Genomic DNA, 61,930 nt, shown 5'->3' with positions numbered 1-61,930 from the left:
TCAGTGTTTTTCTTCTACAACCGAGTAATAAACCCCGGCATACAGTACGAGTAGTGTATATATCCTTCACAAATCAACTTGTGGCTAGTATCGTCTATTATGCTTGCGGTGCCAATCTGTCTTTGAATGACACCTTATGAACTTCAGACGCGTAACGGACGCATTCTCACACGACTATATACAATGAAATCATCAGAGCCACAAAGGCCAACTGTAGAGGCGCATGAAACGCTGCACTAGGTATCAAGTGTGGACGATTACCGTGAATAAGGGCCATATAATACCGAGTAAATTACCTGGGGTCGTGTACCGGTACCGGTGTATATTACTGAACTTTGGCTCGTCAAAACTCCCGTACGTTCATAGCAAGTCAGATTTCTGTTGAGGTACCGTAATGAGAGGAATTCGGATCGTTTCAGAGCAAAGCTCATACTGTATGTGAGGCGCTTCGTGGGCGGAAGATGACGCCAAACAGAACTTTGCTTGGACGTTCGGGGGAATTAAGGGTCAAATTTATGGCGCGATTTTTCATGATATGGTTCTTCTTACAATTCAGTGGTGAGATTTGTATCGTTCTGTCGTATTATATATATATATATATATATATATATATATATATATATATATATATATATATATATATATATATATATATATATTTGCCAGTTACTTAATTTCTGAGGGGACAAAATAGTCTGCCAGATGTTCATTACACATTATAGGACCATCAGCATAGTCCAGTCCTATCGCTAAAACAGATGTTGTAGCCTCAAAACAAGCGTAAGTATTCTCAAAATTACTTGAGGGGTTTGGCTGACTCAGATATTTTTAAGTTCTGGCTCACTTCGGCTATGTCCCTTGAATTATGTGATTGCGTGTTGGAATCCAGTTCTGGTTGTTTTGGTTGTTTATTTATTTATTTATTTGATTGGTGTTTTACGCCGTACTCATAAATTTCACTTATGTAAGACGGCGGCCAGCATTATGGTGGAAGGAAATCGGACAGAGCCCAGGGGAAAGCCACGACCATCCGCAGGTTTCTGTCAGACCTTCCCACGTGCCGCTGGAGAGACTGGCGTGCTAAACCCCCCCCCCCCGGCCAGGGAGGCCCCGTTGTTTCGGTTGTGGCTTTAAGTATAAATGCTTGTTAGGTATCTGACGAATGTCTGTGGTTTACTCCGAGCATTCGGTTTCCTTTACTCATAAACTTAACCGCCGTTATTTGCGTGGAAAAAGTTTTAATCAAAGCGCGAAATAGTCTATGAAATAAGAACAAATATGACGTGAAAACACGTGTATTGGTTATATAATAAACGCAAGTGTTTGTTTATAACAGTAGTGGTGTATAATTCTGGCATTTCTATAAACATGATACAGTGATTGTCAGCATAGTCCTGGAGACACATCATTTTTTTTGTTAATTTATTTATTATTTTTTTTATTGTTCTTTAACGTCATACTCAAGAATTGTTAACTTATACTAAGGTCAACACCGGATATTGTAGGCGAAGGAAACCAAATTTCCCCTGTTAAACCACCAACCTTTGGCAAGTTAAGGTGGCAAGCCATTCATCGTGTGGCATAGACCTGTGTCATATTGGTGGAAGGCAAGTGATCTACCACGATCATCATGATACTTTTGCCAAGTAGAAATCCCGTCTTGAAAATGGTCATGTTTCGCATTTCACCGGTGTCTGAACCATTAAAAATCTTAAAAATAAAAGGAATATAGCCCATAAAATTTAAAAAAACATTTAATCCGACATGAAATTGTCTTCATTCTACACATTGTTGTCAACGTTTATTCAGCTTCTGTCCTTGGAATCATTTTGGGGAATTGCACGGCGTCGTTGCTCTTTAGTCAGGTCCATTTGTAAAATAGCAGGGCTTAAAAAACTACAAAAATCACTAAAATTCGACACACATGACATATAAACTATACTCAGCTCACAAATGCTACCTATGCCTTGGTTGATTTTTATCAAACTTGAATCTGAACAAGCCTGAACGTTTCCACACATCTTGCTGAAACGTCAAGGCGAGGATGGAGCCATTTCTGTCACACCGTTACTGAAACGGGCATATATTCGCCACATCTACACTGGTTCTATAATTTGTGCCATCATCTTTTGTAGCCGATGCCCAGGTTACATTCACATCTCTACCAGACAGTACAAGTAAAGCGGAGAACATAGGCGTGGGATCTGTTGTGTACACAGTGGCGCCATCCGGCGGAACGGTACCTTATACGTGTTCTATAGTCCAACAAGATCCAGACAATGCCACAAGGCGGTTTGACTTCAACAGCCTGGATGTAAAGACCACAGTGGCTCTAGATTATGAAACCACGACACAGTTTGTTCTTGTCATAGAGTGAGTAGGCCTACACCCACCAGCCAAATGTATGTATAGCTACATGGTGTTAGGGTACTGGCAGTATTATATTACAACCTTCGATTGATTGTTTAGTGTTTCTTTTTTATTAAGAGGTATTTTTATTTTTCACCACAAACCTGGTATTTAACGTGTAAGAGCTCATTTGGACACGTTGCACTAGTATCCTTCCCAGTTATATCTTCAAAATGGGAAAGTAAGAGTAGAAAATCTGTGTCACTTTATCAGTCGATCACAATAAAGCCCACCATAGAATCCAAGCTTTTGAAGAAGAAAAAAACAAGGTATAAATCAAAATGGAAATGAAAGAGCACGAGTTCTGGTGTATATAGTTTCACTCTACAGGTATTAAACGATAAAAAGATAGCAATCAACACATATATGTTTCCTGTCTTAGATGTGCGGATACAGCAGCGGTAACAGGGACCAGCTCATTGACTGTTAATGTACAAGATGTGAATGACGAAAATCCTGTGATAAGCGGTACACTGAGCGTGACTATTGACGAAGAGCAGGCTGTTGGAACACCAGTCTCTGGATTGTTCAATGTCTCCGATGCGGACGCCGGTGATGTTTTGACATATGCCCTGTCAGGTAAGATTATACAGCATATATGTCCGGTTAGGTAGGCTTTCTTACAACATATGTCGTGTCAGGTAGGATTGTACAATGCTGTAAAACATATGACCTGTCAGATCATTTTAGCTGTCAGGTTGCAGAACATATGCACTGCCCGGTAAAATTGCACAGCATATGCCCAGTCCGGTGAAATTGCACAGCATATGCAATGAACTGCCCGGTAAAATTGCACAGCATATGCCCGGTCCGGTGAAATTGCACAGCATATGCCCAGTCCGGTGAAATTGCACAGCATATGCAACGCACTGTCCGGTAAAATTGCACAGCATATGCCCAGTCCGGTAAAATTGCACAGCATATGCCCATTCCGGTGAAATTGCACAGCATATGCCCTGTCTGATACAAATGCATAGCATATGCAAGATTCGGTAAAATTGTACAACATATGTCCTGTCCAGTAAAATTGCACAGCATATGCAACGTTCGGTAAAATTGTACAACATATGTCCTGTCTGGTAAAATTGCACAGCATATGCAACGTTCGGTAAATTGTACAGCATATGTACTATCCGGTAAAATTGTACTGCATGTGTCCTTTTAGGTAGGATTGTACAACACATATGCCCTGTAAGGTTAGTTTGTGTACGTATGCCCTGTCCGGTAAGATTGCACAGCATATGTCCTTTCAAGTAGGATTGTACAACATTTATGCCCTGTAAGGTAAGTTTGTATGCAACATCCCCTGCCTGGTAATATTGTACAGCATGTCTGCCACCTAGGACTGTACGACATATATGCCCTGTAAGGTAAGTTTTTACACAATATGTCCTGTCCGGTAAAATTTCACAGCGTATTGTTTGTCATGTAAAATTGTACAGCATATGCACTGTCTGGTAAATATTGCACAGCATTTGTCCTTTCCGGTAAAATTGTATAGCGTATGTCCTGTCCGGTAAAATTGCACAGCATATGTCCTGTCCGGTAAAATTGCACAGCATATGTCCTGTCCGGTAAGATTGTACAGCATATGTCCTGTCCGGTAAGATTGCAGCATATGCCCTGTTCGGTAAAATTGTAAAACATATGTCCTGACCGCTAAAATTGTGCAACATACGTCTTGTCTGGTAAAACTGTACAGCATATGCCCTGTCCGATAAGATTGTATAACAAATTCCTTGTCAGGCAAGATAGTACAGCATTGTTCAGTTAGGGATTAATTGTGCAACATATCCCCATTACTCATGCTGGCTTCCTATAAGGCCGCACGTGGGAAGATCTGGCAGCAACCTGCGGATGGTCGTGTGTTTCCTCCGGGCTTTGACCGGTTCCCCCCCCCCCCCCACCATAATGCTGGCCGTCATCGTATAAGTGAAATATTCTCGAGTACGGGGTAAAACACCAATGAAATAAATAGAAATACTAAATACTAAAATGCCAATCCATATCCATTGTAAGGAAAACAAGGGGCCTCCATGGCCGGGGTGGTTAGCGTGCCAGCGGTGAGCAATATTCCAGGAGCCAACAGTGAGGTCGCTGTAAGTTTAAGCCCAGCTCATGCTGGCTCCCTCTCCGGTCAACGTGGGAAATTCTGTCGGCATTGGTCGTGGGTTTGCCCCGGACTTTCCGGTTTCCTGCACCATAATGCTGGCCACCGTCGTATAAGTGAAATATTCTTGAGTACGGCGTAAAACCCCATTCAAGTACATAAATAACTTAAACAACAAAAGTATATCAACAAGAATTGATGAGAGAAAAAGTTTTAGCGAGGTTATGTCGTCACTTGGTTCACGGCGATGCGAATCGAAACGCTGCACACAAGTAAATCAGAAGTTGTTATCCGTGTGCAAACCCAGTGATGTTTAACACTGGCACAATCATCACCATCTGAGCTGTAATTTATATGTGTTTTTCCTTTTCTAAATCAAAAAGTGTGCATCTATACATTTGAGTGTTTTAACTGTTTTTGGTACACCATATAAGTAAAGGGCGTGGCCTTGTTACCTTATCACAGTTCACCTTCTGATCGCTACTTCTTTTCTAACAGGTAGTGACACAAGTTACTTCCAGATAGACTCATCCTCGGGGACCGTTAGCTTGAAGACCAAGTTGGACAGAGATGAAGCTGGAGCAAGACTTGTTTTCAATCAGTTAACTCTGGCCGTGACAGACTCTGCAGGGAATTCAGCTGCAGCCAGCTTGGTCGTTACACTTGATGACATCAATGATAACACGCCCACGTTTTCACCTAGTGTCTACTACGTAACAGTGTTGGAAAACACGGCATCGGGTATGTGGTGATGCCATGATGTATATATTTATCCTATTCAAAGACAGCCGTCACTTGTCATCTATTTATTTGTATCATGCGTGAGTTCCGCCTTGTAATTCAGACCGTGTTTCTGTCGGTACGCAAAAACACTGCTGTTTCCAATTAAGTAAACTTCACCTAACTACATTCTTTTTATGGAGAAATTTCTTCCTTTCGATAGTCATCGTAGAATGTATAACGGGGACAATTTTCAAGTGCTTACACTGGCATTAACAGGTGGGAATTTCCCTTTGGCTATTATAAAAAGTAGATAGAAAGCTAGTCTTTGAATATGGGGTTCCGAGATCAAATGCTGGTTGTGAACCACAAACCAAATTCTTCAACCAAGTACCATGTATCACCTTTCCATTGTAATATGTTCTAAGATGTGCGATCATTTCAACCCACATGCTGTCATGTTGTTCCTAGGTGTGAGTCTTGTGACAGTGACTTGTACAGACCCTGACCTCTCTCCTGGTAACGGAGACATTACCTATGCCATTGCCTCTGGTGATGATGTCACACCCAAGTTCACCTTATCAGGATATGACCTGCAAACAACGGGTAACCCCATAGACTACGAAGCTTTGTCTGCTCAGAACTACCAGTACGAAATTATCATAACTGGTACTGACGGAGGGACGGTCCCTAAGATCGGAACTGCAACAGTAATAATACAGGTAAAACCCAAAGTGCACCCTGAGAGCTTATTCTCCGCCACAGCTAAATGTACAAATTCCCGTACTACATACAAAGGGACTGTATTTTTTATTTGTGTCATTGATCACGAATACATTTATAAAATGTATTTTAAATCAGGAAGTCGATTAAGGGGATTTGCCCCTAGCCCAAGGCCATCCTGTGCACAAAACTTCATTCAAATTCCTGGATAACTTTCTGCGTAATTTCACACACAAGCAACAGACATAGTATTGCCCAACAGATAAAGAATGCCACCAAAAATTTACATTGGGATGTCCTCACATTAAGATGTTAACTGATGTACTAGTATTTGTATATTCAAACTGGCAGATCATATTTAAGACATACTCACAAACTATGATTTCCTTCATCCGATCAGGTATCATCGGAGAATGATGCCAGCCCGGCGTGGGACACCTTCTCTCCAGTTTACGTCTCCGGTAAGCCGTACACTGTCCAGGAGGACGTCACTGTAGGCTCGCCTATCGTGACGATCTCCGCCACAGACGCTGACGACGGGTCTGATGGAACTCTGACCTACTCCATAGACTCCATTGTTGATGGTGGGTATATGAGACGGTGTGGATAGATTAGAATATGGGTAAAGCTGTTTATGCATGGTGAAATTTTGATTTATTTATTTATTTGATTGGTGTTTTACGCCGTACTCAAGAATATTTCACTTATACGACGGCGGCCAGCATTATGGTGGGTGGAAACCGGGCACAGCCCGGGGGAAACCCACGACCATCCGCAGGCTGCTTAAGACCTTCCCAAGTACGACCGGAGAGGAAGCCAGCATGAACTGGACTTGAACTCACAGCGACCGCATTGGTGAGAGACTCCTGGGTCATTACGCTGCGCTAGCGCGCTAACCACGTATGGGGAAATGCCTACAGCTGATTTTCAGACTTTTTCTCAAATTTAGAAGCCATCCGGTTTCCTGGTGCAAGAATATCATGTAATGTGCATGAAGGCAGGGCAACTTACACCTTTTTAATTAGGCCTTTTTAATTTTCATACGAATCCTGAACTTATATACCAGATTTTAGTGTCAAATCTTATAAACTCATAAATCTTTGTACAGTCATCGCCTTTGAGTATAAGGAACTTATTTAAACAGTTAAGTTGAATTTATCTGGTAATATTACCTATAATTTGGGCTTTTCCTTTAGAATGTGTTGTAATCTGGCAACCTGTAGAGGGTATCAAAATGTCCTTGTATTAGACCCTGTCCAGTCTTCATTTTGATAGAGTTTTGGACTTCTCATGCCAAGTTGCAGAAATTAGTGTTTGGTTCTTTGTATTCCAGAGAATGGCGCTGCCCAGTCAGGAAGTTTCAGGATAAACTCTGTATCTGGCGTGGTGATGACGAATTCTCTACTGGAACGCGATCCACCGTCAGGAATTACCAACTACACGATCTTAGTCCGCGCCACGGACAATGGAGTCCCCGCAAAAAGTGTGGACAGGTTCATTGTGATCACGCTTCTGGACGCCAACGACAACACGCCAGCGTTTCCTCAAACGCTGTATGACGTTGCCCTAAATGAGGACGAACCGATATCCACTTCCGTACTAGCACTGACGGCAACAGACAACGACGAGACGGTCACTTTTACCTATTCTATTTTCAGCGGGAACTCAGGCTCAAAGTTCCAAATCGTCAGTGACGAACTCCAGGTACAGGCGGCTGTGGACGTGGATTCACCAAACAATGACCCCTCATTTTATACATTGGTTATCCAGGTTGTAGATGGAGGCAGTCCTCAGCTGACGGGCTCCACTACAGTCCTAGTTTCCATTACCCCTACAAATGACTATGATCCAGTCTTTGTGGCACCAAACACGGTCACGGTGAGTACGCTTTTTACTTGTCCAGTGATCGTGATTGTCAAGAACTACTCCGTACATGACTTTTGCTTCGCCCATGGCTGAGAGTTGGTTAAACGCTGTTACTCAAGAATATTTCATTTTACATGGTGATACTCAGGTTTATGAGTTCCCGAAACTGCACAGAGCACGGAGAAAAATGTCGACATTAAAAATATAATTTAATATAGACACCAATTTTTGGGTGTAGGAGTATTTCTTTCGTGAAAAATAACATAATTATCGTTAAGTAATTGGGAGATTTGTGACAGAACTGGCTTTTCCTATCTTCCTTGCAGATTCCGGAGAGCAGCAGCCTGGGAGCTGTTGTTACCACCATCACAGCCACAGACGATGACTACGGCACAGATGGAACGATTACCTATTCCATATTATGTAAGTTTCTGTAATCTAACATAATGCATATTAGAAGTCGCTCTGTCTTTCCTTCAGTCGGTCGTTGCAATTTTGTGACATCCTATGTACTTTTTAACATGAATGCAGGACGAGATCGACTGTTTGCAGGATGCGAATTTGACTTGTTTATTTAAATCTGAAGCTAAATCGTCTCATCTTTTGTTGAAAACGTTTACATTTCAGCTGGAGACTCTGGAAATAACTTTTACCTGAATGCGGCTTCTGGGGTGATAAAACTGGTGAAGGTGGTTAACTTTGAGGGCTTGTCAGTAAATCCTATCCTGCTGGCGGTGGTGGCCATTGATGGCGGAGGCCGTAGTGACACAAGCACGGTCACTGTGTCCATCACTGATGTCAACGATAACAGTCCATCCTGTTCTTCTACCTCTTTGTTCGTCCCCATAGGAGAGGACTTACCCACGGGGTCAAGTGTAAGTATCTCCTCATACAAAGATTTATCAAGAAATGAAGGAACAGTAAAAGCGGTATAACTAAGAAGCGTAAAAGGGGTATGACCAGGAATGTTTATTGAGGAGGAAAACATTTGTGTAAAGATCGAAATGGAAACTAAAACAAACATTTTTCTGTCCTTATAAAATGTTTGTCTCTCCATATAAAATACTTCTCTGTTTTGATCGCGCTTTGGTATCACTTGGCAGAATTAGCGTGTAAAGGATTGTTTTGGTGTGCAGGCGAAGTATTTACATTCAGTCCGGCTTGAAATCATGGGGGAACATAGAGGAAAAGTGGAACATATCATTTATACTCCGAGTCCATTAGGTGTCACGAAGTAAAGGTATGATATTATTTGATTAATGAGCATGTTTGTGGTATGTACATTACAGGTGCAGAATCTTTCCTGTTCCGACCCTGACACGTCCGACACGCTGTCATACACGATCACCTCCGGTAACACTGACGGCGCCTTCCTTGTCACGACAGCTGGGGTTGTCCAGCTGAATAACGGTAAGTCTGTTTAACGTACTCTTCATCATGTGATCGTTAACAACCTGCAGTTTAAAACTGTCTTTAAAGTTCACTTTTCATGAAAACCAAGTAACTTTCTAAAGCTAATACGGTTCAGCATTATGAGACAAAAATTCCCCTTTGAGCGTACTGTATACCTGAAGCTGCCTCCCAGGAAGTGATTTGTTGTTGAGTGATTACTAGGACACACGATTTACATATTTCAGTAGCAAACTTGTACAGGGATTGGTGCCTTTCCCGGTGGTTTCCCGGTATGCCTGTCCCGGTGGGCGTTTAAATTGCTGCTATTTATACATTTACATGAACAGTTAGAATAAATCCCTGGGCGTGTAAATTGCTGCTATTTACGCATTTACTTGAACAGTTAGAATAAAACCCTGACTGAGGTAAAGTGAGGCCGTATTTCACCTGTTTCGTGTGACCATTTGCCAACTATCACACTGTCGTCGCTGATCTGGTTTTACTGTCTATGCTGTACGTCTTTAATTATATCATTCACTATTATTTTGATTTTGGTGATAATAAGCAGTCGACGACGCTCGTGTGGCCAGTATGGTGCGCATACCTGAACGGCACACGTGAGAAAGTTCGTCAGTAACTTGCCAAAGGACGACAGTTTACTCCCGACACTCCAGTTTCCTTCACCTATAAACTCACTCCGTCGAATTGGGCATTGTCTTGTTTGATTTATACAGCTGTGGACTACGAGTCGGGGACCACCACTTATTTCTTGGTTGTGGAAGTTTCTGATGGTGTGAACACCGAGGATGTACATATTACTGTAACGATAGATCCTGTCAATGAAGACGCTCCCGCATTTTCATCGCCCGAGGTAAATGTTTCCTGGGCTGAGGACACGCCTACCACTACCGCCCTAACCACATACACGGCTTCTGATAGCGATGCTGGGACACATGGCCAGATCACGTATGCGATTTTATCAGGTAAAGTAAGGATTTGGGTTATATAGGGGAAAAGGGAGTATAGAGGGTAATACTAATTATGAAATACACAGTTTATGTAATCGAAAATCCCACTTCTGAACACGAGTCTCTCTGATGACATGCAAACCTCGCTGTAACGCGTGATTTGGTGTCAAAGAAATTTCACAACGTTTGTTGTAATTATCCAAACCTAAGAAAGAAATAAACTTTCCACCAACAAAGTCTGCTTTGCTTATCTCGACCTTATCTTGGCCGATTTTAAAAGTATCATTTTCTCTGTTTAAAAAAACAATGAGGTTTAAAAGTTAACATATCTATATGCATATATACACATCGATACAATGTAAAATATGGCTTATTATCCTAACAAAAATGTTCTTATTTTCTCAGTTAGCCAGAGCGGATCTGCCAATTTTCAAGTTGATACTGCTACGGGAAAAATTGTACTGGTTAAAGAGCTAGACTACGAGGCATTGACGACCGGAGTAAAATATTATGTGTTGACTGTGACAGCAACAGACGGTGAGGGATTGCAGGTATTGAGGTTAAGCGAGCTCGGCTGGGTGATCCAAGCTCTCACAGGCCTATATTGCTGACGATTTTCTTGCAGGAGAAATACCTATTACAAGCGAACGCCTGGATGTGGAGGGAGTAGCACTGGTATGCAGAAAATTTTGTGAAATGAAAACAGTATGATGTTGGCTGAACTCCAAAGGGCGTGACCATTCCTCACGAGATCGCGTGGTCCTTCTACAGCCAATGAACAATGAGTTTCAAACCAAATGTTTATTGAATACTAATGCACTATAAGCCAAATGCAAATTTAAACATTACCTGGTGCGTTCTGACAAATTATTTTTGTGATTTAGTGTGAAGAAATCGCTCGGGTCATGCAGTGCTGGTTTAAGAGGTCATGGCGTTTACATATTATGTTAATCGATTGCTGTTCAATCCAGCGATGGGAAGAGTCCGGTTATGCTTATGACCAATAATTTGTATGGCATTTTCATATGAGTGTGTAATAATGCTAAGTGTAGAGTAATATCTGATAACAAGATTTCACAAAGATTAGTATTATAGGCAAACAGCAATTAACAGACGTTGGTCTCATGAATTCACGATAAAATCGCCCAGTTGTGTGTAGGCCTCCAAACTCTGTCGCTATAGGAGGTTGTTGACCGCCAACATCGTGTGATTGAACCGGTAGTTCAAACTGAATTGAATTTATGTGATGAGGATGTTATGAGGGTGATTGTTTGTCACGAGTTCACGTGTTGAATCTCCCTTTCTTTCCAGCGATTAACGCGAGGCACTTTGGAGTCCAACTTTATATGGTGGAGGACACCTGAGTTCTGTAACAAATAAATAAGTTAATAGATAAATCTATTAAACAAATAAATAAATAAATAAATAAATGCTAGAAAAGAAATGTTTCAGGTATGAGATCCAGGTATGATCCTTTGAGAGCGTGTGTTTGTTGTGTAGGGAACTGGCACGGTGACGGTGTCCGTGACAGATGTAAATGACAACGCTCCGACTTGCAGTCCTGCCTTCCGAACCCTCACTAATGCGGAAAATACTAGTAAGTTCCATATAACATAACATTAGGCAGGGACACAAATATTAGCTTGGCTTGGCGACATACATGTATATATCGCCGACCACGGACCAATACAATACATTGACAATGTAAATTGGCAATCTTTTGGTGTTTTTAGCCGTTGTTATAATTACGTGACAGAATCAAATTAAGGTTAGAAAACTGAATATATGCTCAGTACAATTATGTGATCGTATACGTGTGGAAAGACGAATAATAACCGTTCACCACTTGGAAATTCTTTTCATGTCCGTTTTAAAGTGCCCAGTTTTTATAGAAGAAACAACAGATTACGTTCAAGGATGGCGTTAGTGCCCAAGTCCATGGTATAATTGATTGATTGATAATGGTGGTGACAACTTCGTACATATATGTACACTAATCTTTCTGAGTTTCTGTTTAGGTCTAATAATTATTAATTGGCAAATCTAGAAATGTGCTTCAACTAGCCTTGGAATAATTCTCCGTTTTGGATGTTCGAGAAACATTTTCATTCGTATCAGATATATGCATAAATATGTTAATACTAGTACATTTACAAAAATGTTCCCAGACGTCGGCAGTCTACCCCTGAGTTTGATTGCCTCCCTTTCCTGTACGGACCCGGATGATGGAGCTCTGGGCACCCTGACGTATACACTGACACAGTCGCCATCTGGTACCCATTTCGCCGTAGACTCCACAGGGGAAGTCACGCTGACAAGTAAGAGTCTAGAAGACTTACTCTTCTCAAAAATGACAAGGACGTTAAAGAAACGGACATTGCTGTAGAAAAGTAGTTTTGTTAAAATTTCCAAAGCACTTGGTACCAATGTAACAAAGCATCGTAAGGTGTTTTTTTTTGTTTGTTTGTTTGTTTTTTTTTTTTGTAAGTGACATTACTTTGGTTGTGGCTCATTTACGGCCTACTTTAAGAAAACTTCGTAAATCACTTTTGCTTATGTATCATGCCGTTTAAGCCTCTAGACAATATCATTTCCGGTAAAGTTTAAAAAGTAAAGTGGTTTATGAAGTTTCAGGAAAAAGGCTGTTGAAATATTTTTTCACTGCTCTTCCAGGTGCACTTGACTACGAAAGTTCAACGTCTTATACATTATCAATCACAGCCGAGGATGACGGAACTCCGATACCCAAATCAGCCATTGTTACTGTCATAGTTTCTGTGACAAATCAGAATGATGGGGGTCCGGCCTTCAGCGGAACGTTTTCAAAAACACTACTTGAATCTGTTTCGATTGGTCAGTTGGTGGATGACGTCACCGCCTCCGACCCAGACAGTTCTGCGTCACCGGAAGGAGAATTGATATACTCTATTGTCTCTGGTGATGGCAACAACAACTTCATCATTGACGGCTCATCCGGAAGAGTACAGGTCAACAAATACCTGGATCGAGAGACAACAGCGTCATATGAGTTAGTTATCCAGGCCGTTGAACAGGTCGGTACGAATAGCGCGTCCACAACTCTCACAGTTAGTGTAACCGACGTTAATGACAACACTCCATCATGTCCAAGCGTAGCAATCACCACCTCATTGGCAGAAGATGCCTCTGTGAATGACGTCATTCTGTCTTTCGCCTGCACGGATGCTGACCAGGATCCGACGTATGCAACCGTCGCTTACACCATCACATCCGGGGACACCGGTATATTTCAGATCTTGTCCTCTGACCTCACTCTGAAGGCACTGGTAGACTTCGACCTAGGAGCAAGATCGTACGATTTGACAGTCGCCGCGTCTGATGGGACAAACACAGAAAACATTCAAGTGACAGTGAACATCAGTCCAGTCAACGAGGGAGCTCCGGTTTACACAAACTCAGGTACCGGAATAAAATATCTTCAACATCGAACCCCCCACCTTCATCCCAACCCCCAAGAAAAAAAGCAGTGGGCAAACAGTTGTACCAAAGCAAGACAGTATGATAATTGGTATTTTGTCACTAATAACCAATGGAAAAAGGCGACTGGACACTTTTACCTCTAACAGAGCCTTATTCTGACTTGGGGATCAATACTTTGAGCCATCCAGGAAGTGTCTTATTTATTCTAACTGTCGATTCTATTCTCAATAGAATGATTAAGTCATGATACCACCAAGACATGGACAAAACAAAAAAGGAAACACAAGACATGGACGAAACAAAAAAAAAGGAAACACAACAAAGAAAATATGTAGATATCCAATGAGCATTTTTTAGAAGATTATCTTTTGTACAAACAAGACGTATAGTGTCGTTTTCACCAGACTTTCGAAATCAATTTCATCACGTCGCTTTATGGCGCTATAACCTTGACAACATCATTTACGGGCAAAAAAACTTGTTTTACGAAATTTTAGGTGTAAGGCATTTGTTGTCTATATACGAGCGCAAAAATATATCATTCCCCCTGGCCACGGCCTGTCTTGTGTCCAGTCGCTGGTTTGGAAACACTCAAGTCGCCTAAATTGTATTCAATATTGTATACAACAGTAAAAAAGAAAAATTACTTCAGTTGCTTAAGCTTCTTTGGAGTGGTAGAATCTTTGTCTTAAGTTAGAAATGGGTGGATTCACGTTCTGTCAACACAGAGGGTTTTCAAGACCAGTTCTGGGTATTAGAAATAGAATCTGTAGGCTGACATTTCCAAGTACTCTTTTCTTTTAGGAACGTACTCTGTGGATATCGTAGAAGACACAGCTGTTGGAGGTTCTGTTACCTCTGTTTCGGCGTCTGACAGCGATTCAGTGGACACAAGTGATGGACAAGTTCATTACAGCTTTGTGACGTCCTATCCAAATTTCCAAATCGACACTGATAGTGGGATGATCCTTCTGCAGACGTCTCTCGACCGGGAATCTGTGGGTTCCTATATACTGTTGGTGAAGGCGTCTGATGGAAGTCTATCAGCCACGGCCACCGTGACAGTCACCGTAACGGATGTCAACGACAATGCCCCAATATTTAGCACTAATGCGTACAGGTATGTGGTCAACGGTTCGTACGAATAACTGTTTAGACGTTATGTAAGCACAGTCATGCATGGAAATGATGAAGTCTTGTATTTTTGAAAACCCATTTATTTATTAATAAATTATTTATCAGTCAACGCCATACGCAATAATTTTTTCACTTATTAATTCGATAGCGGTTATTTAAATGGGTGATGAAAAGCTGAGAGCTCTGGGTAAACCACCGACCTTTGGCAAGCTGCTAACAAACTTTTTCACGTGTGACTTCCATTCTGTGTTTGTTGGCGGTTAACTGGTGTTCAACGTATTAAAGACTGCAGAGACGGCCCCACAAGCGCTGTTGCGCGCTTATCCTCACCGGTGTCTTACAGACAATGGATTAAATACATACGTTTATTAGATCGCTGTTTTTGCCTCTCACAAAGCATAATACCAAACTGTCTTTCATACTTAGCGGTAGCGTGTCTGAGACTGATGCTGGAGGAGCTAGTGTCATTGTAACAGTTACAGCCATAGATTTGGACGACCCGTCAACCACAAACAACGGTGTTGTCACTTATTCGATTATAAGTAAGTCCTAAGTAATCATGATCGTAATTAAACGGTAGCCTAATATTAATTTGTACCACTGTACATGTTTTGCAAAGGTGTGTCTTCTTGAACTTTTCCTCTGGTATATATTACATGCCGTTGTTGCATTCAAATGCATTCAGACTAGCAGTAATTAAACACAGCTCATCATACCCAGTTTATCAGCTTTAAGAACTTTATTGTGTTTCTATACAATATATAAAATGTGAAATGAGTGGACAAAAGATCGTACCAATATGGTAGTGGGCTTGATAGTACTTGCTTAACTGCGTCAAACGACAGGGGATTTTACCTAAGATGATTTTGTCTCTAAGGCTCTGCCGATCAGGTTTTATCATCCATAAATATTACCACCCTCATATCCGTATACCAATAAAATAGATGTAACATATATTATTTTTCTAATGTAGGTGGCAACAATGGGGGTATCTTTACCATTGACTCTGGTAATGGGGAAATCAAATCGACGTCATCTATTGATTACGACACATTGAGTTCACCGTCCTTCAGTCTGATAGTGGCTGCTGTCGATAGAAGTGGGGGATCGGGTTCTTTGAAAACTATGGCTGTTGTAACAATTTTAGTCACCAGTGAGAACGACAACAGCCCAATATTCACCTCAGCGTCATACAACGACACTGTGGTGGAAAGTATTTCCCTTGGGTCCACAGTAAGCCAGGTAACGGCCCATGATGCGGATTCCGGAGACGATGGCGTCATCTTGTACACAATGGCATCGCATCCTAAGTTTTACTTGGACCAGTCTTCTGGAGCTGTGACCTTAAAAGATACTCTAGATTATGAGACAGCTGCTTCTTATGTATTGAACATTGTTGCGACTGATAAGGGTAGTCCTGCTAAAAGCTCAACAACTTTACTTTACGTCACTGTGGACGACGTCAACGACAACAGCCCGGAGTGTTCACCAGCAACACAAACGGTGTTCTTCAGAGAAGATACCAGTGTAGCCACAACCATAGCATCCTTAACCTGCAATGACCTTGACGATGGAGCGAACGGGGATATGACCTACAGCATATACTCTGTGAATGCAGTCGTTGGAAATGGACCATTTTTAGCTATGAGTGGATCTTCTCTAATCTTAAACTCGGCATTTGACTACGAAACTTCCTCTTTATACACGGTCGTTATTCATGTAGTAGATGGTGGTACTTCCACTAAATCTACCACAGCCAAAATAGTGGTCTCCGTTTCAGACGTCAACGAACACGACCCGGCGTTCGCAGGATTGCCTTACAGTAAAAACGTACCTGAAGATGCGGCGATTGGTGATAGCTTATTCACCGTTTCCGCAGTGGATGCTGATTCTGGTGACACCGTGAGCTTTACCCTCACTCCAGCTATCTCTGCGTTCAGTTTAGATCCTCAGTCAGGAGAGTTGAGATTAAATTCGCCTCTTGACAGGGAGACAACAGACACATACAATCTTACAATTTTAGCCACCGATTCGGGAAACGTTGACACTTTCAGGACGACTTCAACGTCCTTGTTGATATCTGTGACAGACGTAAATGATAATTCGCCTGTTTTTAACCCAGCATCGTACTCTAATTCTCTATCAGAAAACACAGCGTCTGGAGCAACAGTGGTAAGCTTGACGAGTACTGATCAGGACTCGGGTGCCAATGGGGATATAACATACAGTATTCTCAGCGGCAACGTTGGTAACGTGTTCCGGGTGGAGAAGCATGTTCCTTCTGGAGAATGCCGCCTAATTGTAGACGACGTCACAAATCTGAACTATGACACTATGACTTCATTCAGTCTGGTCATACGAGCAACAGATGGAGGAGGGCTGACGGCTGATGCTCCTGTGTCATTGCAACTTACGGGATACAACGACTTTCCACCAGTCTTCAGCCCTACATCCAGCTCCACAGAGAGTGTGGCCGAGAATAGTTCTGTCAATGACGTTGTCATAGATTTGAACGCCACGGACGCGGACGGCGGCGTGGATGGTACGATCACGTATTCCATCTCCACGGGAGCATCAGGTAAATTTACCATAGACCCAACCACCGGTGTTGTCGTTGTGAGTGGGTCTTTAGACAAGGAGACCACGGCTTCCTATGCGATGGATGTGCTCGCGGTAGATGGGGGCACGAATCCTTCTGCCAGAACTGCAACGTACTCGCTGACGGTAGATGTCACAGATGTGAACGATGTAGCTCCGGTCTGCACAAGGTCGTGGTACAGCGCTGTCATAACAGAGAACACGGCACCTTCCGTGTCTGTGTCACAGGTGTCTTGTACTGATGCAGATACCGATAGTCCCAATAAAGATTTGGTGTACTCTATAGTGGGCGGCTCTGGTAGCGGTCTGTTTGTCATTGACGCCTCCACAGGTGAAGTCTCTACTGCTAGTGGATCGAGTTTCGATCGGGAGACTGTTTCCAGTTATACACTGTCTGTCCTAGTGTCAGATAACGGCGTCTCCAGCCTAACTGAATCTGTAAACATAGCCATTACTATCTCAGGTAAGTTGTCTGAAGTGGAAACTTGTAATTTAATTGCTACTTTTAATTCATGCTGTTTTGTTTGTCACTTTGGATCCACTTTATCAACTTTTAGTTGTCAAGAACTGTAGCTACAAATTTTCAAGGCATAATCAAGCAATATCAAGGCATTTGGTCCAGGTTAAAATACCTTTCACGTCAGATAATCTCTTATATAGTCTCGATAAATGCAGTCTGGCCAAGCTGTTTCGTGATGAAGTGTAAATGGCCCTGTGAATAACGTGTTATTTGCTTCCAGATTGTCCAACTTTTCCCGATCATTTAATTCTAACCATTATCTTATAAATTAAAATTCATGACCTCGGATGGAGCTAACATAAATTAAATCCTCTACTGATATAGTGAGTGTAAATTACGTCCTTTTTATCGGCAATCTAGTGTTCCGAGATCTTACGTCTTGTGACCTAAAATAAAACCACGAAGAAAGGTTAACGCGTGATTGGCGGTGTAATGGAAAGTTCAGTAAGATATGTCAGCTCTACAACTTTAAGAAACCGCCGATTTAATTATTTAATATACATTGGTTTCTCTGCTTCTTTTCCAGATGAGAATGACAACGACCCTCAGTTTTGCTGTTCTCCATACTCTGTGTCTGTAGGAGAAGAAGTTGCCATCGATACTTCCATATATCAGATGGTTGCTTCTGATCAGGACACAACTTTAGCAGGTATTTATTTATAATTTTAGCTGGAATCTGAGATTCATATCTCTTAAAACAAAATAAGAAAAACTCAAACGTGTTGACTCTCAAAGAATGGATATTTAATAGTTTTCTCTTTTGTTTCTCTTTTCTCTTTTAATAGTTGATCTTTTACGATTTTTTTTTCAACGAGTAATATTGCACGTTTCACAATATGCCTGGAAATTAAAACTTTGGCGTATTTTTTCTATCTTCTGGTTCAAAAAATTTAAACTTGATACCATATGAACTATTTGCAATGGGTTATTTCCAGTACAACGGATCTCAGAATTTTCATTCAGTTAGCTTATAGTGTTATAGAAATCTGCCTGAATATGCCGTGCTGCATGGAGGTTACAGGTTTTCTGACAATTTTTTTCTTTCTTTTTTAAAGGCACCTTGGTTTATTCCATATTTAGTGGTAACACGGGTAACAAGTTTACCATTGACGCAACTACCGGAGATATAAGAAATTCAGCCACTTTGGACAGAGAGACGACTTCTTCATACAGCTTAACCATTCTAGCCACCGATTTGGGAACTCCCGCACGCACAGGCACCGCTACGCTAATGATTGATCTCACAGACTTCAACGATAACGCTCCAACTTGTTCTGCTTCCTATTATTATGGGAACATAGCCGAGAATGCGGTCTCTTCGGATTCCGTTGTAACAGTTAATTGCACAGATAATGACGAAGGGGCAAACGCAGTTTTAGTGTCTTCATTTCTCACTTCATCTATACCGTTTGCCATTGATGGTTCTTCGGGGCTTGTGACTGTTTCTGGCACCCTTGATGCCGAAACCACGTCGATTTATGTTCTTGATGTCATGGTTTCAGATGGGTCTCTTAGTGAAAATGTCACCGTTACAGTTTACATCAGCGACATAAACGAACACACGCCTGACTTTGATCCTGCAGGCCCATATACTGTATTTATCAAAGAAAACGAAAGTGTGGGTACTACGATAGCAGATTTGAATGCTACAGATGCTGACTTGTCCACGAATGAAAATTCACTTGCATTTTCTATAACCGCTGGAAACACAGAAAATGCATTCCAGATAAACCCTACATCTGGGATAATTAGAGTAAACAAGCAATTAGACTATGAGACAACGCCGGATTATACCTTAGAAATCACGGTAGCAGATGGCTCTGACACTTCTTCCCTATCGTCAACTACATCACTGACTGTATCATTGATAGATGTGAACGATAACCCGCCCGTCTGTAACCCTGACACATACCAACTTACACCCAACGAAACGGCTTCAGGAAGTCTCTTGACACTATCGTGTACAGACGCTGATACAGTTTCTGTTAGCTTGACGCATAGTGTTTTGTCTGGGAACACAAATGGTGATCTGACGTTGGCTGCAAATACAGGTGAATTGTCGGTGACATCGGCGTTAGATTACGAAACTACCACGTCTTATGATCTTAGCATTGAAGTCAGTGACGGATCTTTATCTTCTACCGCGTTGATATCGCTAACTGTGGAACCGGTCAATGAGCACGATCCACAGTTTTCTGCAGGCTCCTATCAGACTTTTGTTAGCGAAGACGTTGCTCCTGGTACTTCCGTCCTGACTGTAACGGCTACTGACCAGGACGCAGGTGTTCATGGTTCTTTGAGCTTTTCTATTGTGTCAGGAAACTCTGACAACCACTTCGCGGTGGAGGAAACCACCGGTGTTGTAAAGGTGGCTGGGTCACTAAACAGAGAACGAACAGCGGTATACAACCTTACGATAAGAGTTCTTGATAGTTCGGCGGGATCACCGGACAGACGGACTGCAGACGTTCCTCTTGATATAACCATTGATGATGTCAACGACAATTATCCCATATTTACACCGACTTCTTACGTTGTAAGTGTGTCAGAGATTGCAGCTGCCGGCAGCGCTTTGGTGACCGTCGTAGCCTCGGATGACGACGACGGCGTGAACAGTGACTTAGTGTATTCCATAACAGCCGGGAATGTGGCTGGTCTATTCGCTGTTAGTGGGAACACAATACAGATTTCCGCTGGTAAAAGTTTAGATTACGAAACATTAACATTCCACACTCTAACAGTGGAGGCTTCGGATCAAGGAACACCCCCTCTTAAGGCCTATACTTCTGTTAGCATTCAGGTTCTTCCCGTTAACGAATTCACCCCAACATTCACCGGCGACACATCGGTGACCATTCCAGAGAACACGGCAGTGGGTACGGTAATTCTGACGGCATCTGCAATGGATAATGACACTGAAACTCATGGGGATGTCGTATACTCTATCCAATCGGGAAATACGCCCGGATCTCCATTCTTCATTAATTCATTTACTGGAAACATCCAGGTAAGAATATACATTCCAAGCACGTCAGTTATCTCAGATACTGTCTTCTCACATGCTGATTGGTAGGTATAGAAAAAAGCGGTTTTGAGTAACAATGTCTTCATTAAATGGGCGATTGGGTACCACACTTAGGTCGGTGGTTCCAAACCAGCATGGTCTCAGCCAATTTTGTATTCTGGAAACTGAGCTATAACTAGAAAGTGTAATCTTAATAAAGGTGATACTGTTTCCCACAGGCAGCTTGCCAAAGCTCTTACAATGAAGCATAAATTGTTCCATGAATAATCCGTAATTGCATAGAGTATATAACCACTTCATGTTTCTTTCTCTCCTCGCTATGGGTGCATGGACTGTTGCTTATGTAGCGTTAAGCCCAATTCAATGATCATTTTTTTCCAGATTTGGGCATCTTTAGATTACGACACTGCTCCACGGAGTTACACGCTTGGTATTCTGGCTCAAGACGAAATCGGGAACGGCAGTGGCTTGTCGTCAACGATGACGTTCTCTGTTACGCTAACTGATGTTAACGATGAAACTCCTACGTTCACACAGAACTCCTATTATTTCACTTTTGATGAAAACATAGCCGGGTCGTCTTCCGTAGGAGTGGTTCTTGCACTAGACTCTGATAGTGGTGCAAACGGACAAATCTCCTACGACGCCATTACAGGAGACACATCGGTATTTACTGTGGATAGTACCACAGGAGAAATCCGGACAGACCCAGCCGCCTCCATTGATTACGAGACAAAGACGTATTATTCATTGGTCATACGCGCTTCTGACGCCGGATCTCCTGAGTCACTTTCCTCTCAATGTATCGTCTATTTGACTGTTACAGACTTGAACGATAACAAGCCTGTATTTCAACCCGCAACCTTCACTGTTTCTATGTCTGAGGACATAGATTTGTCCGTTTCTATAACATCTGTCGTTGCCACGGACATAGATTCTGGTTCTAATGCAGCATTCACGTACACCATCTCCCCAGCAACACATTTCAGCATTCATTCAACTACTGGGATAATTACTACGTCTGCATCGTTTGATCGAGAGACGACATCAAAGTGAGTGTGCTAGTCAACTGTTTTTAAAAGATTCGCATTAAATAATACGTATTATAGATCCACAAATGCCAAAAGTAAAATAACTGTATTCATCGATACCTGTAAAAATTCTGACTGGAGGGAGACTCGAACTCACAACTTAGGATATTTCACTCAATCGCTTTATAAACCGAGCCTTAAAACCAAATAGGACGACTCGTTTGCATATGTTCTATGGATAACTAATCACATAGACAGCCAAGACTTTTTTCTAGAAGACACTTTCTTATTACGTACAGCCATTGTTTTTAAAAGCAACTGTAATCATCGGCAGGGCTCTCTAGGTAGCGGTTTCAGTGTCTAGAAATTACATTACAATAAAACCATTATTTGTCGTGTTCAGCTACAAGAGACAGGTTTATTGTTTGAATGTCATAATTTGTTATGTAGCTGTATGTATATATACTGATGGGTGACATGTAAGAACATGCATTCGCACAATATTGTTTTACCTGTTATAAAACAAACCTAAAAGTATAAGGAATCTGCTCGACTTCCGTAATATGTACATTACGCAGATGAAGGTATTTAATACCGTGAGTTTTGCATGAAAATTAATTGCCGATGGCCTATACCGTTTGTAAGTATAACTTTTGTTGCAGGTTTGAGCTGACCGTTGAGGCCACTGACCAAGGCTCACCAGCCCAAACAGGTACTAGCACGGTAACCGTGGAAATTCTGGACAGGAATGACAACTCTCCTGTAATCACTGGTACTTACGACACAAGTATCCCCGAGGACTTAGCACAGGGCTCCGTGGTTTTTACAGTCACAGCTTTCGATGTGGACGAGGGGTCCAACGCCGATCTGGTCTACACTATCTCTGCCGGAAACACAAACAACGACTGGGCGATTGAAAGTGAAAACGGCATCATACAAGTAGCTAATACACTAGACAGGGAGACAACCGCGGTATATCACCTTGTCGTTGTTGTCACGGACAAGGGCACTTCAGCAAACAGTGTCTCTACTACAGTCTCTCTGACGATAGCGGATGTTAATGATAACACACCAGTTTTCTCGTCCTCGCCATATTCCTTCACTATCGAAGAGAACGTTTCCACGGGTTCCTCGGCTGGCAGAATCGCCGCCACAGATGCCGATACCGGAGCTAATTCTGCCTTGCAGTACGAACTGGTGTACGGTCAACCAGGTGCGGATCATTTCACGGTGGATCTTGCATCCGGTGACATCACGACTAACGCAAACCTTGACAGAGAAACCTTAGATCAGTACGTTCTTCTGTGTAGGGTAAAGGATAATGGCACCCCTCAGCTTTCCAGCGAAGTCCAGGTTACTATAAGCGTCACGGACTTAAATGACCAAGTTCCGGAGTTTGGCTCATCGTCTTACGTCAGCACTTTGATGGAGAATTCGGTGGAAGGCACAAGCGTCTTGAATATATTCGCTACCGATAAAGACACTGGAGTCAACGCTGCCATCAGTTTCTCGTTTAACATGTCCACTTCCGCCGGCCTTCGCGCAAGCCAGTTGCTGTCGGTTAATTCATCTACAGGTGTGATATCAACTAAAGCAGCTATAGATCGAGAAACTGACGACGTTCTGAACTTCCTGCTGATTGGAACTGACGGTGGAACACTGCCACAAAGCACATCCACTAGTATCACCATTTCTATTTTAGATGAAAATGATAACAATCCGGTTTTTACAACACTTTTCCTTAACCTCGAAGTCGCATACAATGGGCTTTGTACTAATCAGATCACAACCGTATCAGCTACGGATGCTGACCAGGGGTCAAACGGGCTTGTCACCTATTTCCTTGTCCAAAACACCAACAATTATTTGTTTGCCGTTGGTGAAAACACAGGTGAGGTTAGAAGTCTTCTGCATAATGTAGATACACTGTCATTTTATAGTCAATATCAGTGCTTTAGGATGACGCGTTATGCTACAGTTTGTACTATTGTATCCCTGCAAAAATCAGGATTCTGTTGATGGACAAATCATTCCCAAGGCCTGGTCCCTCTGCAATATTTTCATGCTATTCTATATTAAATGTGACAATGTAGCATTTTGATCAGTTATTGATGCTATTAACATTGCTATTAACATGGCTTCATTTATTTTTACCTGTCTTTGCTTTGGCCACAGTTCTTGAGGTGTATAAGTTACTTCTGTTTAACCGTTTGCATAAACAGTTGGAGTAAAAGCCTGAGAGGTAAATCGGGAAGAGGCTGAATTCGCCCATTAGGGGTAGGGTTGGTCACAGCTCTAGTTTACCTACTATGATGTAATCTTATATTATCTACTTACTTGTAGGCGATGTGACACTAAAGGCCACGGCGGAAGTGGACACTAAGTACTTAGTATATATAATGTCCCAGGACAATGGCGCCACCACTAGGACATCTGTCAACAACCTAGCGCTGAGAATCGATACCTTTGATCCAGCAATCAACGCCATTTCCTTCGTTCTGTCCACCAGCAAGACATACTTCCACGCAGTCCAACAAAATTTTGTGAACGACCTAGCATTGGTGTACCAGACCGTTTATCCCAGCGCTGTTGTGCGAGTTTGGTGTGTAGAGGAGAGAGATGGGGTAGCGAATGACGACACAATCAGTGGCAGACGACGACTGCTCGCAACCGGGTATAAAATGGGATAACTGTTCTGTTCTCTTTTCATTAGAACTGATAATGGTTAAATGTATTTTTAATATCGTGTTGTTCGTGGGTAGGTCTGCCAGCAATCTGTAGATGTTCGTGGGTTTACCCTGTTTCCTCCTACCATAACGCCGTCGTATGAAATATTCCTGAGTGAGGCTTAAAACAACAATCGAATAAATAAATAAATATCGTGCGAACTCATTGTTTTGTCATTGTAAACAATCAGTTTTAAGTGTGTTTATAGATCACAATAATATTTATGTCAGGAATTCATCAAATTATCCAAGTAAGATCACTGTATTCAAAATATTCTCAGCTGGGTAAAAATTCCCAGATGTTTGACAAATTCCAGAGAAATCTGACTTCTCTGGATGCCCTGCAGATTTACAACTTCTGTAAAGCTTGAGAAGAAAACGTGTTACGATCCAAGATTTAGATCAAGTCATTCTCACTTCGTAGTACCCAGAAAGACAAAACCAGTGAATAACAAAGTGAATTATTCCCTTTCCTTAGAGTCTGATACATTAAGAGCATATCGTGTATCTTTATATTCCAGAGACAAACCTGTGACGGTACATACGTATGTCCTATCTGACAACAGCACAAATTCCGTGGACAATGTGGATGTCACCAAAAGCATTTTGAGTAGTACGAATGCACTTAGTCTCGTCTCCGATAGCTCCGGGTCCCCATCCTCAGCGATAACAGGTGTGTGCTCTATATAACCAAATAGTGTTTACGTAGTTCTGTCTACTGTTTAAGTTTCCAAATATACCAGTATAAACAGGTAAATAAAAACATACAATGTATTTGACCTGGAATTGGCTCAAGAAAGTACATTTAAAGGTCATAAAATATTACTTTTGGTGCTGGTCTTTTCATTATTATGATACATGCATCTTATTTAAAAATAAATAAATAAAACTCTCAAATTTGAGAAAACAATGGACTATGATTTAGGTGTGTACAAAGTGAATTACATATGATATTTAGGTAGTAATTGTCCCATTTACCGAGACGTCATTCTTTTTAATTCTCCGGAACAAATATTCATATATCAAATATAAAATAAAAACTGAGTCACCATGCAGTTTTGCTATTCGCTACCATTCAGGTGCGGGTTGGTCGGCTTACGGTATAGAACAGGTCACCTCATATGACGCCGAGGAGACCCCTTGGGTACAGACCACAACCGGAATAGCTGTTATCGTCTGCTCTGTTGTTGGTTTTCTTCTGCTCCTACTACTGACAGCTTGTATAATCTACTATTGCTGTTCGAAAAGAAGAAAAAGGTAGGCTTGATTGTAGAACAGTTAACCAAATGATGAAGAGGGGCATGTTATATAAAAGGCGACTACAGCATAGGGAACCAAGCCAGAGCAGCGACAACAGTGTGATAGTTGGCAAATGCTCACACGTAACCGGGTGAAATACGGCCTCTTGTCAAGTTACCTCAGTTACAGTTTTATCCTTACTGTTCATGTAAATCCGAAGATAGCAGTAACTGCACCCCCCCCCGCCTCCACCACTCCCCCAGCACTAAGACCTATGCAGAATTAAATAAAAATATATGGAGTGATGTTAATTGCAATGTATTAGACGTTACTGATTTAGTGACGCTGTATTTGTATACTTTAATGTGTTGTTTAATATACAAACACATCAAAATAATGCAATGGGATCAGGCCTGGGGTATGCTTGATCACCAACAGAATAATCCCATTTTATGCATGAATAAAATGTATAAGACTACAGCATAGTGTTCATTTCATAAAAAGGTTAAATAACCGATAAACACATGATATACATATCTGCGTTTGTATGAGTAGGCTCAGTCGAACCTTAATATAAAGATCTAATATTCTATTTCCACAGACCAATTACTCCCGTAAAGCCTATGACCAGAGGAGCGGATGAAGCAATGGGTATGACAACTGATTTCTCAGAACATGGAGTCAGCAGAGATCAATTCAACAATACCGAATTCATTTTCGACCTTCGAGTATATAGTTAACAGAAAGTAGCATCAGTATTATTAGATCCGTTTGACTATTATATTCTATCTTTCTCATTGTGCGTAGTTATTGATTTGTATTCGCAAACTTTTCAATATGGCAATGACCTAGTCAACAATTTAGATTTACTCGAGCATCAAATGAATGAACTGAAGGATTGTTGTTTAAAGCCGTACTCAACAACTTTTCACTTATACCATGGTAGTAAGTTTTATATATGATTGGAGCTGTAGGAAACCGGGTCTCTATTGGGATATATAAGTACATTAATCTCGTAACAGTACTCAAGTATTTTTCCCTTGTACAGAGGAAGTGAGGAGTGAAAAGGAAGTATTGCCAAAACACATTCATCCAATGTCCATGGTTGGGAATGATGATCTCAAGAAAGGAATAAGGCCAGCAGTTCTTTCTTTGCCCGTACCAGACAGGGTAGGTTAAATGTAGATAGATCCATGTAGATCTGCTTTTTGTTTCCATTAGACGGCATAATGCCTTTGTCTGGGTGAAAGATATAACCACTCTTGTTCAGTCCAGACGGTTCACCAAATTGTCATGTTGTTATAGAACAGCGGAGGTATCAAGAGTCCATGATACTGAACTAGATTCATATTTTGCCATTTACAGTTGACAGTTACGATACTGTGATCTCTTTAAAATTTTTAGTGGGAGAAATTCAAATGATATTTGACTATCTTTTCCATAGATCAAGGCCATGAATTATAATAGCGACGTCTTAAGACGTGACAAACCGGTGTATGGTACCTCATTACTGGCGCGGGATTTTGATGGGATGGCCATTGATCCAGGCAAGTATACATGTTATAAATATCCACCAATGAAATGCTTCACATTTAACATTACTTAACGCTCACTGCTGGCCAAGTGGTATAATGGGTAGTTCCACAAGACCTCAAAGGTCGCGTGTTCGCCTCCCTCTCCGGCGGCATAGTTCAGCTTTGCCTTTGTGGCAAAAGGTTATAATCTCATTCCAGGCTTTGTTGGGAATTTGACCAATTCTTCATTCAATTTAACCGTAATCTGAGAACTGGGAAGGACTTGTGAGTGATAAACATCTGTACGTTGCAGTTGTTGCACATTCATCTAGGTTTAATATAATTTGAATTTTATTATGACATTGTATCCTTTACTTAAGCCTCTGGGAAGATGTACGAGTACAACACAAGAACCAAAGAAAGACGATGGATGTCCAACCAGGACGGGAAGGCAGTGACCGCCAACAATATCTACGAGAACGAGGGCTCAGAGTACCTTAATTACCACGATGATGTGTGAAGAGTCTTCACTCCAAGCTATTCTTGTATTCCATTACTGCATACCTCTGTCCACATTAGCGAATTGGTATGCTACATAACACCATATACTGAAAACGTTCAGTGGAAGTGTTAATAGGGGTCAAGTCGGCTCAAGTGTTGTACTCTTTTGTCCTTTCCTTTAATAGTTGCTCAATACGTCACTGTTTCTATATAGTTGCTCATTACGTCACTGTTTCTGTATAGTTGCTCAATACGTCGCGGTTTCTATATAGTTAGTTACTCAATACGTCATTGTTTCTGTATAGTTATGCTTGTAAAACAAAAGGGTAGTTCAAAAGCATTGCAGTGTAACAGCAGAGAATAGTGTCCAGGGTTTGGCAAAGCTTGGAACCGGGTTGTGTAGGCAGGAGATGTTGAGCGATGACTCCGGTTTTCCTGTAGGAACACGTAGTAGAGTAGAGGCTAGTTTCCCGGCTCAAGAATAGCATGTCAAGTGTGTATTACGTGAGGAATTGAAATAAATTCTGATTATGTTTATATAGTATATCAGTGTCATACACTGACATTTTTGAGCTTAACGGGTCGTACCAATTACAATACAGGAACTCATGCTAACATCTCGTGTTCCAGCCACGTGACCTGTGTCAACACGAGACCAGTTCATCCTGTCAGGCGGAAATCTAGGGAGGCGCTTGTGAGGCAGCCTCTACGCTTAGGTATATGACCCTTCCCATTTATATCAACCGTGTGAAATGAGCTGTGCCCTTTTTTAAAGTTCTTTTTTATTCTGGATAAACACATCGAGGAGTGAGATATTATTCTGTGTGTCAACCCTTTGTGATACTGAAGAGCATATATACATGTTCGCTCAACTATAAGTACCCGGCAGCAAATTAAAATGTCAGTGATATATGAAGGGCTTCGTATACTGAAAGCACTTATTGGCATTTTATAAGATAGTAAACTACCGAATATAATTTTATAGTTTTTTATTTATTTGTTATACTTCCGTTACCTTGTCCGTACCAACTTACGTGTGCGACATTTTTTTTTGTTCAGATTTGATAGGTCGATCTTAGGTTTGATGCATGCATAATAAGAATCCCTTGCATTGACGCCATTCTTTGAATTGCTTTTTGATTAGGTTCGCTCGTCTGTCTTACCATCTGTGGATTTGTTCAAATTGTCGTTTTGCATGATGTCTTTGTTCAAGAAATTTGTCAGCTAGATCCCTGATTTGGTATAGAAATCCTTTGTCGGGAACCTTTTGTTCAGATTCTTCCATCCGTCTAGATCTGCCCGTCTGTGTGTTTAACTCAGTTTAAACTGGACTCCCCTCATCTGTTTGTGCATTCCTTGAAATTTTCCTTTCTGCATGATATCATAGTTAAAAACAGCTACCTCCTCGGTCGAGTGATTGGCGTGCTAGCACAGAACATCTGAAGCTGGTTTTCCTCTCGATTATACGGGTTAGGTCTTCGAGCAGCTTGTGGATGGTCGTGGGGCTTCCCTCGGGCACAGCCCAGTTACCTCCTACAGCCATGTTGGCCGTCGTCGTATAAATGAAATATTGTTCAGAACAGTGTAAAACACTAGGCCTAATGAATTAAATAAATGAATAAGAAAAACTCGACGGATTGGCCTCAGATTTGGCATATATAACCTATGTGAATCCGTTGTTATGGAACCGTGTCCCAATTTATACCATGCTGGAAGACATCCACAGCTTATCATGAGTATGTTAGGGTACCCATATGCACGTCAAGAAATACAAACAGGCATATGTATATAAACAGGTGCACGCTGGTACCTTCAAATCATGCTTACAAGTCTATGTTTTACTATAATACGATGTTATTTCCCGAAAATTTTATTTTACCATTTTACCTCAAACTATACTTTAGTTTTTATATTCATGTACAAGTTGATGTCATGCACATGAATGATTTTTGGTATATACACGTCACAGATTTACTATATATGCACATGTAAATTTTACTAAGCAACTTAATTGTAATGGCATAATATCATTTCGATCTTTTTATGTCTGTATGACATTATGTGTTTATATCTGGTTAATGCTCTTGAGTGCTTTCGTCATCTCTGCATAGACTTTGTCAAATTTATTGTCATTGTATATTTGAGCAACGATTTATTTTGTCATAAAATAAAGATTTAAGTTGATTATGCCATTGAAGCTGAGTATACTCCATTGCATAAACGGAAAGAATCACTGCATATGGTCCTCCTCATATGAATCCGGCATGGACACTGTGATCCGGCTACAACTGTCATATGTCAATTAAGAATTGCTTGTAGCAATGATCGTTATTTCACCTATACATTCAGAAAGAGAGTCAGAAGTTATCGTACTTGACAAACAAAATATAAACCAAGTCCAAAACCGCGATCTCTAGAATTCTAGAAGCCAGTTAAATTATTGGTGTTCTTTCGAAGACTAAGCGTTACAGTTTATAGACCTTGTAAATATAACCTTACTCTCACAGAAAACTGGAAGCGGACCATGGTCTAGAGGTGAAAAGTGTGGGCCTTTCAGTAGGCAGGACGTACAAGGTGAAGGTTCAAAACCTGCCTTGGACAGGGAGTTTGTAGATTCTTTCATCTCTCACTGTTCATGATGATTATTTATCTAACGGATTGGTGTATTTGATTGGTGTTTTAAGAATATTTCACTTATACGACGGCGGCCAGCATTATGGTGGGAGGAAACCGGGCAGAGCCTGGAAGAAACCCATGACCATCCGCAGGTAGCTTGCAGACCTTGCAATGTAGAGCCGGAGAGGAAACCAGCATGAGCTGTTCATAATGACAATAAGCGGCTGTGTTGCAGTTCACTCTAACGGCCTTTAAACACCACTTGTTTTCACCAATATGGTATGCACATCTGTACGTCACATGGCGGAGAAAGTTCATCAGTATAACTTGCCAAAGGTTGGTGGTTTAACCCCGGATACTCCGTCTTCCTCCAGAAAATGTACCGCCGTCGTGTGAATGAAAATCTTTAGTACTGGCCTTAAAACAACGTAAATGTGTTAATTGCTATACTGGATAACCACTTTAAAATAACGATTTTTTCCACGATGGCATGAAAAGACATATACTTATTACAACACCATATGCTGTATCCTCGGCGTCATGAAAAAGCATGGTGCTTATTACAGTACTATGCAACATGTAACCTCCAACAGTTCTGTGAAAAGGTCTCTACATAGAAGATTGTATGTAAACTTCGTACTTCCCCAGCAAAACGAGATATACCAAAACTGGTGTACCCGGTGTTAATTTACATCATGACTTTGTGTGAGGTGTTTGGCGACTGGCGCTCCATTGAAACAGTGCTGTAACTGTGTTAACATTGGAAACCAACTAATTGTTATACAAGGCGATATCATACATTGTGAAATTATGGAAAAGTCACGTTATATCCCAAGACGTCATCGTGAAATGACTTTCAGAGCAACGGCCAAGCCTCAAGACATCATCATCGTGTATAATGACGTTGAAAGACATTTTAAACCCATTGATATCATCGTGAAATGATGTTAAAATTTATTTGTTTACTTGGTTTTTTCTCAATTTTATTGGTGGAGGAAACCAGTACCTGGCGTAAACCACGCACCGACCTTTGGCAAGTCACGGGCGAATATCTCAACATGTGACGAACAGATATACATACACATCATATTGGTAAGGATAAGTGGCTTCAACGAACGTCAACCACGCTTATATAATCATGGCACCACAAACAGGTGGATCGCTGAAATCTACATATTCCCGGTCCAAGGCTGGATTTGAACCTGCAACCAGTATGCCGGCCATTGGAATACAAACAACTCCTACCACGGTTCGTTGATGTTAAAAGCGACGTTCCAAGACATTATCTTGCAATGGTGATGAAGGCAACTTTAAGCAAACGCATAGATTAATGTTATTCTATCACTACTTAGCATGGATGGGTTCAGCGTCATGTATATAAGATCATCTAACTATATAACGTACATTCCAGTCAAAAACTTATTTAGTTCATATGTAAAATACTTTCAAAAACCATTGTTTGTGTACTTCATATATACGCGTTTTTCGCTAACCAAACCGTCCGAGGTGCACTTCGGGCATGAATGCCAATTTTGTTTTGCTGTATTGCGCAATCAAATTTTTTTTTGTGATCAGAAAGTCCGGTAGCTGCCTTTCGACTCTGGAAGCATTTATACGTGCTATTTCTGAAGTTATGAGTATTGTGACAGCAGTATTCCGAAGGAAATATACACACAAATCGCTCAATATAACTTGAATCCTGACAAAAATGAGAATTAAAGTTATATAGAATGAAGTTCATAAACATAATGTGTACACATGAAGACCTGTGCATGGGCCAGTTTTACAAAAAATAACTATACCTCTGACCTTGAATTTCGTCGGAAAAAGAAGTCACTATATTTGTAAACATATATCGAGGTATGCGGACGGTATTTATAATATTAATAAAGCGTCATGCAAGTTTCTTCAGTCTAATGTATAGATCTTTTGCATTAGATGTCGTATTAATATAATACGTAATTATAGCTGTGTTGAAACAACATGCACTGTCAGCTCATGGTGTAGTTTTACATGTAATATATAACATATGTGTGCAAATCACATAAAGCAAATAGGCTTAGACTGGACTGAAGTGGATAAATACAATGCCAAGCAGGAACGGGATCTGCAACTTGTTATATGGTGAATATAAGCGTCAAGTCCGACATTCCTATACCATTCGTAGTCCATAAACAACCAATTAAATTTCAATTCAATACCATGAACCGCTTTGAATTATGTCCAAAAAGCATAAATAAGACCAAAATGGCCACAGTTTTGTTGAAATGGGACAAAACAGTGCAAGACAAATAACTGCGACAATAATTTTATAAAGAAAGCCAAAAATTCGGAAAGTTGTTTTGTGTGGGTCTGGAAGGTGCGGTGTACTCTGTAGTCCGTTTCCTCGCGGGTACCAGTATAGGGGATTTATAAATAAGCATAGTTTGTTGCATGTTTTTACGAAATCAGAGAACACAGAGTAAACAACCGCTTTTCGTCAGTACATAGACAATCCGAGACCCCTAATCCCTTATTAATGCCCCTGGGTTTTTGCATTCGACCGTATTGTGCCTGCAGGAACCGATCGGATAGGTCTAGACAATATTCACCTGTCTTATTGTTGGATGAGATATTGTGGTTGCGGCTTTTCAGGGCTACGTTTGAATTTATCTGGGTAGGCCTATATATCAACCGAACGGTATATATAAAGCTATCTTTTCATAACATTCCATTTCCAGCAAATTTTTTAGATGTGAAAGATCTTGGTGATTATATGCCTCATGTGGTGTTAATATTGTATTCTGATAATCTAGTACATCATATAATCACTTGTCACCGTGAGTGGTTAAGCCACTTTCCTGTTGAAAGGTTGATCGAAAATTCCATTTGCAAAAAATATTCGACAGTAGGTATAATTTCAAATGATCTATTGATATAATCAGTGACAAGCTTATCAAACTGAATAGAATCAAGGTTAGTTCCGATTTTTGGAGGCCTAATTTCATGCAGTAGTTTGATTTTCATTGTTTTGGGATTTAAAACAGGTAACAATTACTGCTGGGTGGTGCGTGGGTTGTTAACGCTGTTTAGTGATGGACTATGTTAACAGTTAACAGCCGATCAGCCTACAGGTTTACCGCGATATTAATCAAGGGAGACAACTCGTTAAATATAAATCGTATTTTTATGTCACGATTATCGTTCTTGTGTTCAAGATACCTCTACATATTTAAGAATCAGCTAGACATTATCAAAGCTCCTATCATATTTATTTAATTACTTTCTGGCGTCACATCAATTACAGAACGAAGTATCTAGGTTCACTGTATAATATGGCACAGATACGAGCTATTTTAATTATGCGTATAACATGTAGACCCCCTACACAAACCTACATGTCAAAGAATTTGTTTGAAGAAAATAGATCTGTTAATTGACAGGATTCAGGTCGATATGGACAATCCCTTGTACTGTTTAACACCACTGATTTATTTAATCTTTTAGTGTTTTTAAGCTTATTTGGTTTAGCGTGACAATTTAATTATTTTATTTATGATTGTTGCTTATAACGCCATATACTCACGTATTTTTCACTACCACGATTGCGGTCAGTTTTATGTGTGGAGGAAGCCGTTGTGAACAGTGCAATGAACTTCGGCAATGAAGTAACTGACGATTTTTCACACGGGTAATGTATAGGCATATATATATATATATGAATATCTACATGTATCAGGGCCTATGTAATATATAGACTTACACGCCAAATGGCCCACGGCGAGCACTGTCAACCTGCTATTGTCATGCACCAAGCCCCCAAAACAATTAGCGCGGGTATCTCTAAATTTCCTGTCCAAAGCTGGGACTGAACCTGCATCTCGGTCAAACTATATAGGCTCATATATAACCACCACTACAAAGGCATATGCAGAGTTATACACTTTCTTGATAACTTACTTTCATATGGTAGGATATATATATATATATATATATATATCGGTGATCTTACAGTCATTTATTTTTTAAATTTATATGTTATAAAGAGGTGAAGAAATGTGTAAATTGTGAATTGTAAAATAAAATGTCAAAATGTTTTGACATACTGTAAGTAATTAATGTGCCGGTACCATATGCGTACCTGTTATGCCGGTGGTGAATAATCATATCTACAACTGTCGGCATCAGAGGTGTTGCCATATTTAGATGTATATTACGCCTGGGGCGTAATGGATACACTTGGAGGAAGGTTGCGCTTAATTAACAGTTCTTGTGGCTATAACACTATAGCAGTAGCGCGATCAAAGTTGTGAGTTTAAATGTGGGGTCAAGTGGTAGCCGGTTAATAATACTGGCTATGGACCAATGGCGTTGCTTGTTACAAAATTGACAACATAGGCCCCACCCATTTTCTCTTCTGCCATTTTGGTCTCGAGCTGCAGAGGTCCACAGAACAGTGTCGAAGACAGGTAGGAAAACAGAATTTAAGTGGATAGTTGAAAATGGTAATTTCGCCAGATGTGTTTTTAGGGCGTTGCTTTCCTTTGAAAGTGAGAAAGGCGACAGTTAAAGGAGTTAAGTGTGGAAGTCAGACTGGTCTTTCGAGAGTCAGGAGGCGTGAACTGGTGTTGTTGTTGCAGTAGGTGTTACGGTGTGGGACCCGAAGCCTGACTTGTGGATAACATTCTTAGGCAACGTTTAGTATATGGAATATCTGCCATGGGGTAATGATGCGCCTTGAGTATTTTTAAGCATCGGAATATGGATGTATTGTGGTTTTTGAAAGCTGATCAATCTTCTTGGCTAATCCATTGTACTGTATAAAAAAGTGTAAGACATCTACTCACTAGGTACTGACAACACATATGTTCGTTGCTACTCGATGTTGTCAGTAGGATGACTGACATATAGAGCAAGGGGTAGAGCAAGGAAGTGGGAAACATTCCTAATCCTAATGGATCAGACATTTTTTTCTGACGTGCTTTGTTACTCTATAAATCAACTGCTTATAGGGAATTCTTACGAGGTCATGGGATTCGCCAGATCACCCAGAAACGCAGTGTTGTATCACTTGCACATATGGTTGATAGGCAAAACAGGGTTTGATTGACATAACTGGAAACGGCCTTCCTCAAGTTATACAAATTTTTGAAATAACACGTGTCTCACCCTGATTGGATGAATCTGGCAGTGCTTTCGATTGGGCTCCACGTAGGTGATTTTGCTTATTTTAAACTGCAATATCTAGGTTGTGAAACATCACAAAAATGAACATCTATGCCTTTTAAATTTCCTATGGGATACCAACTTTGTTGATGCAGGTATACATTTGATCTAGTGTTGTCATCTTTTAACTGTTTGAGGGATTAAATCAGTTTTCTTGTATTTTCTGGATTTAGTGTTAAAATATATACATGTACAATATACAGATAGCGCATGCAGTGGGATGGAATATCTGGAATTGTCAGCTCTCGACAAGTAAAGAGTGTGGAGTATCAGACATAAAAATCAAGAATACATCATTAGTTTTAGCTTGTCTTACGAAGTAAGGAGAGGTATTGTAAGAGGGTGATCAAATGGTGACAATGGCGGTGTCCAGTAGCCCATCATCAAGGGAATCCTTTATCTTCTATAGCTTAACACTTTGCCCAGCTATTCTCACTGTTATAATTGCCTCCTATAGTGCATGGATTGCCAAATGCACTTCCTGTTCGCGATTTGCATATCAAAGACCTCTGTTGTAAAGTTGTGCACGACTCCCCACAGCGTCTTTTACCACCACAATGATTTACAACTCCATAATATATGAAGTCACCACTGTGCAATCAACAGTAATGGTTGTGACAGTATAATAATGCTGGTCTTTCTTGTTGATTTAATTGTAAGATCGTAGTTCTATATGATTAGAGGATAATATCTATGTATGACAGTGTCAATCATTTTAGTGTTTTTTAGACTTAAAGCTGAGATCCATATTTCATTGTATCACGTGACTTGAACATTATTCAGGTTTGACAAACTGATCAATCAGGCAAGTTGTCAGTATCCTCTGAATGTCTTGTTTAGATTTATTTTAACTAAATTAAGTAGTTTGAGTTGGGATTGTTTGTTTGGAAGTTTGGGAATGACAATTAATACGCAGTTGAGGGCACTCATGTGGCAATAGGTAAAGTCTAACGTTCATTGAAAAAAACGCTTATTTTCCACCAATATTGTGGTCATATCTGTATCTAACAGTTGGGAATTTTAATCATTAACTTGCCAAAGGCTGGTAGTTTACCCCACTGACCAGATGGGCATTCCAGTTTCCTTCCCCTATGAATCTGGCCGCCATCTTATGAACAACAATCAGATACGTGTAAATTCCTTATTTGACAGTGATCACCCTTTATATCCCAACTTTATTTTGACTAGTCACATTGCCTGATAGTAGACTAGTTAAATGTTGAATTCCCTTTAATTTATGGCTGGAGATGTTGAATGACAGGAATGTACATGTACACATATGCTGGATAGTGCAACGACTGGTTGACCCATATCAGTATAATGACTCAGGCGGGGCGGCTTACTTGCCTTCGGTAAGGCGTCTCAGTGAAGCAGCACTACGTGAAAGACCGGTGGAAATCCATTGTGCAAAAAGGAGGGACATTACATGCACTCTGATGATTCCTTCGTCGTCATATGACTGAAGAATTGTTAAGTACGACGTTAAACCCCAAGCATTCACTCACTCACTGTTTATGCACCTGTACATGAATACTTGAAGACCATCTTCTACATTCCAGCTGGCATTTTTTAGCAAACTCTTGTTATATGCAGTACCTGTGGTATTAAGAGAGCTTTAGCTACAGTCATAATATTTACTAATCAAGAATACATGTATGTACCTTTAGCAGATGACAGGTAGAGAATGTTTTCAGATAAGTGTACATTTAGGTTAGTCATTCACTGTTGTGGTGTTATCCATCCGTCAGAAATTGGGCATCTGATACTCACTGGTAATCGTACATTGTCGTGAATAGTGTATTGTTACACCAGAAAGATCCCATACACAATTTTCTAATTAACAGGCTTAAGTTACTGGATGCATGTATGTGGAACTTTTGTTTTGAATTATCTCTGCACTTGAATTCTCTCTTAATAGTTGAGTGAGCATCCTAATTTATATCAGTGGTCTCATGCATGGCTGAGCGTCAGAAAGAAGCATAATTTGTGGCTTTGCAAATTGACATTTGTTAACACACAGCTTTGGATAAAAACATACTGAAGGCCATGATTCATTGATGAATACCATGTGATTCAACCAGTGGGAGCCACAATTAATGCAGAAACCACAGGGCATTTGTCTTGATGTCTGTTGAGTACCTAGAGTTTGTATTTCACAAAAGTAGATCTTTTCTACAAAAGAAAAAATGATTTGAAATGTGATTTCAATTCTCTGAATCTTGGTAGTAATATCAGACCATGTAGTTCAAGAATCTAATGATACGTGTATGGGTTTGTACAAGTCAGATTTTTAAGTTGATTATTCTAGCTATGTTCTTTGTTCTTTTTTTTCATCAGTAATTTGTTTCAGCAGAGCATGTCCTGATTTCTTGAAATGTAGTTTGAGGAAGAGGAAGAAACTTAGTTACATCTAAATATGGTCAAGCAGCTGTGTTCTGATGTTCTATTTTGATCATATATACATGTAGAAGGAAAAGTTATTTCTTGATGGAACTAAAGTTGATTTTATAAAAATCAAGGCATATATTTTACATGTGGCTCCATATATAGGCTGAAATACATGTCCATTGACTATTGTGTACAAGATACATCATATGTGCATGCATGTTAGTTTTTGGTATGACATTCAGGGTTGATTTCCCTGAAGTCTGGCAGGCACTTCTTGGGTGCAGTCCAGTTGGTTGCAGTGACGTAGATAAGTAGATATTACTGTAGTGGTACTGATTTATCTATTGTCAGCTCCCTTTCACATCTCCCCTCCATCGTATTGATCTGTCATTATGACTTCGTCAGCCATGTGTATATGGTGTTGTGATTTGATCATAAATGTTGGGAGTGGCTGAAATACTGATCCCTACACTCAGAAAACACTTGCTGTACCTTGGCATATACTCTGATGGTTTGTGTGTTTTTAATCATTTGTGGTTTTGAAAGAACATTAGATATGGTGACAGGCTGAATCGTGTTGTATAACAAGGAAATTGTGTGCAGCAATTTAAAGTCAAAAATTAAAAGGATGGTTAAAAGGAAATGAAAAGAAGGAAGAAAAAAAACCAGAATTTATACTGCAACTCTCAGGATGTGTTTATAGTATGAGCTGTCTTGTTATTATGATGAAACTGTAGACAGTTGTGGTAAACCGGCTGTTGGTTTGTTCTGTGAGCATTAGGTCGACAGTTTGTCAAGACCCTCTTTGACAAGCAGGACAAGTCTGCCCTTCTGTCTGAGACTCCCTCAACCCTCCGCCTCTGTCAAACCTCTTTGTGTGCAAAGGATGACTCAACACAGGCTGTGATCAGATGTGGAAAGACAGACGGCTGCAGGTGCCAGTGGACAGTTTGAGACATTTTTACTGAGATAGGAAGGGAGAGAAAGTGTGCATGATTTTGTAAACAATGTCATCAGCATGATCTGTTTGCGGAGGTACAAGGTACCCATAACTGAGGTTAGTACAAGAGTGTCTGTCGTGTCTACAGTTGGAGGATTTTGGAGTTCTGACAATATAATGTTTCCTCTGGGGTAAATTATGTTGGGATTGGGTGAGATACAATGTGCATGTGGAAAGAAATGTGAAGAATTCGCGTATACTAAGGGTGGTTTGTAATTTAATGCCGAACTGTCTCTGCAGATAGATTTGATACATGTACCGAAGGAGTGAATTGATATACATATCTTTTAATATGCAGCGCAAATAAAACAGGTCAACGCCAAGGTATAAGCCGTGTACCTTACTGCTTATCTGGGGACTGATATGTCTTTACCTGAATCTGACCTATATTATAGGCTTAAGCTGACGATAAGGAATTCCATCCACTGATTGCCCTAGCAATACATTTATATTTACAGGCTGAGATCAGTCCTTCAGGTGACACCTCTGTATTACTGTATAATCCTATCCCAGTCATTCTATTGACTTAATATGTTGTGGTGTATGTTGTAGGATTAGCCTCATGTACTCACCATTCAGTGTTTGTTCAGGATAGAATAGTTTTATGAAAATGATATGGTTTGGAAGAATGTATGTAAAGGTGAATCCAGTGTACTTTATTTTTTCGCTGATCCATTTCATTACTTCTTCATATTCATTTATTTTGTATTACAGCTGACTTACATATAGATGTTGATTATAATTTGGTCACTTGGAAAGATATCTGTCTCAACTGAAAATTTTTACACAGAATGAAAATTTATTTCCAAGTCTTATTATTTCTGAAATATACAGGTGCATGTGGGTGAATGTATATAAATTGCTCATGTACTATTGGGTATTTTTGCCGTCACCCTCTGGGATTTGTATTACATGTACATGTATAGTATTTATGTAGTATGTAGTTAATTTTGATCAACTCACAAAGGGTTTAATATATATATATTTAATTAAATATGTACGTAGCCCATGATAACTGTTATGTGCTACGCACATATATATAATGGTACTTCCAAAGACCAAAATTCTCCCACTATGCCTGAAAGAGTTTCTATTGTTTTAAACATGTGTCTTTAAAGTTCAGAATTTCAAACAAAGAGTGTGCATATGATTTATGTGTGATGTAATTTTGTAGCTCCTGTTTAAATGCAGTATGTGCAATCAAACCAGGTGTACATGAATATTGTTGGAAACACATTCATGTATTTCACTCGTATTTAAGATGCAAATGTATTTGTGTGAGATATTCTAACAGCTGTATATGTTGTGATCGCACAATATACATGCATATGTAATTTACATATGAAGGGAGGATATGCTATGTGTGTGTTAAGGTTAGGGCTAGAATAGCGTGGCCTCCCCTGTCAACCTAAGCACATCACTGAACACTCCACTTCAGTATTTAAGCCTCATTTAGCATGATGGAATTCTGACCAGTCAGCAGGCTTGTGCAGTGATATGTAACATTTTATGAAAGCAGCCAAGTGTGACCAGCCCACTACACTCACTGTTGCTGGAGAATATGTGAAGCGTGTCCTATAGCACAGGCATCCTATGCATACATGTGTGTCTTTATTTATAAAACTTGACATTTGTATGCTGCCCCCTATGACATTCACTGGCACACATATTGTCATTCGACTTCAGTAATTTCTCATTTAACATTTGCTACAACTTGTGTAGTTTGGCAGTGGTTGCCTTGTTGGTGTTGTTCATATTAACATAGACTGTGAATACGTCCAGTACAGTGTTAATTTAGTGTTAGGAATTCCCTGGAGCTTTGCTGTATGAACGGAATCTAGATTTCAGGGAAGGTGTTGAGTTTACTTGTTCAAATAAGTGGTAGCTACCCTGGAAAACGTGTGTACCTCGGCACTTTTACACTGACACTGGTGTGAACTCATCACAAATGTTCTACAGGAACCGAAACTTAATCTCAATATCGTTACAGGAAACCTTTTAGAGTGAATTTGAAAGCAGTCAACAGCACAGTGGTGGATTTTTCTGTGTTGTTTAACACTGATTTAACACTACCCTGCTGTAAGTTTCAGAGTCAACTGTAGAGTACTCAGGGAGATATTAGTACTGTACTGTGTCACAGATTTGACACTGCCCTGTAGGTTTCACCTTGATTTTCCAGATCTCTGACTGACCTGAAAATACCTTGCGAGATCAGCACTCAGGTGGGTGTGGTCCTCTACCTTATAGTTACAGGTAAGTCAAACTGTTTAAATTATCTCAGGTATCACAAAGTTTATCTCTTTCATGATGGTAGTAAGTTCACCTTTATTTAAGTACAGTGTACATAGTATACACAGTGCACATGCTGTTGGGTCTGTGTTAATTTTTCCTATTATGAAGAAAATACTAGTTTATTACTTACACTTTTTCTGATCAGGTGTGGTATTTTTTCTTATTTTGTAATCAACTTGTGTGAGAACATGTATACCTTGCAGTAATTTTGCTTGGATCTGTTGCATACACATAACGTGTGTATTAATTAGTAATGTTTATTCTATAAAAAATTTTTATGAGCAGATGGGGGAAAAAGTTAATGCTCTACTTGCTCCTGACTGTTACAGGAACCCTGTAATGATTCTACATGCATCCATGTGAGTGTGAAGCATTGTGCAGATCAAGTGAAGCATAATTAGAACATGCATATGTAATTCACTTTAGTATAAAGAGAAATGTGTGCACTGCAGATAGGTGCACACCTTGAACACTGTGTATTGTGTACATACAGTATAGTGCATGCAGATGTGGGCACTGAACATACTATTCCTCAATTATCCAAAAGGGCTCCTACTATATCTTTTAGAGCACAGTAACACGATTATTAAATGAACTTGCCTGCTTGAACATGTACAAAAAGCTGTTGTTTTGGCATATGTTACAAGCTTGTTGGATTGTGACTTGTTTTCAAAGGTAGTGTATAAATCGAATTATTAGGACAAATTTCGGTAGGCATAATTCAGTAAAAACATGTACCATATACATGTGTACATGTATATATGTGTTTACATTTGTGCTCTCCTGTACACGTCAAGTAAAGTTGATGTACAGTCAAGGTGATACATGTTAGTAACCTACATACAGGTAGTCAGGTAATTGCCATGCATGTTAATGGCATGAAAATTACATGTACCTGATGCTGTTACACATTATGTGTATTCGCATGTTGTTTCCTACCTAGGCCAGAGGAGAGACATGTTGAACAAACATAAGGGACATGTATATTCACAATGTTTAAATGTTGCTTGCCAAAAGCTGTATGGGAACAGGCGGGAATGTGTAATTAGGGTTTGTGGAGAGCCTTGTGCCCAGGCTGGGGGACCACCACTTCCTGATCACAGGACCTCTGACCTAATTACTACCTCATCAGGTAGGCCTTTACAACACTAATTGTTCTCCTTATTAATCATGTCAAATGCATGCTTGCTAAAAATAATGTCAAAAATAATGTCAAAAAAGATTGGATCATCATTGTTGACATATTTACTACCATACCTTGCTCTGATGAGATTAGCTTAGGAGAGATAGAGGAAGATAGGAGAAAAATTGAAATTGAACACTCCGATATCCAAAGTCGAAAAGAAAAATAAAAAAAAAATTTTCTGTATAGCAAGACTTCGTGAGTACATGTCCAGTTAGTGGAAATTATATACACATACATGTATGCTGTGCATTATGAAATATATTCTGTATACTGATATACGTACATGTAGATGTGACTGCTATTAAAGTAAAAGTACTGTAGTTCAGGTTGTCTCATTCTAACAGTTTTGTTGATGTTAGAAAAGTGTGTTCAGGTTTGTTTATAAGGTACGATGATATCCTGGTGGAAAAATGTAAGTTTTGGTGCCAAACAATATTTTCTGACCCTTATTTACCTACAAAAATGCATGAATTTTTAAGACAAAATGAAGTATTTTTGCATACTGGTAGATATGACTGCTATGTAAGCCCTTTGCAGTACACATACAAGTTCCCCTAAATTTTAGGGGTCAGAATAAAAGCTGTCCTCTCAGCTTCCCTGAATTAGGCAGATATGCAGGCTCACAGAGCTGTGGTATTAGCTGGGTTTTGTCCCTTTTGTCAGGGGGAGTTGACCTGGACGACAAATCTGCCTCTGTACTGTCTGCTCAGTGTCACTTGTTTGGTCTTCATGTTCATAGAGCAGAAATAACCTGGCCTGATTTACACTCAGCCTGCCCAAGTGGCTGTGCAAACTCTCGCATAACTCTGGGCTCAAAAAGCCATCTGCAAAAACTCTTGAGAGCTGAGCAATCTGACAGGAGACCCATTTCAAAGCATCCAAGGTAATTGTGCATGATTATCTAAAACATTTGGCAAAAATGATATTTCAGGATGAGGTGGTAGCTTCATGTTTGATTTTATCCTTTATGTAACATTCTATGTTTGTGAATGATTTGCATTCATGTGAAGGTTTCTGGTTACCTGTGGGCAGGTGGATGACTTTTTGCACCTGTTCAGGTATGCTGTTATTAGCTCATCTATTAGCTGGCCAGTCCCATCGTACAGAGATGTTGACATACGTTTATGAATGGTTAGGAGTAAACTTGTAGGGGCAGGTAGTAAATGCAAAGCCTGGCTCATTAGGTCCATAATTGAACCATGGTTAGTAGCTCAAGGGCAGTCCTCTTTTAAGCTCCTATCTTTTTTATGTATCTTTTCATTTGAATCACTATGGCCCACCAAGGTCCTCAGCAGAAAAATGTCTCCTATCCCTTGAGACAGTAGTCCCTAATCTACCATGCATGTTTTGTCCTTTAATAGAACACACTTACCACATGTTGGGGTGAACTTTTTTTTTTAAGCTGCCATATTACTAGACTTTAACAATATATTGCAGGATAATGTATCCATGTAAGGTCATGCATGTATCAAAGGACACCCTCAAGTAAGAGGATGTCACGGTTTAATACTTTGTTACAAGTTTAATTTAACAGTGTAACATGATTTGTTTTACTGCAAACACTCATGGTAATCGACCAGTGTACTAATTTGCCCTTAGGGCTTCAGAAAGCAGATATGAAAAACAAGATCAGGAAAGAGAACAAAAATCTTAATTGGCATTTAACCACTGACATATGTGATTTTTGCTCATAAATGTACGTGCATGTGGACATGTGTAAGGATGTATAGTGCACTCTGACCAAAGAGAACAGGATAGTGGGAGATGGCCCATTGCCAGCTCTTGAGTACATGTACATTAAAAAATGATTGTAAAAAATGTTTTGTTGTTGTGAGTGAGTAGATGATTGTTGATAGTTTGTCTTTATCAGAATGTTGCTGAGACATGTATGGTACATAGGTACTTACAAATTACATCCGTGATTTCCTCGCCAGCCGTACGTGGGAAGGTCTGACAGCAACCTGCGGATGGTCAGGGGTTTCCCCTGGGCTCTGCCCAGTTTCCCCCCACCATGATGCTGGCCGCTGTCGTATAAGAGAAACATTCTTGAGTACGGCATAAAACACCAATCAAATAAATAAATAATAAATATTTCCGAGACACAGTTGTTCCTATTTCCTGATTCTGAGATTTCTATTGGCCTTAGAAAGGTGTTTTGAGGTCTGTCTGGAAGGTAGGATGATGTTCCACTGAAAAAATGTATGGTTAAGCACCAAAAGTAATGTCATTCAGCATTAGTTTGCTTCTGAAAATGCACTTTTTGGGTGGAATTTGGGGTCATATACAGTCATTAAAGTTTTAATTATAATTCTCAGTGTACCATAGATTCATCTTTGGATGACCAAACAAAGTAGAATCAACAGCTTATTGTCATACCTCTTTATGACATACTTCTGGTTTGAATGTGTCTTTATAGTATCAACATTTAAATGTAGCAGTGTATGAGGGACTTGTGTTTAATTTTGCACGGTCTGTAAATTCACTGTAGTTGTATCTATGTCCTGTTGTCTCTCCCTGACAGAACCAAGCAAAACTAATCCTCCCTAGATCCTCCCCTCAGACCAGATTATTTCAGGACTTGAGGGTATTTAGGCTGGCAGACCAGATCTGGTGTAGTAATACCTCAGGAAACAGCCCAAGGTCACATGGACAAATGGCCTACACTTACCATTATGTTTGATCATGATTGTGGTCTGCAGGTGGATGAAGTGTTTAAATTGGATTGTCCCAGTGACTAATGCCATTACTGCAGTGATAACTAAACATGGTCATGTTGTTAAATGGTCATGTTGTTACCTTTCTGTATACCTAACAATCAAGCCCTCATTCTAGCAGGTGTAACAGTTTTTTTTTCTTTTTGAGTTTTTTTTTTACTACCTACACAATGCTTCATTCAGATGTGACCAGGTAGCAGGCATAAACCTGCTTGTTTGTGTAGAATGTAGGCCAGGTTTATATTACATACAGATAGGCTTGTTGGATGTACATCAACATGTAGAGAAGAGAGCAGTCCACATACAGTGTACACACACACCTCTGTTTGCTGCATTCATTGGAAATGTAAAGTTGCCAGATTTAAAGCCAGGGGAAGTCATGACGTCCTCTACATTTTGTCTTTATTTTAAACCTAGCCACATGACTGCACATGTTCAACTGAGACAATTAAGGGCTGTTTTAGGAATGTCATCGCAGTATTTGTTCTCTGACCTCCTGTGATAATTAAAGACCTCCCAGATAGCCTTGGATACTTTTTAATCCAGGCTTAAAGTATTACATGTCTTGATCCTAAAATGATATTTCTTAAAATATTTAGAAGGTCTGTTCTTGTGTGCCTACAAAGATTAAAGACATATTTTATGTGCATGGGTTATGGGTTTGAGAGAGTGAAATTTGTCAAGATTATTGCTTAGGATAAGAGTTGACTGTTAGATGAGCAGGATTGAACTTTTGTTTGAACTGTGTTTTGTTATTCACTTCCAAACTCCTGTATTTGTTTTGTAAATAATGTTTGCTTGTGGAGCTTGATCAACCATGGTCAATTATTTATCTTTCAAGAAGAAGTACAAATTTGCTTCCTTGATAACTAGTATAACAGTATACTGCACCATCTAGATGTATGGCCTGTTGCCTTCCTTATGCTTGTTTTATTGTGTGCTGTGCAAGACAACACAGTCTCTTGACACTAAGATTCCTTCCTGGGGACAATTTTCCAATTTGTAGTCATCTGGCTCTAATGGTGGTAAACCATGTCACCAGTCCAGAAGTGTATGCCATTTTGGGGATATTTCTCAGGTATTTGCCTTAGATCGGAGGCTGTCACATGATAACAGGTCTGTGTAAATGGTGTTCGCCTCCTGTGTCCAGATCTTTGCTGCTTTGCTTTATAACAAGGGTATTAAAGAATGATTCCCACATACTTAACCTACCCTACAACATGGGATGTTAGCTTGTATGTAGCATGCAGAATAATAAGTTTGCTGTACATGTATATAAAGAAGAATGGAGGATGTGAACAGTGTGTATGTGTGCATCTGGTTGTTGGCGAACATCAACTCGATACTGAAAGGCAGGGATATCATAAAGTGCTTTGAGGATATTATTATAAAGGCAAAGAGGAAGTGAAGAGGAAATGAGAATGTGTTGTATTCTGACCCTGTGGACCTTTGCTTATATAAAGTTAACTTTTAATACCCACAAGTCAGTCATTAATTGTGTGGAGTTGGAAAGCACTGGAATTCATCAGAGCAGTTCAGGAAACCTTTACAAGTGGAGTGTGTATAGGATAATAGTGGGATAGTGGTGGGATAGTGGGAAGTTTGATGTCACATTGACTAGATCAGTCATGCATATAATGATCATGGAATGATGAATTGCACAAGCACATGTAATTTTCATTTCAAAGTTCCCTTTATATGTACATATACTATTAAAGAATATGTTGGTTTGCTCATCTGTTTGATACCGTTTTACATGTTTACATCATTGTCTAATGGTGATTCCAGCATTCAGATTGTAATAGTCAACCTTCCAATGCCAAACAGGCCTTGGACACATGGTGAATGTGTTTATTAGTATTAATTACTGAGGCTTCCTTTGCCATGGTTTATTTCTCCCAACCTGTAGGTAGGGCGGTTAATGAATTTATCTGGCAGATTAAGCACCGCAGATTTAATTACCTCTGGTATGGGACTGCCTGCAGAGTGTGCTGCTTGGAATGTTGCCCAGCCAATTGAATGACACATCTGTACTTGGATGAATGGTATACATCCGGAGACATGTAACATGGCTACAGACATGCCAGATATTTGGCTGCTCTGTTCAGAGAAGGGAAGACAGAGCTTACATACATGTACACCTATATATATACAAAACACTAATGATCACCTGTAGATCAAGTGAACACTGCACTTAGCCTCTTCTGGTTTATGAAGTTGCTAATCTGCTTATGAAAGTCATTTTCAGACTATACATATATCACTCACCACAGAAAAGATTTATCATGCAATTAAGCTACACACAGAACCTCCACTTGGTGTAGATTTTTACCTGCGACAAGCAGATATTCGAGGGGAAGACGTTGTTGCTGTTTTAGGAGAATTTCATGGTGTACTAGTTTTTGATCATGGAGTGTATTTTTGAAATTTGCATGATTTGTACCTGGGCTTGTGTCTGCACTTTTGCAAATGCTGTCAGTTACAAGGAAGCACTCAGGCTTTGATTAAACGTTACCCTTTTACCATGTTTATTAATGTGAATTTCATTGTAAGACATGAAGTGATTGCCTGGTAGAGTGCCTCATTACAGTTCTACAATGCTTTGTATGCTCACAGGTCACCTGTGTTTGGAGAACAGACTGCTCTACAATGTGCATACAGTATGTATCACTGTAAATCGTCAACATTTTCAACCAATAAAGAACTTTTTTTCAATGGAAGTTATCCATACAATTATTATGAAAATGATGCTAAAAATGATTTGTTTGTGTCATTAAATATGCAAACTTCATAAAACTATGCAAATAATGGCACTACACCCTTTAGTTCTGTCTGATTATTTCAAAATATTGGTTTCAGAGGCGGTTGTAAAGGTTGAAAAACAGGGTAGATAGTGGTAAGATTCATTTTAGTGTTAACTTTGTAGAATGCTACAATTTCCAAGGATTACTGTAGGGCTGATATACTTTAAAAGACATATAAAAGGTAAATGATACATATACATATAGGATGACCCCCTCCATGTGTGTGTGTGTAAAAAGCAGGTTGTCAGTCAATTAAATATTGGTCCTCCTCACAGGGTTCGAATTTAATTTTCTGAATAAATCCTACAACAACAGAGCTGCCACCTGATCAGATCTGTATATTATTAACCTTGAATATGTATCTTTCTATATGTGATGATCATTAATTATGTGCATATGTCGGATACTGCATATATGTACATGGGTGAGTAGTAAAGTGTGGCTGCATTACTGAACTGCTTGGATTAGCATTAGCTTATTTGCTGAATTATGTTTAGTGTTGTTGCAATGCGGATTTCACAGAGTTTTTTTTTTTTTATCTGGCTCTGACAAATCTTGTGAATGGCAAATGAGAGTCAGGCTGATTGTAAATTAGTGTATATTTCTGTCCTAGTGGCTAAAAGTGTTTGCCCACGGATCTATTTTAGTGATAGTTTGTAAGTGAATAGCCTCAATCAATAGTGAATCCTCTCAAGTTAAACTTGTACATCTCTGAAATATAAGAATTGTATAGATTACTAAATTATCATTTGAGTGTAGTTATGTGGTGTGACACCTGAAACAACAGGCCATCTCCTACTGTTAATGTATGGCTTTGTGTTGATATGTACCTGTCTGTGTTGTGTAAGGAGAATATGTAGTCAGCGTAACATACACATCTAGATGCATTTGACCTAAAATTTCATCCGTGACCAAATTACTAATTTTTTTTTGGCCTAATTCTGGATGTTCCATTCATTTTATATAGCTTTAAAGGTTGTAGGGAAGGTAGAGTACATGTACCTCTAATTTGCTTCTAAAAATGCATATTTAATAGCTGTAGGATACTCTGGTGGCAGCTTTAGGTTAGTGGTTTGTCCTGTACATGGCAAAGGGCAGTGGTACAAGTATCTACCCATAAACTTAACTATCATGTAAGTGAAATATACCTGATTATGACAGAAAACTCAGTCAGATATACAGAACACATAGAAGGTACTGTACATGTACCTGTAATTTGCCTCTAAAAATGCCTTTTTCGTGCAGATTTTAAGGGCAAATACAGTATCTATTCTAGTGACAGAGAGTTTGTAGGTAAAATGGAGCCAGTCATTATTAACTCCCGATGTTAATATTGAGTTATAAAAATTATGTAACTCTGAAATTAGTGTTATTTAAATATGTAGTGTGACACCTGAACAACAGACTGACTTCTGCATTTGTATATTTATGAGTAATGTATAGCGCTGTGTGTACCTGTGTGTGTTGTGTAAAGAGAAGGTGTAGTCAGTACATCATGTACGAACATGTGTGTAATAGCACACTGTGGCCACCAGGATGTGACAGGTTGACTAATGCAGCTGCACGCTTATTTCCTGTTTAAGGGATCATGTTGAGAATAAGGAGGACATCAGATAGTTCAGCACATCACAATCACGCTTATATATCAGAAATGTCATGTTGTGTTGTATTTACTCATCACCACCAGCTAAAAATATATTGAGGAAATTCCAGAGTGGTGTTTGAAAACTACATGTATGAATATTGGTGGATAGAGGGAGCATGGCGAGAAGGGAGAGATACCCCAGGGGACTATAAGTGTTATGCGATTCTGTGTGCAACATTCACCATTCGTGAGAAATTTATATTGTAGCATTCAAACTTCACTCTGGACAGTTCTATGTGTTAGTTGAATATTGCTTTGTTTAAGATGATTGTTTTACATGCAAGTTAGGAGTCAAACATTTTTCCTAACCTTATAATAGAAATGTAGTAACAAATGCGAAGGATCATCACATTTAATAGCTGTAGGATACTTTGATTGGACTTTTTGATCAGTTTTACATGTATCTGGTACATGGCAAAGAGCAGTAATACAGGTATTGACAAATAAACTTGACATCTGTCATATAAGTGAAATATACCTTCACAAAACCCCAATCAGATAAATAAAAGACCCATACATGTAATACAGAATGATCATTGTGCGGTAGATGCCTTTCAAGAGAAAGGTGAAAATTCAAGTTGATTCTAAACAGTAGAAGTGTTTCCTTGAACATGATTAATTCAGAGGCCTTTACAGTGTCTTTTCTGCATAAAATTATATGGAGTATCTTCTAGCCACAATAGTGCTAGAATATGGTGTCTTGCACATAACCATATATATTTGTATCATCTTATGGCATGCATGCTGTGCCCTAAATCCTCAACATTTTAGCATGTACAAATGGTGTTTTTTTTTTGGTCATATTTTGAGAGTATTCTCCTGTATATATTAACTAAAAAACAGTTTCCTTCAAGCTCTGAAGTTGGACCACTCATGGAATTTACTTTCAGTTCCATATTCATTTTTTTGGATGGCGAATAAATTAGATTTAAAGTGGTTATTTCATAAGTGAAAAGGTTGCATATTTACACTTTGTTTAGATGAAATACTGATATATTTCATTTCATATACAGGTTTTTGCAAACTTATACAAATATGTTATAAATAAACAAGTCATTCATCATGCTCATGTAGATTATTCCTTTGTGTTTTCCAGACTTCGGTTCTGAGGTCTCACAATGTCTATCAACGATGATCTCATACAACCCACTAGTGACAGTTTCTGGGAAGTGGGCAATTACAAACTAGCTGTCAAACGTGTAGACTCTGGTTACAAGCTCTGTGACAGCTTGAAAAGCCTCATTGATGGTCGAAATGAAATAGAGAAAAATTATGCAAAGCAGCTGCAGAGTTGGTCCAAGAAGTGGAATGACTTTTTAGATAAAGGTATTTATATTGTTCTGTCACATCTCATCATATTTAAAGCCTAAAGTGTCTATAGAATGTCAAACAGTTCTCTTGCAGCACATTCCCATAATATTGAAGTTTGTTAGCAGAAGAGTGCACTAAAGGGGAGACAACCTTGTCACATTCACTAGAGCTTGGCAGTGTAATATATTGGGATAATATGGCCTCACAAAGGCTGAACCACGCTTTTACTTTTCTGATACATGCACCCAGGGAAAACACTTGAATGCAGTACACACTTATCCACTACCAGATTATGAAACTTCGTTCTGTCCTACTTCCTCTCTTGGCGTTCAGCATGAAGGGGATAGTGCAACGACTGGTTGACCCGTATCAGTATAATGGCTCGGGCGGGGCGGGCTTACTTGCCTTCGGTAAGTCGTCTCAGTGAAGCAGCACTAAATAAAAGAGCGGTGGAAATCCGTCCTGCAACAAGGAGGCACATTACACGTACATGCACCCTAATGATTCCTTCGTCGTCATATGACTGAAAAATTGTTGAGTGCGACGTTAAACCCCAAGCACTCACGCACTCGTTCTGTCCTGAAGGAATCGTGCCACAAGTTTTTTGGCTGACATTAGGTAAGGATTATACTTCAGTCATATGTCCATTCCTTCGGGAGTTTGGTCATATGATGCAATGATCCAGTATGTTTGTCTTTGACAGGTAATGAGTATGGAACAATGCAGAGCGGCTGGAGAGGGGTGCTGTCAGAGGCAGAAAAAGTATGCGCTTTACACAACAGAATAGCTGATCAGCTTATGAATGAAGTCCACGCCAAGATTAAACAGTGGCAGAAAGAAAACTATCACAAATCCATGATGCATTTCAAAGAAACCAAAGAACTAGAAGATGGCTTTAGAAAGGTATTATATATAGATTATCTTGACTGCCATTGTTGCAATATATGTAGGCTCCAGGTGCTCTGAGCTTGATGGATAAATGGATGACGCAGATTTTGCCAAAAAATATTTCCTGGTATTCATTCAAAATAAATCTTCAAGAAGTCTTTGATTTTGAAAAAGATAATATTTTTTTGATACAATGAAGCCCAGTGCATGTCATTTTTCTGCAAGTTGACCTATTGTGTGTCAGTTATAATAAACATCAGCAACGTAAACAAGCAACTTTACCTATACAGTTGTATTTTTATTTTTTTCAAAGGCACAAAAGCCCTGGACAAAGCGCTTAAATAAAGTTCTAACAACAAAGAAAGATTACCACACAGCTTGTCGGCAGGAGAAGAGTACGGCCAACCAGGAGAACAATGCCCGAGGGGACCCCGCTATATCACAAGACCAGGTGTGTGCTAGTGTTGTGTCATGCTACTCAGTATCATATATGTACATGCAGCTATTAACAGTTGCCCTAGTTCCTAAACCTTCTCGCATAGGAAAGAACTTTTTTCAATTTACGCACATTTTTAATTTGATTTTGAGGACAAAACTACATTGGTTGGATTGGCCAATTTTCAGGGCTTCCCAAAATGTGTAGCTTTACCAGTCAGCAGAGAATAATGCCTTCAGAATATGCTTGAATAAACACCTTAGAAACATGCAAAAAAGGTTGAAGAATTACAGTATCTTAAATTAGAGTTGGTCCAACAAAACTGTCTTAGAAGTAGGTCAAGCTTAATCTTAACTATAAAATAGTTTACTGCACTAAAATTGTGACTTACCTTAGAAGTTTTTATTTTAATACTTTTCCTAGTCCTTCACAAAAAACTTGGAAGTTATGAATGATACCACAAGTTAAGACCGAATCTGATACAAGTCTTGACAGCTCTGTGATCCAGAGACCACATTTTACTGTACACAAATTAATGCAGCTAAATGATGGAAGCTTCATGTGAGACGGACGCTCAAGAACATTTTGTACTCTCCTGTCTAGATCACATTACACACCTTAAGGTCTTGTGGTAGTGCAGGCTATTCAATGCATAATTGGCTGTATCTGCTTCTGTGGCAGAGTGGATAGAGCATCTACCTGGCATTGAAGTGGTAATTTCAGGGGTCAGTCCCAAGTCGAGTCATACAAGACTTAGTAAACTCGGTGTTAAACCTTGGCACTACCTCACCTGGTGCTCAGTATAAAGAGGAGTATGCATGAAGTTGTTCAGTAGTACTGATAGTTGTTTGTATAATGGTTGGGGTCTGTGGTATTTGGCACAACATTCCCATTAGGCAGCATTATAAATTCATCAGTACTCGGTCTAGTATGGTAGAAAGAAAATTTGTTCTTTGTCTCTGGATTTTTAAATTTACTATGATTTGAGGATTTGTAGAAGTCAAAATGCTTATTTATATTGAATTAAGACATTTTATGGTGTTGGCAGAAGAAATGTTATTATTTGTAGCAACACAGTGTACATGGGAAAGTAATCATAAAGTGTGTATTCTGGTTAAAATATGCATGGCGTATTTGCAATTATGCTTGAATAGGTGAAGAAATTACAAGATAAACTGCAGAAGTGTGCCAAGGAAGTTGAAGCAACGCGGAAAACGTATGAAGCCGCTCTGAATGACCTCAATGGATACAATGCCAAATACATAGAGGATATGACACAGGTTAGTATGATATTTAAACATTGAACTCCAGTTAAAGCTATTCACCTATTTGTTTAGAAAATGATGCATGAGTTCTTCAGAAAATGTCCAGTTTCAGATTTAAGCACTCAGGCTTAGTGACTTCTAGAAAGCATTACTTGTAGGGAGTCAGACACTGGCTTCATATATATAGGACATGGAAATTTCCATGTGCACATTATCTGAGTTAAGTCTTGTTTGCAGGAATTTCCCCCTTTGATAAACCTATGAGAACTTAGTGCTAATGTGATCTGATAAATGTACAAGCGAAAGGGTCATTTTACTTTTATAATACAGAGCTGTACAATTTTTATACGTCTTAAACTACATGGGTATGTAATTTGATATTTGTAAGCAGGAAGTTATAAATATTGAAAAACATGCAGAAGATACCCTTGTTGGTAATTGTATTAAATCCTTGAAAAATACTACATTGTGTTTAATTTTTTTTGTGTCCATGCTTAAGGTGTTTAATTCATGCCAAGATTTCGAGCATAAGAGACTGGAATTCTTCAAAGAAATGTTATACGGAATTCACACGTGCTTGGATTTATCAGAAAGCCCAGAGTAAGTGTATATTGACAGTTTGTTTAATAATGCTAAGAAATGTTAGAAAAAAAAACAGTTGGTTATACTTTAGAAAGGGCATAAATTAGGGCTTAGCTGTTTTTGGGATATGCTTTCTTATCATTCATGGAACTGTCACAAGGAAGCAGTGATTTATAAATTGAAAGAGAAATAAAGCCATTAGATATACTTGTGTACATGTAGCTGTAAAATGCCACTCGCATCTTTACAAATTTAATATTAGCTCTGTATTGTAGAAGTTGTCTCCCTTGATAATGCTGGGCTTTCTCGTTTCAGGTACAGAATGATTTACACAGATCTTCATAGCACAATAGGAAATGTTGATTCCCAAAAAGACCTGAAATGGTGGTCGAACACATTTGGGGCTGGCATGGGAATGAACTGGCCAGTGTTTGAGGTAATGAAATCATGCAAGTCATTTAATTATGTCCTCAGTTGACGTGAGTAAATACATGTACTGTACTATTTTGCAGTCTGAGGCTTGCCCTTCCTGGTGTAGTTGTTATTTGAAGATCGTTTAAATACATTTACCATTTTGTTGAATTCATCTGTAGCTGTAAAACAATACCAGCCTGACTGGTTAAGATATGAGCTTTGCAGTCTTCTTGTTTATCCACTGGCTTAAATTGGCTCTGTGCATCTGACAGGCCATTGAGCACTGAGGTTGCATATTTGAATCTCACTTTTGCAGCATTAAACCAGGATGTTGTCAGGTAGATGGCAAATGGGGGTGGTTCACCTCAGGTACTTCATTTCCTCCACCCATAAACCTGAGTGCCGTCACACTAATCAGATAAATAAATAACTCTTGTTGTTTGTCAGGAGTACTCTCCCGAGCTCCAGTCAATATCTCGTAAGGGCAAATCTGGCACGGTGGGTACGTCAGGGGATGGCATTACCATAACCAGCATCAAGCATTCTAGAGAAGGTAGCTATGCATCCAACTCCTCAGATCCCCCAGTAGCCTTCAGCCAGACGGGCACGATGGGAAAGCCTGCTACCCCACCACAGCAGTACAACCAGCGACCCACAAGGTACGTAAGACACGACCCTTATCTCCCCCATCACATGCCAACTGTGGGAGTCTGAAGAAAAACTTTACACATGTACATGTAAGATGTATGTTTCGGAGGATGTAGTTGAAAGATCAGCTGGGATAATGTCTTATGCTATCTAAAAAAAAAAACTTTGCCTCTCACTTGGCATACAGACAATTTGACAAATTTCAGCCCACTTTATTATTAAACATGTATGTTCATATGAATTAGTGAAAGGTTTTTTTTTTTCAGAATGTAATAGGCTTTTATCAGTGGGAACTTTTCAGTGTACCTTTGAAAGTACTTTAAATCTTATTGTTTTTCGCACATTTTTTACATTCATAAATCTTCTTTAGATGATGTAAGAACGCTTCCAGAATCATTCTTATGGTGCAGATAATTGAACACCGCATTCTCGAATAACTCCTTCTACTGATGATATCTTTTTATTTTTAAACTTTGTAATAAAATTTGAATGAGTTTTATCTCATTGGTGTTTCAAGAATAAGATGATTTTCAGTAGCTCTTTGTTCAAGTTATACCATGGGTTCTAAAACTTGTTACTGACCGTGTACTCAGCACTGAGAGGTTAGAACACGGTAACATGACTGGTTGGCCCAGTGTGTTCTGACTCGATGGAATGTACCGTCTTGTGTCTGCGACATGATACTTCAGTGTTGGTAGCACTTTGGCTGTATGGACTCCTCCTGCTACAATATATGCTGTTAACATCAGGGATTACAGATACTGATGCCATGGAAACTATGTTGCATTCCCATTTGTAGACTGGAGTCCTACGATGACTCTCTAAACCCCTTCAGTAGTGATGCCTTGGAAGGTGTTGAACCCAGTGGTGCGGTCCAACTGGAACCCAGCCCACAGCGTATATCCCCTAGTCCTGAGCGTGTATCTCCCAGCCCAGACAGGGAGAGTGTATTCTACCTGTGTGATAGTCAGTCCTCTAATCACACACCTGGTGGGGATTCTTGTAAAGAGCAGACCACACCCACAAACCAGTATTTATACTGCTCTGTGATGTGTGCTTGTGGAGTGTTTTTGTTACAGCATCCCATGTTACATATTCTTAACTATTTATTCTGTTGTTTACATGAGAGTCCGCTCATGTATTCGGTTTCATTTATACTAACAGATTAATACTGAGACTCAGACTTTTTTATAACACCAGAGCAAAAATGAAAACCAGGCATATCTTTTTAAAATTGTAAGGCACATTTTTGTGATAAATTGGGTCCTCCTGTCAACGTTGAATTTGAAAAACTTTTTCACTTTGAAAAAGAGGTTGAAATAAGATGATCCAGTGTATTTCAGTGATCTCCACCTAATTGCATTGTGTTTTATTCTCTGTTGTAAGGGATATATCTGAAGGTTCCAAAACTCCTGTTAATCCTGTGTTGATGTGAAATTAATTTCTGATAAGACTGTTGTAGTTCAAGGGTTTGAGTACATGCCTCGTAACAGGAGACCTACACTCAAGCCTGAGTGATAGAGAGCCAACTGATCCAATTTGAGAAGAAATAATTAGAGAATGTTTTCACATTAGGGTCATGTAAAGCCCATGATCTGCTGTCAGGCCTGTTATGAGCTCATGTGATTGTTGATTTTGCTACTTTCTGACTGTGTTGAGTCCAGCATTACATAATCAGATAATTGATACATGGATGTGCAAGCTTTGAAGAGAATAACTACATGTATTTTGTGATTTGTTGTGTTGGAAGACTACTTGGGCCATTGTTGATTTATTCTTTGTTTCTCATGACGCTTATGTTCGTGAAAATAGAGATGTCAAGTGATGTAATTATTTAATTCAATTATTGTAAATTAGAAGGAAATTATGTTTTGAAATGCCAATTCTGCATAAATGTGTTTTAATTATTTTATCTGAAATATTGCACTTCAGAGTATCATGAGAGATAAACATTCAATTAACAGTGGCCTTTGACAAAAGTTGCACTGAAGTATTTCACAAGCTGTCCATGAAAAACACAACGGAGAGAAATTGTGAAAAAGATGCCTTATAATTTTGTTGTCTAAGATTGAAATAATATTTGCAAATTACATGCATGACCTTTCCAATATGCAGCGTGTGGACATGTATTTGCTGTGTAGTTGTTCCATACTGTGCATGTTTATTTTGTTCCTATTTATTTTGAAGGGGCAGTGTGAAGATGATCTTCAAGAATCTGATTTTAAAATAGTTTTCTTCTTCGTTTATTATGGAATTTGTATTGTAGTGGTGGTGTTAGTGGTAAACAACTTCAGTGAAAACTTACATGTTCATATGAACAGTACATATTGACAGATATAATGAAGGTTTAATTGCTTAAAAGCTGAGTTAAAGAGTTTGGTTTCTGTCTTTAATACTTACACTGATTTCTAAAAGAGAATACTTGCATTCCAGGTAGATAAAAAGTTCTTAAAGTGATCTTTATTTATGTGATCATAAAAGTGTGTAGAAGTTATTTTAGTGACAGCTCATAGATTTCTTGTTTTTGCCATAGGTCATTTGAGCACCTCGTTAACACAGGGTATGATTTGTTTTCAAGGGAGGACTCCTACGATGACTCTCTGAATCCATTTGGTGAGTCTGATGACTCAGAGTCACAGCCGACTCCTGAGAAAATCACAGAGACAAGAGATTCCAGTATTTCCTTCACAGCAGCCAATAAACTCTCTGCCCAGCCAGAAGTTGTGCCACCTGCCCCAGAGATGAAGCGACTGGACTCAACAGAGTACTCTCCCCTTGTTATTTGTGCCAGCTTTCTAGACTGCTTGTTTATTAAGTTACCTCCCCTTCTAGTTAACCACAGCAATACCTTAAGTAATATTTTGAACTTTAAGAGTAATTTGTAGCAATTAACAGTAAAACATGTTTTTCTAATCTGCAGTTTGTAGAAGTCACTTTTTATACTTTGGATGCTACTGAATCAGTAAAGCATAAGTAAATCATGAAGTAGATGCATGCCCAACTTCTAACAGAGAGCATTTTGCTCTTGAATGTGTTATTTGCATGAAAGCCAGTTTTCATGAAATGGCCAATCTGTCATTTTTGGCAGTCATTCTGCTGTTTGCCAGTTAAATACATCTTTCTGCACCTTTTTCTCTTGGTACTGAACTCATACATTTACAGGGACAAACTTTTGCATGTACTTAAGCTGTCAAGGGGAGGTAATTTCTATGTCTATTAATGAAATGTCCTTGACATTTTCAGATCACTGACATAAAAGTCTGTCTGCATTTCAAGTAACAAGTTTTTACAGAAAACCTGACTTCCTCTGTCTCTCCAGATTTACTGAGTCTGTCTTTGTGAATGATTAAAATTGCACTTAAAGTCCAACATGGAATTTGAATGGTTTGACTGGCATGTGGCAATAGCAATGAGCCCGAAGATGATGCCTGGGTCAAACTGTGGTGTGCTTATCATGTTTGCTGTTTTGTCACCCACTCTTGAAATGCATATTGTTTTTGCAATGTATTTTGTCTTTTTTTATGTTTCACCTACCTGAATACTAAACATACCACTTTTCTTTTAGAACCACCAGCAGTGGATGACTCTAACACTTAACTAGTGCATCTTGAGTCTTCGTTGATCACCAAATACATGTATAATAATACCTCCAGATGTGAAGATCTTCTTTTGTTTTATGACTTTCTTTGTTGTGTTTTGAAGTGATTTCCATATATATATGTACATATATAAAATTAAATCTGTATATTACAATTTGCTTTATGTGTACAACACAGACCTGTATTTAAATGATTCTCCATCTTTTGTGCGTTTATTATTTTGAAACTTGTAACGTTGTGACTGGTTCACCCAGTATAGCAGCACCCTATCTTACCTGCTGGTGTGTGCTTTGTTGTAGTAGTTACGAGAGTGCACACACAAATCCATTTGATGACGACGACAACTTTGGCCCGTCAGATGTGGAAGATGGGGCTTTCCTGGTGGATGATGGCCGGCCAGGAGTTCCCGTCAGGGCTCTATATGACTATGTGGCCGTAGAGAAGGATGAACTCAGCTTCAGGAATGGTCAGTTTATAAAATCATTGACTTATTGGGAGAAATATTACAGTGTAATTGTTAGGGTCACGTGTATACTGGTATGTATTCATTTGTACATGTAGCTAGTAGTGATGGTTTGTTCCTGAAGGCAGGTCATTTTGTATTTTGGTAGTTCAACGAGTGTAACCGTTTGAAAATCAAATGTAATACAAAATACTAGTAGTCATTTCTTCAGACATAAGATATTGAAGTAAAAATTGTGAGAGTATCATATATGGGAGATCAAAATGTTTTTAAATCAAGTGAGTAGTAGTGATAAATACAAGCCATATAAACTTTGGGAAAATATCCTCCAGACCTGCTTGGTATACAGTTGAAATGTCAACAGGCAAGTTTATATTGTACTTGTGGTGTGTCAGGTGATGTGATTTTCGTTTACTTCTGGGGTTACAGGTGATGTGATTTTCGTTTACTTCTGATGTTACAGGTGAGGTGTTTAGTAAACTGGAAGATGAGGATGAGCAAGGCTGGTGTAAAGGACGAAAGGACGGCAGAATCGGGCTGTACCCGGCTAACTACGTGGAAACCATATAGCACCTGTGGCTCACACCTTACTGTAGTGGTACACCAGGGACTTTCTGATCTACATACGCTTACATATCAGTGATTGACATGGCCACATGATTAGCGGCAGTCAGCATACATGACAGGGTTCTGACTGTTGTTCACGAGGCGTGGAGAAATCCCTGAGGATGTGTGGGATGAACCTCTGGGACTGCTCAGGATTACGGTGAAGACCCTTTCTTGTGTGGAGCTATTTGTAACAGTACTGGGTTAAAACCACAACTTTACTCACTCATCTAATTAGTAATCCATTCAGTCACAAATGTAGCATGTGAACAGTTCGTGTTTTTTTGCATCATGTCTGGTCACATGACAGGACAATTCACAAAAATGTTTAGATTTTTAACATCATGAAACCACTTTCCTGTATATGGCCATGTACTCTCACTAAATACTGTCACATTTTACAGATCAATGTCATTTTTTTGTTTATTACACAAAAGTTAATATAATGTTGCTGGAGGCAAATGCTTGCATTATTGTTGTATCCAGAGTCGGTCAGTGGTCATTTTGTGTTAACTTCTGTGCATCTAGTAACAGGTGTTTACACTGGAAACTTTGTATTTCTGGAAATCCATCCCTCACAGTTTTATGCTATGAGTACCATGATAAATAGTAATCTCCCTTGGTTTACCTGCCCAAACTTGAACACTCGGACTAAAAGCGATATTTTGTGTGTATGGTACTGAAAATGAAACCACTGTATATGATGTATATGGTTGAATGCTTGTATCAAGCAGTTCTGGTTTTGTTTCAGCCATTGATCATGAACTAACAGGTTGTACTGTATACTGTATCTGATATTATTCTGTTGTACCTAATATTTTATGCTCTAACTATGACCTTAAGCTTCTGCTTTCTTCTTGTATCAGCTAGTGTTGTTTGGTCACAGTGGAATACAATCTGAACTATGCCTCTTTGCTGTCATGCCTAGCAGATATTCACATCGGATACATGTCTGTTTTTATGAAAGAAATATATGTGTTTATGCCTGACTTAATATAAAATGTGATCTTACCATCATTATGCCCTGGTACACAGTGATTTGTTTTAGCATCAAAAGAGCCACATTGGGCAAGGACTGTAAACTGTAGACAGTATTAATTTTCATAGAGATACAAATAGTTGTACTTATGTATTAGTAACACAGCATCATCGTAATAATAATAATACCAGAGCTGGAATCATGGAAGAATATACATTTATTGTAAATAGAGGACAGGTGTAAGCATTATTAGTTTTACTGTGGCATGAATTGGAGTACCATGCTAAAATTATATGAAGATTGCACTGAAGTCATGATAACTAGTGTTCTCTTTAGTTTTTGCTAACTGTAAGCTGTAAAATGCGCAGATGCATTATGGGCCATGGGACATTGCTCATGAACATGAGGACAAGGCTGAGTTCCTGGGTGGGTCCATAATCCAAACTGTTTGCGGGGAGTGGTATTTTGCTGTTCTGAAACTTCTGCACCATCTGATTCTGGATCCAAACGGTGAATGATATGCTAGAAACTCCAGCTCCTGGAGCATGAAGCTGATTTAGGATTAGCACAGAATTAGTCTTCACCTAACTACTGCTTGCTGTCCTAAATTTGCTGACTAACCACTGGCATTTTTCTTTAACAGTAAGAGTAGATGTCAAATGGATGCTGAACAGCTATCAGGTATGTTCGTGTGTGGACGGGGATTCCACTAAGCCATTTCAGACCCAAATTTAAAACCGTTTCAAAATGCTTAGTTTTTGGTACAGGAAATAGAAATTTGGACATGTTTGTCTTGTAATAACATAATTGAGGTGGTCAAAGTATTGATTCCAAAAATAAGTTATTAAACCACATGGCTTAATGTGTCAAATCATGGCTGTATGGAATCTGTCCTTGTGCTGTCAGGGTATTAACGTGCTGTTTTTGAGGAAGGAATATGAAACATGAGTT

The 61,930-nt window shown here is 39.5% G+C and overlaps 2 protein-coding genes across 3 annotated transcripts; both read left to right on the top strand.

The window, feature by feature from the left end:
• Nucleotides 1-438: 438 nt before the first annotated feature.
• LOC135467065 (protocadherin Fat 4-like) lies at nt 439-27,957 on the top strand. Its single transcript, XM_064744825.1, has 30 exons — nt 439-558; nt 2,136-2,373; nt 2,792-2,988; nt 5,018-5,260; nt 5,711-5,949; nt 6,363-6,546; nt 7,296-7,840; nt 8,155-8,251; nt 8,456-8,703; nt 9,118-9,238; nt 9,955-10,203; nt 10,594-10,739; nt 11,689-11,785; nt 12,357-12,506; nt 12,862-13,626; nt 14,452-14,767; nt 15,211-15,326; nt 15,758-17,845; nt 18,429-18,551; nt 18,958-20,324; nt 20,649-20,909; nt 21,309-21,979; nt 22,621-23,849; nt 24,302-24,632; nt 25,206-25,357; nt 25,764-25,941; nt 26,525-26,574; nt 26,972-27,093; nt 27,368-27,470; nt 27,818-27,957. Exons 1-30 carry the CDS (start codon nt 462-464, stop codon nt 27,955-27,957), a joined length of 10,863 nt encoding a protein of 3,620 aa, XP_064600895.1. The 5' UTR covers nt 439-461.
• An 11,194-nt stretch (nt 27,958-39,151) lies between these two features.
• Nucleotides 39,152-60,741, top strand: LOC135466534 (protein kinase C and casein kinase substrate in neurons protein 2-like). Of its 2 annotated transcripts, XM_064744073.1 has the most exons (13): nt 39,152-39,204; nt 41,327-41,400; nt 50,885-51,114; nt 51,803-52,002; nt 52,301-52,438; nt 53,578-53,703; nt 54,188-54,288; nt 54,586-54,706; nt 55,132-55,343; nt 56,132-56,362; nt 57,911-58,096; nt 59,231-59,397; nt 59,858-60,741. In XM_064744073.1, the coding sequence occupies exons 3-13, from the start codon at nt 50,907-50,909 to the stop codon at nt 59,962-59,964; spliced, it is 1,797 nt and encodes a 598-aa protein (XP_064600143.1). In that variant the 5' UTR covers nt 39,152-39,204; nt 41,327-41,400; nt 50,885-50,906; the 3' UTR covers nt 59,965-60,741. The 2 variants fall into 2 exon arrangements, with proteins under 2 accessions (XP_064600143.1, XP_064600144.1); XM_064744074.1 differs by lacking the exon at nt 56,132-56,362 and having other exon boundaries at nt 39,156-39,204.
• Nucleotides 60,742-61,930: the final 1,189 nt, after the last annotated feature.

This window comes from Liolophura sinensis, chromosome 6 (genome assembly GCF_032854445.1).
Source record: "Liolophura sinensis isolate JHLJ2023 chromosome 6, CUHK_Ljap_v2, whole genome shotgun sequence".
Lineage (NCBI taxonomy): Eukaryota > Metazoa > Mollusca > Polyplacophora > Chitonida > Chitonidae > Liolophura > Liolophura sinensis.
Note: the sequence above shows the minus strand (reverse complement) of the source record. Positions and strands in the feature narration are given on the sequence as shown.

Excerpts from the sequence above, each read along its gene's own strand:
- LOC135466534 (XM_064744073.1), top strand. The coding sequence starts at position 50,907 with ATGTCTATCAACGATGATCTCATACAACCCACTAGTGACAGTTTCTGG. Across the intron at positions 54,289-54,585 it reads GATTTATCAGAAAGCCCAGA|GTACAGAATGATTTACACAG; the intron begins GTAAGTGTATAT and ends TTCTCGTTTCAG. Across the intron at positions 54,707-55,131 it reads TGAACTGGCCAGTGTTTGAG|GAGTACTCTCCCGAGCTCCA; the intron begins GTAATGAAATCA and ends GTTGTTTGTCAG.
- LOC135467065 (XM_064744825.1), top strand. The coding sequence starts at position 462 with ATGACGCCAAACAGAACTTTGCTTGGACGTTCGGGGGAATTAAGGGTC. Across the intron at positions 13,627-14,451 it reads TCCGGTTTACACAAACTCAG|GAACGTACTCTGTGGATATC; the intron begins GTACCGGAATAA and ends CTTTTCTTTTAG. Across the intron at positions 20,910-21,308 it reads CATTTACTGGAAACATCCAG|ATTTGGGCATCTTTAGATTA; the intron begins GTAAGAATATAC and ends ATTTTTTTCCAG.